At 44.0% G+C, this 72089-nt stretch overlaps 1 protein-coding gene, 1 non-coding gene and 1 pseudogene across 3 annotated transcripts; 2 read left to right on the top strand and 1 right to left on the bottom strand.

The window, feature by feature from the left end:
• The first annotated feature begins 6975 nt into the window (after positions 1-6975).
• Positions 6976-8256, top strand: LOC116094330 (annotated as a pseudogene).
• A 10327-nt stretch (positions 8257-18583) lies between these two features.
• Positions 18584-38215, bottom strand: Mfsd1 (major facilitator superfamily domain containing 1). 2 transcript variants are annotated; one of them, XM_031374056.1, is made up of 16 exons: positions 37976-38215; positions 36250-36302; positions 35154-35266; positions 33506-33548; positions 32828-32895; positions 31028-31136; positions 28568-28670; positions 28216-28314; positions 27764-27875; positions 27040-27096; positions 26327-26483; positions 24788-24885; positions 22933-23045; positions 22344-22391; positions 21593-21650; positions 18584-20232 (listed from the first exon to the last, which is right to left on the bottom strand). In XM_031374056.1, the coding sequence occupies exons 1-15, from the start codon at positions 38133-38135 to the stop codon at positions 21598-21600; spliced, it is 1386 nt and encodes a 461-aa protein (XP_031229916.1). In that variant the 5' UTR covers positions 38136-38215; the 3' UTR covers positions 18584-20232; positions 21593-21597. The 2 variants fall into 2 exon arrangements, with proteins under 2 accessions (XP_031229916.1, XP_031229917.1); XM_031374057.1 differs by lacking the exons at positions 36250-36302; positions 37976-38215 and adding an exon at positions 36037-36149.
• An 8344-nt stretch (positions 38216-46559) lies between these two features.
• On the top strand, positions 46560-46696 carry LOC116094588. The gene has a single exon (XR_004120222.1). It is a non-coding gene; the product is annotated as a small nucleolar RNA SNORA17 (small nucleolar RNA).
• The last annotated feature ends 25393 nt before the right edge of the window (positions 46697-72089 follow it).

Genomic DNA, 72089 nt, shown 5'->3' with positions numbered 1-72089 from the left:
TCCTCTCCCTGATAGAGTGAGCCTTCCCACTGGATAGCTCTCACAGTGCAAGCAAGCTACAGGAGAGTCTCTCTGCCTTGACATGCGGCTGGGTGGAGGAAGGGACCCTGGCTCTTTGAGGCTTGAGCTTGAGCCCCACAGCTGCTCTACTCTCTTGACCTACCGCAAACCAATTCCTATTTCTTTATACACAGCACATAGAGACTCGGTAGTGATATATTTAAAGATCTTTGATGCTAAAGGAAAAGAAAGAGAAATATTTCTTGGACATCCTCTCTTAGGGTTCTAAGCCCAGAGATAGTGATGGAGCTTCCTTGACCATAGAATAATGTTGCAGTGTATTGTTGTTGTTGTTGTTGTTGTTATCTTGTTTTGTTTTACATCTTACACTGAAGCTAAAATTTCTGACTTCAGAGTTAAGTTTAAAGTTATCACACACTTCTACAGTGGATCAACAAGGGCATCATGTCTGCTTTTCTGGAGCAATATCAGCTCCAGAACCTTTGCTATGGCAACACAATGTTGCCCATCCATCCTCATGTTTACCCTGACTTGAAACTGCCAGCCATACCACATCCTTGTCAACAGAAAATAAAAACCCTCAAACTGCAACAGGAATTCACTATGGAAGTGATGTATTCACTGTGTCAGATTCAGAACAATTAAGATGTTAAGCCAGAGCCCAGGTACAGAGCAGTCATGAGCCCATACTGTAGAATACAAATATAATACAAAATCATTTCAAAGCTAGCATACATATTTAACTATGACTCCAGATAAACTATTAAAGTGGGTAGTGAATCACTATGTAGATCTACTTAACAATTTCCTAAAGCAATATATTCAGTTGGTGCCCCTGTGGGACATACATCCCAAGACACACTTCCCTTGGAAACCTGATTCTGTGGTTAGTATTGACCCCTACATTTGCTATGCTTCTTCCTATACAAGCATATGCAGGATAAACTTCACCTTTTTTATTGGATATTTTATTTATTTATATTTCAAATGTTATTCCCTTTCCTGGTTTCACCTCCACAAGCCCCCTATCTCATCCCCCCTCGCCCTGCTACTATGAGGGTGCTGCCCTATCCACCCACTCCCACCTTACCACCCTGGCATTCCCCTACACTGGGGCATCGAGCCTTCACAGGACCAAGGTCCTCCCTTCCTACTGATGCCAGACAAGGCCATCCTCTGCTACATATGCAGCTGGAGCCATGGGTTACTCCGTGTGTACTCTTTGGTTGGTGGTTTAGTTCCTGGGACCTCTGGGGGGGGTCTGTTTGGTTGATACTGTTGTTCTTCCAATGGGGTTGCAAATCTCTTCAGCTCCTTCAGTCCTTTCCCCAAGTCTTCCGCTGGGGTCCCCATGCTCAGTTCAGTAGTTGACTGTGAGCATCCACATCTGTATTTTTCAGGCTCTAGAAGAGCCTCTCAGGAGACAGCTATAACAGGCTCCTACCAGCAAGGACTTCTTGGCATCTGCAATAGTGGGTTTGGTGTCTGTATATGGGATGGATCCTCAGGTGGGGCAGTCTCTAGATGGCCTTTCCTTCAGTCTCTACTCCATACTTTGTCCCTGCATTTACTTTAGACAGGGACAATTCTAGGTTAAAAATTTGGAGATGAGTTGGTGGCCCCATCCCCAAACCAGGGGCCTTGCCTAACTTCTGGATATGGTCTCTATAGGTTCTCCCTCCCCTTTGTGGGGTATTTCATAACAGCCTTATTTATTAGCCAGAAGCTGGAAAGAACCCAGATGTCCCTCAACAGAGGAATGGATATAGAAAGTGTGGTACATTTACACAATTGAAGTACTACTTAGCTATTAAAAACAATGACTTCATTAAATTCACAGGCAAATGGCTGGAACTAGAAAATATCATCCTGAGTTAACACAGTCACAAAAGAACACATATGGTATGCACTCACTGATAAATGAATATTAGCCCAAAATCTCGGAATACCCATGATACAATTTGTGGAAGTTTCAGTCCTTCTTAGAAAGGGGAATAAAATACTCACAGGAGGTACAGGGTAGGAGGGACATGGGAGGAGTAGAGGAAGGGGAGGGGAAAGGGGGCAGGATCAGGTATGGGAGGAGATGGGGATGATATACAGAGGGTCAGGAAATTTGAACAGAGGTATGTAGCAATAGGAGATGGGGAACTGGGGATAGCCACCAGCAAGTCCCAGATGCTAGTAAAGCAAGAGGCTCCCAGGACCCAACAGGGATGAGATTGGCTGAACTTTACTTATAATGAGGCACACAAAGGGACTAATAGCAGTCAGTAAAAACAGAACAAAACAACAATAAGACTACAATGAAATCCTGTGCTTTGAGAACATTATTGAGTAACATGAGGGTTTCTTTGACACAAGATCTGCAGTACTTCATCTGCTATCCTAAATGACTACCAAGTGACTACCAGGCAGGTAGCTCATGAAGAGTATGTGCACCTGACAGAGCTGATCCGTGGGGCAGAGCAGTACAGCAAGAAAATTCACCAAGCCACTCTGATGGCACACAATTTAAAACTTAGGAATTGTGCAGTGCTAGAATTTTCAAGTTCATACTTTTGGACTGTGGATAGCATCATACAACCGTAATCTCAGAAAGTAAGAACCAGGATAAAGAGGAACTACTGTGTTCTGTTTAGTAGCTTCTCTGAATTGAGGCAGTATTCTGTGGCACATAATGAAGACAGAACAGACAGTGAGTTGGAGACTGAGTTGGAGACTTGCTATTTCTTTACCAAGCTTTGTTTTTTGGGGGGGGTGGGGTGGGGTGGGGGGCAACTGTGGTGGAGTTAGGAAAGTAAAAGAACATTCCCCTGAAATCTGGTTTTATAAAAAGAAATCCAAGCTTGCCCTCCATGAGTTGCCCTACAACATACAATTCTACTGATCCTTAGACTCTCTGCTGTAAAATGAAGAGAATAATGCTTAACCCTCAGAATGTTCTGTGCAATAGTCACCCACCACAAAGGGCCGCTCTCAGCTAACTGTACCTCTACTTGTTTGTATGAAAGCAACATAGTAATGATGGATCCAGACTGATAAGTGAAGGGTTTGTTGGTAGGATTATGGGGGGCTGGGGAAGAGGCTCCTCAGTGATGATGTCTTTTCTACAGCCATGATGCTGTGGCCAGCGCACATCCCTGGTTCAGATTTTCATCCTCATGAGGATGAGGAGGGGGAGGTGAAAACTATCTGTGGTCTCTACTGCCATCCAGTGCTGAGTTGTCAAAATAACATCAAATTATTTTCTAGTGCATTTGAAACAAAATTGAATGCAGGTAAAACATTTGCTGCATTAATTTACTATAGAATTAATTATACCCACACCCCTACCATTTAAAAAAACCTAAAAATTGTTATGGGAATGATTATTTTTGTAAATAAATATTATCTTGATATAATATGTGTGTGTATGTGTGTGTCAACAGATAGATGCATATGTACTTTGATAGATATACAGATAAGCATATGCTAATGATTTTTGGAAAACTAAACTCGGTAGAAATAACCACTTACTGTCTGGGGATATTTATGACTCTCCAGTGAATAGCTTCCTATGTGAAGGAGGTCTCTGGAGACTAGATGTAGCTCAATGATGATTAACAGGCATAGAGTCCAGATTTCAAATCCTATCACCTCAAGAACATATCTAACTGACAAATGTGTATCTTTACACCAAAGAGTGAGTGAGACTACTCTGGTGCTGTTGTTGTTGTTGTTGTTATTGTTGTTGTTGTTATTACTAATTATCTGAAACAAAATCTTGCCATGTAGTTTAGGATAGCCTGTTACTTGTTCTGTATGTAGCCTATGCTGGCCTCAAATTCACAGTCCCCCGCCTCAGCTTTCGGAATACTATAAACAGCCTAAGAGTTCTTGGGTGGGGCCAAAGTCAGTGATCTATGCAGAGGGCTGCCCCCTAGCGGGGGTTCTCCAACTCTTGTCAGCAAAACAGGTGAAAACAGAGGTAGTGCTTGATTCACAAAGTTAGTCACTTTGTGTGAAAGGCCAGGTGAGGCAGCACTGAGTCTCAGCTTCTCTCTGAGAGCTTCCCACTGGGCTAGGAATGCAGCTTCTCTAGAAATATCTATGCATTTGCCAGCGCCTAGGCATGAAAGATTACAGGGAAGAAAATGAATGGAAATATGTTTACTTCCCTCTCCGAGGCAAAAAGCTTTCTTCTTGTTGTCCAGTAGATTTTAAAGCCAGTCAGAGGAGTGGTGAACTGTTGGCATCCTGAGGCACAGAGAACCTCCATCTCCCACAATATCCAGACCCAATCTTCACTGTGCCTCCAAGGCCTGGGCCTCACCATGCTAGTCCTCAGCATGGTGAAAGACCCAAATCCTCCTCAGGCTTGTGCCTCACATACAAAGCCTCAGTACCTCCCATCTCAGTAGTGTCTCTCCTGTCAGCTACCTGTTCCATGTCCACCCTTGTTGGCTTTTCTGGGGGCAGAGATGACTCTCCTCTACATCCTGCAACAGTACCTCCTGGTCTGACTGGTTTGTTCGTGCTCCAGGGCCAAGTCTATGGCATTATCAGTATCTTCCTCAAATACATCTGTTAGAAGGGATTTCCAGATAGTCAAGATGAATCACATGCAGAGATCACCTGAGAATTATTACAGTTGGCTCATGCTGTCTGAAATTTCCTACAGTGTAAGATCTAGAAGTTGGGGAACAGGGATTCCGATAGCAGGGCTCAGTCTGAGAGCAAACATCTGAGAACTAGGGCTCATAAAGAATTGTCCTAGAGTCTAAAGGCCAGAGAGTCTAGAGCTCTGATGTCCAAGACCAGAAGATGGGACCTCCAGCTCAGTGAGGAGGGTGGGCTCACCTTTCCTTAACCTTTTCTCCCTGTCTGGGCCCTCCACCAATTAGATGATGCCCATATTGGGTAAGGGAGGATCTTCCTTAATCTGATTCAACTGGCAGAATCCTTTGGAAGCACTCTCACAGACAAAATTAAAATAATCATGTTCTATCAGCTCTCTGGGTTTTCCTACTCAGTCAGATGCACACCCGAGATGAACCGTCACTGGACTTATTCCGTCACCACCCTGCTTAGGAATGTCCTTCCTCTCAGACTCTGTGACAACTCTGCCATCTTCAGTCATGTGGACCCTCTGCGCTTGCCATCTCTTCCAAATGTCCCTTACCTTGTCCTTGTGCAGCTCACCCTCTGCCCAACAGGCCCCTGTGTCTCCTTCTCCTGGAAGCACAGCTGCTGCCTATGTTAAGAAACCTTCACTTGGTCCCCTCAGTGGCTGTATCCTGGCATTATCCATGGCTTTTGTGACCATTTCTCACAAAATACAATTAGCTGTACCCATTTCTAACTTCCCCACTAAGGTACAAGATCCTGGAGAGCAAGGGCTGTCTGTGTGCACACATGTGCATGTGTATGTGTGTGTATGTGTGTGTGTATGTACATATGTATGTGTGCAAATGTATGTGTATGTGCAAGCATGTGTGTGTATATGTGTATGTGTGTGTGCACAGGTGCATGTGTGTCTGTGTATGACTGTTTATGTGTGTGTATGTGAGTGTGTGCATGAGGGTGTAAGTGCATGCATGTGTTGTGTGTATCTGTGTTTTTGTATGTGTGTGGGTATGCATGTGTGTATATGTGTGTGTGTGCAGGTCCATGTGTGTGTATCTGTATGTGAATGTTTACATGTGTGTGAGTGTGTATGTGCATGTGTGTACGTGTGTGTGTATGAATGCATTGTGTATGTGTCTGTGTGTATGTGTATGTATATGTGTATGTGTGTTCAGGTGCAAATGCACACTGTGTACATGTGTCTGGAGGCCAGACATTTACTTGAGTATCATACTTTAGGTGACATTATTCCTTATTTTTATAGAGATGAGATCTTCAACTGGGAAGGAACTCACCAAGTAGACTAGACTGGCTTGCCAGCCCCAGGATCCTCCTGTCTCCACCTCTCCCACACTAGGTCTTTGAGGGCATGTCACCTTGCCTGGCTTGTGGTTAGATGTGAGATCTAAGAGTCAAAGTTGGGTCCTCATGCTTGCACAGCAAGCACTTTTTCACTTAGCTCTCTCCTTGGCAGATGCTATTGTTTTCATTGTGAATAAAGCTCTGTAGACAGTAGTCACCAGTCAATTGAGCCCAAATCATCCACCCTAAGCTTACCTCTCTTGCTATCTTTTATTTTTCAGTGTTGCTTGGTTTTGTTTGTTTTGAAACAAGGTCTTGCTATATTGCTCAGCTGGTTCTCAGAATCTTGGGTTTAACTAGTCTTCTTGCCTTGGCCTCCCTTGTAGTATGAACACAAGTGTATGTACACCATCCCATTGGCTTTAGCCCACTCCTTATTTTAACTGTCTTTCTAAATATTAAGTGCCTAGTGTTAAGTCCTGGAATTATACATCTCTCAAGCCCCTGGGTTCCATGCTATTTGGCTGACCACACACTCATTGACTTACCTAAAGTGACAGAAACTTCAGGTTCCCCCACACGGCCTCTGTGGCTACATGAGCCCGTCCTTTGGACCTGCTGTATCAGCATGGATAGCAATAAGGAAGAAACTGCACCTGGCTTCCTAGCTCAAAACTGTTTTCTTAAGTGCTCAGGAGGTTGAGGTGGCTAATAAGCAAATTGTCCTCAGTATTCAAATAAGCAGTTAATAAATCCTGAAAGAGATACAAATCAAAATCCTTCCACGGAGCATCTAGGCAAAACCTGTGTTTTCCCTAATCCTGAAAGCCCATGGGTCACTTTCTCTTTCACAATGGTATATGAGGCTAGCACCAGATTGTGGGCAGTATCAGATCCCCTCTGGGTACACCATCCTCTCAGCTGGAGTGACTCCCCTAAGAGAGTTCCTGAGTCTATGCAAAGGGTTCTACCGGGGTGGGGGTGTGTCATGGAACTGGCAGTTTTCTTTGCCCATTTAAATGACAGCACTGTCTTCCAGCCACCATGATACGAGAATCTACCAACAGTAGAGAGCAGACGAGTCAAGGTAGGACCACTGAGCCCCAAAAGTCTAAGCATGGAGTTTAAAGATTGGATTTAACTTTTTTTCCACCTGGATCTTCTTGTGCTCAGATAAGGACTTCAAGATCAGGAGAAAAGCTGAATGCCAGGTTGGGGGAGGCTAGCACCCAGCTGAGGTCCTGATGCTGTGCATTCTATTTCCTTTCAGGAGAAGCAGAAGTCATCTTCGAGGAAGCCTCCTTGGAGATGGAGAAGCTAGACATGAATATCTCAAAGGATCATGGCGCCTGCCACTTCTCGGAGAGCTACAAGCAAGTCTACCTCTCACTAACCTACAGTCTCATCTTCATGCTAGGGATGCCCCTCAATGGGGTTGTCTTATGGCTCTCCTGGTGCCAAACCAAGCCCTGGAGCTGTGCCACCATCTACCTGATGAACCTGATGGTGGCAGACCTGCTTTATATGCTGAGCCTGCCCTTGCTCATCATCACGTATGCAGTGGGTGACACCTGGCTCTTTGGGGAGATGCTGTGCAGGCTGGTGCGTTTCCTGTTCTACACCAACCTCTACAGCAGCATCCTGCTGCTGACCTGCATCTCTCTACACCGGTTTCTAGGAGTGTGCCACCCCCTGAGCTCACTGTCCTACCGGACTCACCGGCATGCTTGGCAAGCAGCTGCTGCCACCTGGATCCTGGTAGTCCTCCAATTGCTACCGACTCTGGTCTTCTCCCACACAGACTACGTCAATGGCCAGATGATCTGCTATGACACAGCCAGCCCAGAGAATTTTGATCATTTCTTCGCCTACAGCATGGTACTGATGTTATCTGGGTTTGTCTTCCCCTCCTTAATCATTCTCGGGTGCTACTCTCGGATGGTCAGAAGCCTGACAAACCCAGTGGAGGACCTCCCAGCAACAGGCCACACAGCTCGTGCCAAGTCTATTCGGACCATCCTGCTGGTGTGTAGCCTCTTCACACTCTGTTTTGTGCCCTTCCACATTGCCCGATCCTTCTACTTGGTCATCCGCTTCCTGAAGTCACAGGACTGCCAGCTTTTGTCGGCAGCCAGCATGGCCTACAAGATCTGTAGGCCTCTGGTAAGCATGAGCAGCTGCCTCAACCCGGTCCTGTACTTCTTATCCCAGGGCAACAACAGAACCCAACTCCTCCAGAAGCTGAGACAAAACAAGGTGGGTGAGCACTCCACTGGTGTGGAAGGAGCACCCAGAGCTAGGCAGATCCAGGCACTGCCAGGATGAAGTCTCGAGAGAAAGAGTTGGACATAGACCTGGGGCTTGTTAGTGGGAGAGGAGCTGGAGCCTTCCTACAGGGGTGCTAGTAAAAAGGATTTTATAGAAATGGCAACATATTTGGAAATAAGACTACAGGGGGAGCCCACCACACCAAGAGTGAGCTGACACTGATAGCTTGTCATTCTGGTCTCCGGTCAAAAGTCAGCACCTTGGAAGCCTCCGCTGCAACCCCCAACCCCCACACACTAATGTTGACCTCTCCCCATAACCCAGTCACTCTTTTTTCTTCTGTGATCATTGTCTGTGGATGATTTATTTCTGATATACCTCATCCTATTGGTACATAGGTTCCAACAGGAGAGGGACCTTGTCTTACTGCTGACCCCCATCACTGGTCTCTACAGCAGTGCCCTGCAGAGTGCTACACAGTGGGTAGAGGCTGATGGAATGGGGGGGGGGGTGAAGAGAAGAATGAATGAAGCCCCTGCTGTGTGCCAACAATACATCCACACCCTCACAGCAGTGAGGTGCTGTTTTCACCTGTTCACAGTCAGGAAACTCAGGCACAGCACACTAGGCTATGAGCCAGTTCATCCCTCTGGAGAACACCCACCCGGATCATAGCTGAAGGGACACTTCAGGCAAGGCAGGGGGCCTTGAAGCATGTGACCCTACATGTCAAGCCCAAGAGTGCCCAAGTGCTCAGCAAAATAGCCTGTTCCCGAAGGACATCTGGCTCATTTCCACAGTTGGTTATTGACAGATCATAGAGTCTACCTTTGGGCTCTCTTATTACATCTTAACAATGCCACACTTAGGGAAAGTTCTACCAGATAAAATGGTAGATATGGAGTCAAGTATCTTCCTGAATGACCCTTTCTCTTCTTTTTATTTAAGCACAATGTCTCCATTCATGACAACAACAACACACACACAGTTTCCAATCTATAATTTTGTTTTTATGTATTTGACCTAACATATTGGTTTTCTCTGATAATTTCATACATGTATAAAATATGTTATTCTCACTGCCAATGTCTCCTATAAATTAAATTTTTTTTAATTAAGGGCCAAAGCATTCCAAAAAATAACCTTGACACCACACACACACACACACACACACACACACACACACACACACACACACTAAGCCCTTTTCTTTTAAGCAATACAATCCCCCCAAGGACCTTTCTGATCTAAACAATCATCTACTACTTCATTATAATCTCCCCAGGAAGAGATGAACAAGTCCTTCTCATAAGAACCAAGCCTCCCCCCCTACTGTACCATTTTAATTATGGGAAATGAGTATAAACCATGCATGTGTCTAAATTATAAAGATACATTCTGAAAGTACAGTTTATTGCTTCCAAGGCCACGCAATAATTAGCTCAGAACCAAGTGCTGCTTAGAAGAATTCTTTAGGATAATTGGTCTAATGAACAGGCAAAGATGCTTTCTAATTAGCAGGTCAGCTGTTTCCATGTAAATGTTTCTACAAGAGCAGAGGGGGCTTCAAGCCGTTTATTCATTTGCACATCCCCCCCCTCTCTCTCCCACCCCATTAGTAGTTTCTTTTCATAGCACACAGGGAAGATTCAGCCAACTTACCAGTTCTGATTTTCACTACCTACATTTTAATACATGGCCACGTCGATGCAGAGTTAGAATACCAGGTCCCCAGGGGATGTTTGGAACCATCCTATGTCATACCAGCCTACCATCCACTGCCCACAATCCTTTCTTTCAATCCTTAAGGTGGGAAGAAACTTCCTCTAGAATCCTCAGCATACAGCGCCTTCATCTCAAGAGTGTGTCATACTTTCCTACCATTATTCCCCAGCCCCATTAACCCGCGTGCTTGCAATGGTCTCTCAGAGTCACATAAAGCTGATTTTGATTCTGCTGAGTTTGTTTACCTACTTAATAGACAAGTGTAAGCAGCTGTATTAATCTTACTTGTGAAAAGCTAGGTGGAAAATGTCTAATTTAGTTGATACCACACCCCTGGTTTTCTAGGAATCGGATCTTCAGATACTAGAATTAGATCAGTGTGTTCCCATTGTGAAGGAAACTGAATCCTATAACCTAGGAGGGTATTCTACACATCATTTGTGATTAGTGAAAACTCCTTACACAAGGAAACCAAAAGGATCAAACATCCTTTTTGAGACCACCTCAAATCCCAACAGGAAAAGCTGGGACCCTCAAATCCATTAGATCTTGCTCCTCAGCATCTTCCATAGTCTTTCTGGTTGTTTGGACAGGTTAAAAATTAAAATTGAAAGTCAGCAAGTACTATGTTCCAAAAACCATAATGAGAGCTATAATGGATAAAAATGACTGTGGCCACCAAGACGGCTAATCATGACCATAATCCTTCAGGAGGTCATAGGAGAAATAAAATGTAGAAACATACAAGTAACGTGTGTACACTAATTAACAATGGAAGCAGCTACAAAGAAGCCCTGTCAGCTGTTCATTATCCAATAGAGACCCAGGTTGCCAGGGAGCAGGTGGGAACACTCAGGCTGAGAGGAGCCCAAAGGGGGCTATGCATAGCTGAAAGCACAATGTGATTTTGATCCAAATATTTTTCCAAGCAGCAAAGAAAACAGGATGTGGCATCATTATAAGTAAATACATAGGTGATCATCGGTTGGCTTCTAAAAGGAAGGAGTTAGAGACTTGGCTGGAAGAGCAGGCTGAAGCGCAGCCATGGAGCCTTCTAAAGCCAGCAGAAGCTTCCCTTCTCAAGGGATGGAGAACAGCCAACTGCACCTGAGTAGAGCAAGCCGATGAAAATTAGCCTAGCAGCCCCAGAACTTAAATGAATCGGAGAAAATAAATAAAAAATGTCACAGACAGAGTGCTACCAGGTTTCTTTCATTAGTTTTCCTTCCCTTCAAAGCCATCCTACATAGCACCTCCACCTTCATTAAAAACCAGTAATTCCAAAGGGCTTTGGATATGCCTCGGTGAGTCAAGCACTGCTGCAGAAGTTGTGACCACCTGAATTCAGATTTCTGAAAGTGGAAGCATTAGCACAAGGCTCTAATCCCAGCACACCCACATGAGATGGCGGGCAAGGAATCCCCTAAGATCAAAGGCCAGAGAACCTTCATACATAGCAACAAACAGCCCATGAAAAATAAGATAGAAAATACAGCTGAGATGATCTTGAGCCTCTCCCTCCTAAGTGCAAGTGCTAGGATTACAAGGTACAGTGTACCCCGTTTGTGTGGTGATGGGGGTTGTCACACATACTAAGCAAATAGCCTACCAAGTAAACCACCTCTTCAGTTCCCGGTTTATCATTCCTTTGATACTTGAAGCTGAGTCATTTTGCTGTTGACCTTCCCACTGGTTTACTTAGTTTCACTCTTTCTAGTATATTTAAAGTTTTGTCTCTGCAACTCCTTCCATGGGTATTTTGTTCCCCCTTCTAAGAAGGAATGAAGTATCCACACTTTGGTCTTCCTTCTTCTTGAGTTTCTTGTGGATTGTGGATTGTATTTTGAGTATTCCGAGCTTCTGGACTAATATCCACTTATTAGAGAGAATGCATACCATGTGTGCTCTTTTGTGATTAGGTTACCTCACTCAGGATGATATCCTCCAGATCCATCCATTTCCCTAAGAATTTCATAAATTCATTGTTTTTAATAGCTGAGTAATAATACTCCATTGTGTAAATATACCACATTTTTGTATCCATTCCTCTGTTGAAGGACATCTGGGTTCTTTCCAGCTTCTGGCTATTATAAATAAGGCTGCTATAAACATAGTGGAGCATGTGTCCTTATTACATGTTGGAGCATCTTCTGGGTATATGCCCAGGAGTAGTATAGCTGGATCCTCTGGTAGTACTATGTCCAATTTTCTGAAAAACCGCCAAACTGATTTCCAAAGTAGTTGTACCAGCTTGCAATCCCACCAGCAATGAAGGAGTGTTCCTCTTTCTTCACAACCTCTCCAGCATCTGCTGTAACCTGAGTTTTTGATCTTAGCCATTCTGACTGGTGTGAGGTGGAATCTCAGGGTTGTTTTGATTTGCATTTCCCTGATGACTAAGGATGTTGAACATTTCTTTAGGTGCTTCTCAGCCATTTGGTATTCCTCAGTTGAGAATTCTTTGTTTAGCTCTGTACCCCATTTTTAATAGGGTTACTTGATTCTCTGGAGTCTAACTTGTTAAGTTCTTTGTATATATTGGATATTAGCCCTCTATCAGATAAAGGATTGGTAAAGATCTTTTCCCAATTTGTTGGTTGCCGTTTTGTCCTATTGACAGTGTCCTTTGCCTTACAGAAGCTTTGTAATTTTAAGAGGTCCCATTTGTCAATTCTTAATCTTAGAGCATAAGCTATTGGTGTTCTGTTCAGGAAATTTTCCCCTGTGCCCATGTGCTCGAGGCTCTTCCCCACTTTCTTTTCTATTAGTGTCAGTGGTTTTATGTAGAGGTCCTTGATCCACTTGGACTTGAGCTTTGTACAAAGAGATGGGAATGGATCCATTTGCATTCTTCTACATGCTAACTGCCAGTTGAGCCAGCACCATTTGTTGAAAATGCTGTCTTTTTTCCACTGGATGGTTTTAGCTCCTTTGTCAAAGATCAAGTGACCATAGGTGTGTGAGTTCATTTCTGGGTCTTCAATTCTATTCCATTGATCCACCTACCTGTCACTATACCAATACCATGCAGTTTTGTTTTGTTTTGTTTTGTTTTTTATCACAATTGCTCTGTAGTAAAGCTTAAGGTCAGGGATGGTGATTCCACCAGAGGTTCTTTTATTGTTGAGAATAGTTTTTGCTATCCTAGGTTTTTTTGTTATTCCAGATGAATTTGCAAATTGCTCTTTCCAAGTCTGTGAAGAATTGAGTTGGAATTTTGATGAGGATTGCATTGAATCTGTAGATTACTTTTGGCAATATGGCCATTTTTACTATATTAATCCTGCCAATCCATAAACACGGAAGTTCTTTCCATCTTCTGAGTTCTTTGATTTCTTTCTTCAGAGACTTGAAGTTTTTGTCATACAGATCTTTTACTTGCTTAGTTAGAGTCATACCGAGGTATTTTATATTATTTATGACTATTGCGAAGGGTATTATTTCCCTAATTTCTTTCTCAGCCTGTTTATCCTTTGTGTAGAGGAAGGCCTCTGATTTGCTTAAGTTAATTTTATATCCAGCTTCTTTGCTGAAATTCTATATCAGGTTTAGGAGCTCTCTGGTGGAATTTTTGGGGTCACTTAAGTATACTATCATATCATCAGCAAATAGTGATAATTTGACTTCTTCCTTTCCAATTCATATCCCTTTGATCTCCTTTTGTTGTCTAATTGCTCTGGCTAGGACTTCAAGTACAATATTGAACAGGTAGGGAGAGAGTGGGCAGTCTTGTCTAGTCCCTGATTTTAGTGGGATTGCTTCAAGTTTCTCTTCATTTAGTTTGATGTTGGCTACTGGTTTGCTGTATATTGCTTTTACTATGTTTAAGAATGGGCCTTGAATTCCTGATCTTTCTAAGACTTTTATCATGAAGGGGTGTTGGATTTTGTCAAATGCTTTCTCCGCATCTAATGAAATGATCTTTTTTTTTCCTTTGAGTTTGTTTATATAGTGAATTATGTTGATGGATTCCGTATATTGAACCATCCCTGCATCCCTAGGACGAAGCCTACTTGATCATGATGGATGATCATTTTGATGTGTTCTTGGATTCGGTTTGCAAGAATTTTATTGTGTATTTTTGCATCAATGTTCGATCCTTCTTAGAAGGGGGAACAAAATACCCATCGAAGTTGGAGTTGCAGAGATAAACTATGGAGCAGAGACTAAAGGAAGAACAATCCAGAGACTGTTCCACCTGGGAATCTTTCCCATATTCAATCATCAAATCTAGGCATTATTGTGGATGCCAGCAAGTGCTGGCTGACAGGAGCCTGATATAGCTGTCTCCTGAGAGGCTCTGACAGTGCCTGGCTAATACAAAACTAGAGACTCACAGTCATCCATTGGACTGAGCACAGGGTCCCTAATGAAGGAGTTAGAGAAAGGACCCAAAGAGCTGAAGGGTTTACAGCTCCTTAGGACGAACAACAACATGCACTAACTAGTATCCTCAGAATCCTCGGGGACTAAACCACCAACCAAAGAGTACACATGGTGGGACTCATGAGTCCAGCTGCATATGTAGCAGAGGATGGTCTAGTCCGTCATCAATGGGAGGCGAGGCCATTGGTCCTGTGAAGGCTCTATGCCCCAGTGTAGGGGAATGCCGGGGCCAGGAAATGGGAGAGGGTGGGTTGGTGAGCAGGGGTGGGGGGAGGGAACAGGGTTTCCTTTTTTCTTTCCAGAGGGGAAACCAGGAAAGGAGCTATCATTTGAAATGTAAATAAAGAAAATATCTAAGAAAAAAGTTGTGTAATGCAATTAATGCCACCTTAGTTCTGCCTGTTGTCTGAGTCTCAGATCCCTGCAATGGCCTTCTGATACTCAACATTTTCATCTTCCTCCTCTTAGTTTTCAGCATCCCCCTTGCTTCCTCTCTACTCTGGTTGTAATGTTGCTATGTTGCTGTGTTCTGTGGCTTGAAAACAGAGTCCTGAAGGAAGTAAAGAGACACAAGATAAGAAGGGGTCCTGCATCAGCTCCAAGTTGTAGTCAGCTGTCAAGAGTGCTACCAGGGGGCTGGAGGAACTGAAGTCCATGGTCTGTGTGAACTGAAAACTTAGACATTTGGAGAAGGTTCTCTCTGGATATAGAGTGAGAGATAGTGGGCTCCAGAACATGAAAGGGAGGAAGTCCCACTTTTATTGCTGTGGTTGAAGAGGTGAGAGCAAAAGAGTATGTGAGGCTGGCTCGTAGGTCAGCCTGGGGACCATGGGCACAGAGGTAGAGCATCTGTGGAGGTGACTAGAAATGGGGAAAGGTGAGGTGTGGAAAAGTGCTGCTGCTGCTGCTGCTGCTGCTGCTGCTGCTGCTGCTGCTGCTGCTGCTGCTTCTTCTTCTTCTTCTTCTTCTTCTTCTTCTTCTTCTTCTTCTTCTTCTTCTTCCTCTTCCTCTTCTCTTCTTCTTCCTCTTCTTCCTCTTCTTCTTCTGCTGCTGCTTCTCCACTACGTCCTCCTCCTCCTCCTCCTCCTCCTCCTGCTCCTCCTCCTTCTCCTCCTCTTCTTCCTCCTCCTCCTCCTCCTCCTCCTCCTCCTCCTCTTCTGTGTATTTTGGTTTTGTTTTTTCTCTTTGAGGCAAGGTTCCATGTTTTCCTGGCTGGCCTTGAACTCAGTGTAGCCAAGGGTGATTTTAAACTCCCAATCCTCTTGTACCCAATTGCTGGAATTACAGGCCTGTTCTACAATGCTCAGTGCAATGCTGAGAATAAAACTCATGGCTTTGTGCTTCTTGGGCAAGCATTATACCAACAGAGCTATATCTCGCTGCCCCATCATCCCCATATTGAATGCTCACACACAATTGCATGGGTATGTGTATGTGCAATCATGCACATATATGTATATGTGAAGATCAGAGGACAACCTCAGCTATCGGTCCTCCCTAGTTTTTTTTTTCCTCCTTTCTTTTTTTGGGAGGAGGGGGAGAGGTCAAAAGGATCGGGAATATGGGAGAACTGGGAATGAGTGTGATTGAGGTACATGATGTGAAATTATCAATAAAATATTATGATTTATTGATAATACCAAATTATCAATAAAAATATTATGTTGGGGAAATTAAAAGGAATAAAGGATGTCTTTTGGCTCAGGCTCCAGAAGGTTCAATTCCTCGTGATGGGGAGGGCATACTGGAGCACAGCAGTTCACATCACAGCCCAACAAGAAGCAGAGAGTGGAAGCAAAAGTCATCAGGGATAACAGAGCCTCCAACAGCCGTACCCTCCTCCTGCCCCAACCGAGTTTCCAGAACTCCCAAGGTATCAGCAGCCCCAGCAGTAGCCCATGGGAGACATTTCAGACTCAAACCATAACACCCACCAATTTCAACTTTACAGAATCCAGAATACAAACTACCTGCATGAATCTTCACTTTTCCTCTGTATTCTATCTTCCAAAGACAGTAAAGAGTGGAAATTCTTGGGGGGAAAAAAATCACTTGCAATTAAGCATAACCTAGGCTTATAAACTTGTGTATTCTCATTATCTTTTACTTTTCTATAAACAAGCTAAATCTCTTGAGGATTTCAATTTCCCAGCTTTGGGGCTTGTTATGGACTTGTTGTTAATGTATCAAACTACTTCAAAGGTAATGGCTTCATGAAGAAATCCGTGTGAGGAAGCAGAACTTATATTCTCGAAGCAAGCTGTAGCTGGGCGTTTTTATAGTGCTTAAATCACAAACACAAAGCAAAATGTGCCATTTCAAGAAAATTGAAGAATTGCAGAGTCTGAGAATGCTCTATTCTGCAAGTAGAACAGCACATTAGGAAAGAGACCTCAGTAAAGCATTAGCCCATCAAGCCATGCAGCCTTACTGAAGGCTCTTTATGACTTCCCTTTTATGGCCTTGGGTTTTTTGTTTTTTTTTCTCAAGGGTAGGCTATACTTTCTTATGCAATTCTACCTGACTTCATAATCTAAATCATTCTCCCTGGCTGCTGCTCCCCCACGCCCACCCCACTTCACCCCTGCCACCACCCCAGTCCCCAACTGCTTCCACAACACACTTATGGCCTGCTAGTCACAAAGAACAAACCCCACCAGCCCATGTTTGACATTACCACGCTGTTTCTCCCTACCTACCCCCGAAGCTAGCTCTCTTGGCTTCTACGGATTGCTCTGCTTCCTGCTTTCCAACATCCTGCAGGAGGGAGAGGGTGTATGTGCCCTTACACCTGTGACCTCCTCACCCCTCTACTCACAGGCTTGTATCAGCTCTGCATCGTGACCTTTTACTTCATCAGTTATTAGCTCTGCATCGTGACCTCTTACTCGATCTGTTCGCTGCCACCCTGAAGCTGCCAAACCTAAACCTTGTCCCACTAGGAACCCTTCCCATCCATGTTCACTCTAAAACTATTTTAAGTGTCTTGGGTACTTACTACAAGCTCCACAAGGCCAGCACTGAACTCATTTGCCTCCCAAAATGCCACCCTGTCGTATGGTCTCATTGGTCAATGGGCAGCACCTTCCATCCAAGTAAGAAATCTAGAAGGTAACCTTCATTTGAGTCTTTGTTTCTCGCTGGAGCTCCCAGACATCACCAGAATCCACCTCTCCATTCCATCCTGCCATGGCTGAAGTTCACGTACTATCATCTCTCTAGCATGCTACTAACCATTCTCCTGCCTCCAAATTCATATCCTCTAACTACAAGTCATTCCCTTCCTATTGCTTCCAGCTGTTCTAAAATGCAAACTAAGTCTTGACAATTCCCAACCTAAAATTCTTCCCAAAGCCCAAGACCCCAATGCTGAACGTGGAGATGAGGTCTTAGCTGCCTTGCACCAACCCTTTCAAAGTAAGCTCTCCTGTGCAGCTTCTACTGTTTCCAGTTCCTAGGAGGCTCGCTCAGCCTTAGGGGCTGCACAGTAAGTTCCAAGCTAGTCAAGGCCACATAGCAAAACCTTGATGAAAACGAGGAGGAAGAGGAGGAGGAAGAAGAGAAGGAAGAGGAAGAGGGTGAGCAGGAAGAAGAAAAGGAGGAGGAGGAGGTGGAAGAGGTGGAGGAGGAGGAGGAGGAGGAGGTGGTGGAGGAGAACTCATTGGTTAGCCAAGTTGCACTTCAGTGTAATTGATACATTGGTCTGTAGTGGGTTTCCCCTCCCAGGTGAATAGTCATATGTTTTGCACCTCCCATGTGTTTGCATGAAAACTCACTTGTGTTTTGTTTTGGCACAGTATTAAGAGGCTAAAGCTGGCACACTCCAGCATGCCTCCCTCTCCGTCTCTCTTAACCAGCTTGTAGGTCAGCTGAAGCAGTTCTTAGTGTCTCTTGAACTCAACACTCTTGCCAGCACTATAATAGGAAGAACTCTACCCATACTCATGAGCTGTCTCTAACTTCCACAGAACACACTTCCCAAAGCTTGTGTCTTGGGGCTGTTCCTCTGGTCAGAAGCCTGTGCCTAACAAATGCATGGCCCTACACTGGTTTATCCACCCCCTCTACTGCAGCACTACAAAAACAAGTCAAACTACAGATGTGAATGACTCTCTGTCAGGCCATTATAAACCCCAGAAAGAAGATATTGTTTAAAATATATATGATTGCCCAATGGTTTCCTAAGGGTAAATATTAAATACAAGGTTTCTAAGCCAGAAGGCATGCAGCCCACCAAGCCTTTTTGGATCATTGCATTTATTTATCCTCCAAATAGGTTGCTCCAATTACTTTTTATTTTATACATTATGCAAAAAGAAAAAAGAAAAAATTTTGTACAGACATTGTGCTAGGCACTGGGATACATTCACTAACAAACCAGGTAATGTCCCTGCTCTCCTGGAGCTAACAATCTGAGAATCAAATACACACCAAACCCACAGTGCCACAGATTCCTGACAAGTAAAGTGAGCTAAAAAGGCACAGTATGAGGCTCTCAGAGTTCACGGGTATCATAAATTGTATATGGTCTGAGTGGCCTAGAGAAGTTTCTATGTTAGGATGATTCTGAGCTGAAAACTAAGGTGTTTGTTTAAGTCAGATGAAACCAGGTTAGAGTGTGCACTAGAGAATATATTCTAGAGAAGGAAATCTCAATGGACAACCCTGTGAGATGGGCAGGCACGCAACCCATTCATAAACATGCCAAGGTTCCACATACCAAGTGTGGACAGTGTAAAGGATGGGGCCAGTGCGGAGGAGCCACTTCATGAACTTGACATGTGCTACAAGAGCCACGTGTAGTCAAAGCCTTGAAATTCTCAAGTGAAGAATGCATAACAAACTATAAACCAAAAGAAAAGGAATGCGGAATGCACTTTCAAACTGTTTCTGCACTGCTTAAGATTCATCATCTCATGTGTGTGTGTGTGTGTGTGTGTGTGTGTGTGTGTGTGTGTGTGCATGCGTGTGTATGTGTGTGCAAACATGCAAGGGCTTGAGGAGACCAGAGGGTGCTGGATCCCTTGGAGCTGGAGTCAGGTGACTATGAGGGGCCCCATGTGGATGCTGAGGACTGAACTGAGGTCCCCTTGAAGAGCAGTAAATGTTCTTAACTACCAAGTCATCGCTCCAGCCCTTGATGCCACAGCTTGAAGCATGCAATGCTATATACCACATGTATACCTATAAAACTATTCAAGGAGACTGGACCTAGGATACTTTCTTTATTGCAGATTTGATTTCTGGAGATTATCTTCCACAGAAAACTTGAAATCAGTGTTGCAATGTTTTAAAAATATAAGGAAGACATCAAGCATACCTTCTGCATCGGGTTTATGGACCCATATACATAGGCAGCCACCATAAGTTGAAGGACACTTTTATTGTCTTTAAGGAGAAGAAAAAAAAAACTTCCAAAAGTTTGCTGCTCAGCAGCCATCACTAATGACATAATCTTCCAGTGGAAAACATGGAGCAACTGCATATTGTTCTCTAGGACACGGTGAGTGCAGTTAAACGTCATTCTTTATTACGTAGGTAACAGCCTTCTACCCCAGGCCCCCGTGTTTTGTGGGCTTTTCCCTTTTTCCTGCTATAATACAAAGGAAAGGCTACATCCGAAGGATGCGCTTGTTAAAAATCATCCCAGCAGAAGACGCAGATGCTTACAGAGGTCCTTGCCTGAATGCTCCAGATTCCCTAAACTGTTCACTGTTGACTGGAAATCTTCCACAACACATGGTTACGAAAGGCTAAAATAGTCTGCATGAACCACTTTAAGTAGGTATATTTCAAATATAAATATATTTTCCACTCTATTATTTTTCTACCTGACGTTTTTAAAAAGAAACTCTTCCTGAAGGTTTGCAGTCAACGGCGAATGCTATCCCTTCTCACGGTACAAGCATTTCAGAGCTTTATCTGCAAAACACAACACAAGAAATCACCAAAGGGCAGCAAAAAAAGACAGGAAGCTCCGTGCAGTTTCCAGAGTGAAAGCGTAACAGGGTGAACTCCAGAGTAAAACAGTATCGTTTGTATTGGAGTGCAGACACCCAGAGAAGAGACCCTGGATTCCCTGAAGGTGCTGCTCCAGTCATAGCTGAGAGACCCAACATGGGCACTGGGAACTGACCTCTGCTCCTTTTTAAGGGCAGTATACACTTTTTAACCACTGAGCCAGCTCTTTAGCCTTTCATTTCCAATTTTATAACATGAAAAATGTAGAGTACCACCCTACCTTAAAAAACACAGGCTGTTATACCAGACGTCATCCTATTCAAGACCCAAAACTTAATAATCAGATGATAGTTATATTTACTAATGAATCTTTAAATCATAAGAAGCTTAATGGCTAAAATTTTTAGAAATAACAGGCAACAGAAATACCATCATGTTTTAGAGCATACTTATGAAAACATAACTTAAACCCCATACTACAGTCTTGAGAAAAGCATCAGTATACAACTATCAAGATGTGAACTGGACACAGCCTAGTGTCACCAGGGACAGAATGTGTGAACTGGACACAGCCTAGTGTCACCAGGGACAGAATGTGTGAACTGGACACAGCCTAGTGTCACCAGGGACAGAATGTGTGAACTAGACACAGCCTAGGGTCATCAGGGACAGAATCTAATGCAGACCAGACTCGCCTACAGGCTCATCTGCTGGGCACTGTCTTGATTGTTAATTGACACGTGCACTGTGGAGCAGGACCATCCCTGCACAGGAGGTCATGGGCTATACAGACAAGGCAGGTAAGCATAAGCCAGTGAGAGGCGCCAGCAGGCAGCATTCCTCCACAGGTCCTGCTTCAAGTTCCTGCCAACTTCTCTCAATGACAAACAGGATTGTAACCTGGAATAAATGGTTTTCTCCCCATGCTTTTTGGTCAGAGCATTTTAACCCAGCCCAGAATGAAAGTAGGCCATGGAGAAAGCTGAAGTGTTATCTTAACTGCTGTTAAAAAGGCCAGCTGACAAAAGGAAGGAAGGGCAGCCAGCATGGGTGCAGGGCAGGGCCGCGCCCACACACAAGCCCTGCGGCTTGCACCGCCCAGAAGGCAGCAAGTCCAGGTCCTTTTCTTTCCCTCACTTTACACCTTGATGGTCATCTTAGACCTCCTGAAATAAGAATTTTGTACTGCTTTTTCCAAACCTAATTACTGGTTCTTAAAAATCAAGAAAGCAACTAGTATCTATGAAGTCCAAACCTAACTTGAAATATATGCTCCTAGTTAAGAGTTTAAAAATCCAATCATCCCCCCTTAAATACTCACTCTGGCTAAGAAAGCTTCATCCGATCCCTTTGTTTTGCAGAATAATTTAGATTCCCTCCTAAAACATAAATGAACATAGTCATTTTAAATAACATGAATAATTAAAATTCAATCATACACAAATATTTGCTTAAAGGTATGCAAGATAAAAAAATGTCCTATAATCAAGCTTTAATTTTAGCTTCATATTTTTAAGTGTGAAGGCATGTGTTGTTAACGAAAACACTGTTAAATGTTAATAATTTAACTGAAAATAAAGAAAAATTAAAACAAATCTAAATTTATATAGGTAACATTGTGTTACATTCTCCATTACATTCTGCCATGCCCTTTAAGGACAGGCAATTAGAAAGACTGATAAAAGCAACATCAAATTCTTATTAAGAAAAAAAATACTCTAATGCATATTAGCATGTACTAGTTTTTAAAATCTGTTATTTCTAATTCTAAATCAAACATGTCCAACCTTAAGTGGAAATTTTTACTTTTCCTTTTTTTTAGAAATGAGACTATGAGGGGCTTAGGGGGTTTTGCTAGTATACACCTGAGATTTTATATTAAGAAACACTGATCTTCCTAGAGATGAACTGCATAACAGCAATTCTAATGAATGTGATGGTCCAAACTGTGTGATTATAAACCTAGGTTCCTGTCTCTAAGACTAGGAAATCACTAACACAAACTGAAGAAAACACTGGCCGTCAAGACAATATCCCCTGGAGACGAAGAAGAAATCCAGAGAGCTGCTTACCTTGGGCACGGTTCACCAAGTACAGACACACCACAGCTAACAGTGACACTGAAACACAAGGAACACACGTAAATGACGCTGATGCATCAAATTCAAGCACAGACCAAACCCCTCTTAATCAGCATCTAAAAAACACTGTTCAGCCCTGAAGTGCCGCAGCATACCGCCAAGGGATCCACTGCTGTTTAGCCCAGGAATGGCAGAGCTGGAGAACAACTGAAGCCCTGCAGGAGAGGGAGCCAACACATCCCCAGCCAGCACCCGCCCTGACCCTCCTCCTTCCTCTCTTCTTGTCCCCAGAACTCCTGGCAGCTCCTGGCCAGTTTGTCATTTCAAAGAAGTAGTTCTGCAGGCATTTCTATCTGAGAAAATCATGTGCCTTTACAAATGAACAAAATGAGAACTTTGCCCTTAGCTTCCTAGAAGCCCAGAGCTACTTCAGAGACCAAGGCGGGGCGTGGCTTCCCACCCTTACTTGCTGAGGCACACTGTCTAGTTTACTTTAAGTGGTATGACAAAGCCCAGCTGTGAAAACATCAACACTTTACTCTGTTATAAGAAACCAAACACTGCCACATGGCACACTCACAAGAAACACAGGCAATGAAGAACACCTCCAGAAGCAAGTATCCCTTTGTATCCAGTATCATGCCAGCAAGGATGGAGATGACGGCCAGTCCAAGGTTCTGAATAGACTGCATGCTACAATTTCCAGGCACAGTAACACATCATTGTCAAAAGTCTTCATACACAGACTAACTTCACTATTAATACTAGCATCCAAAAGCACACACTACTGGTGCTTTCAAAGACTTTCAGTCAGAGAGCAAACTGATAGATTTTGGTTTGGGACAAGGAGACTACGTTGCCCTGGCTGGCCTGGAGCTCACTTTGTAGACCAAGCGTGCCTCAGACTCAACAAGATCCACCGGACTCTGGCTCCAGAGTGCTAGGATTAAAGGTGTGCATCACCACACCCAGCAGATTTTGGGTTTTATCCTGGACTGTTTCTGCTGCTAGACCATCTGCTCCAAGGCAAGTGAAGTACAAAATGTCTTCCTGAAGGAAAAGAGAGCTGTCTGTCTGCACAGCAGCCACAGGAGCGGATGCCCCCTTCACGTGGAGGCCTAGGACAGGAATCAACCTCCTACTGAGAGGTCCTCAAGGAACAGGAATGGTCATGTCTGTAACTGCATCTTATGGGTTATAGTTTACTCCACCTGTCTTGCTAAGAAGCATCTAACAGAAAAGCACTCTTCTTGGTCGTCAACTGGACTGCATATGGGACGACTAAAACCCCAAAATGGAGGGTACACCATGAGGGATATCCACTTAATCTAAAGTGGGAAGACACACTTCTAATCAGGATCTTTGCGGTGGGAAGACACGCCTCCAATCTGAACCACACCTTCTGCTGGAAGCCCATGTAAGGACACCGATGAAGGAAGTTTTTGCTCTCTGCTCTCTCCTGGCTAGCAAGTCCATTCCTTCCCTGGCATCAGACCCTACTTCTCTGGCATTCTGGCACATACTGAACACCCGCTGAGACATCCAGCCTTGTCCACTGAACAACTACTGGATTCTTAGACTTTCTGTTCAAAGACAGCCATAGTTGGATGTGGCGGTTTGGAAGAAAATGGCCTCCCTAGGCTCACAGAGAGTGGCAATTAACAGGAGGTGTGGCCTTGTTGGAGGAAGTGTGTCTGTCTGTATCTCACTCTCTTCCTGCTGTCTAAAGATCATGATGTAGAACTCTCAGCTCCTTCTCCAGCACCATGTCTGCCTGGATGCTGCCATGTTTCCCTCCATGACAAGAATAAACTAAACCTCTAAAATGTAAGCCAGCCCTAATTAAATGTTTTTCGTTATAAGAGCTGCCATGGTCACGTTGTCTCTTCATAGCAATAAAACCCTAACTAAGCCACTGGATTCGCTGGACCACAGCCTGTAAGTCATTCTAGTTAAGTTTTGTTTTTTCTGTATATATAGAGAGAGATGCATTCTATAAATTCTGCTGCTTTAAAGAACCCTGACTAATGGAGGAGGGAAGGAAGAAAGGCCTTAGTGCAAGAATATGTATGTGTGAGCAAACACATGCCTGCACATCTGTCTGCCTGTTTCCTGGCTGCTCTGATGAATCTGCCTCACCACAGGCCCAGAATCAACAGAGCAAGTACTGAAATCTCTAAAGCCAAAAACTAAAATGAACCCTCCTCCATTGGACTGTCTTCCTCAGATCACAACTAGGGAAAGTGACTGGAAACACCACACAGGACACCTGCTTAAATGGCTTAACTGATGTTCCTAAATCATGTACAGGTTCAGAGCTGTCCTGGAACTCTGAGCATAAATAACTACCTTAGGACACACAGGATGTTACAATAATTGATAACACAGCAAAAGGTATATATGTGTACGATCTGTGGTAGAGATGCAGTACTTACAATCCATATGCAGTTCCCAGCTGGTGTTCAGGAACTATGAATGCCACCATTGGCCACAATGCACAGGCCAGCAATGAGTAGGAGAACCCCAGGAGACACTAAACAGGAAGGCAGAGCGGTACAGTCCGAATCAGGTGACAGGTGATTCTCACTGAGGATGGTCAGTGAAAGTGACACACTAGCTAAAACAGAGTACACACCTAGTTTCTGTAATTAGGCTAACAATTTAAATACAAAGGATAGTTGTGGGCCTCTCTCAGTACCCTCCACTGTTCTAACCACTTTACCTTGGGATATAAATGTACATAAACTACCTGAGCCCACTGTCCAGTCAAGGGCACAGTTAACTGGAAAAAAGTTTTTACCCGTTTCCGGGCAATCTGATTTTCCTTAATTACAAAGGAAGTAATCAAGGCAGTAGAGGGACCTGATTCTGCTGCTGCCTCGGGATGATCAGTTCTGAACTGAGAGCAGGGACAGAAACGCCATCATCAGCCCTTGTCAGACTCTGTGAGACTGCCTTTTCCTCAATACAAAAGGCACTAGCCAAGCATGGTGGTGGCATGCCTGTGGATGGAGGAGAGGTATGAGCCAAGGCCAGCTGAGGCTGCACAGAGAAATCTGGAGGTCACTTTAGCTATGTATAAGCAAGAATATGTCTCAAATTTTTAAAGTAAAGAATGATTTGAGGGGCTGGTGAGATGGCTCAGCAGGTAAGAGCACCGACTGCTCTTCTGAAGGTCATGAGTTCAAATCCCAGCAACCACCCGTAATGAGATCTGATGCTCTCTTCTGGCAAGTCTGAAGACAGCTACAGTGTACTTATTTATAATAATAAATAAATATTTTTTTAAAAAAAGAAAAGAATGGTTTGAATTTAAATTAAGTATTACATGTACCCATCAGACTGGTAAATATAAAATAATGCTGACACTGATACCAGCAAGGGAAATGGGCAGATCTGTGGGTTGCTGGCAAATTACAGGAGAGGAGTATGTTGTCATATCTGTCAAGATGACCACTGTTCAGAGCCTCTACAGCAGCACTGTTACTTCTAGAACCTGCATGTCCCTATAGGGAGGCTTCCGTGAACTGCCCACCAGGTCCATAACTACTTACGCTCAAGATACTCCTTTAAGAACAAGAGACACAGCACTCGGCCTGAGCTCCCTGGAGACAACAAAACCTCCATGGATATTCTGCCACCTTTTAAACCTACTAAGAGTCAAACGAACACATAGTGGGCTGGAAGACTGGCTACTTTTAATGAGATGATTTATTTTAGTGAAGTTCAGAAAAATAACTGGAAGTGATTAGCTTTCTAACCATGAGACTATTCTGTTTCAAATTCTACTTCAGCATTGAAGATTCCCTACTAAATAAGCAATTGAAAGGCAAACTTTTTAAATTAATAACTGACCATTCTTTTTTAAATAAATATTTACTTTGTCAAAATTAAAGTCAAGTCATGCCCCCCTCAGCTGCCAACAGGGTTTGCTGGGTGCAGCAAACATGGACTTGGGGTTCTCTCAACATTACCATAGCAATCCATGGGTTCCAAAAGGTGAAGGCCAGCATCATGTGGGACACGAGGGTGGCGGCTACTGCAAACAGGACCCAGATGATGTTCTTGCCAGTTTTATCCACCAAGAGTCCAAATACTGGGGACATGGGAGCTGATATGATATACACAATACTGCCAGGGGAATATAAGAAGTTAATAGAACACAACACCATTAGAAACTAAGTATAAAAGTACTCCCGGGGGCTGGCGAGATGGCTCAGAGGGGAAGAGCACTGACTGCTCTTCCGAAGGTCCTGAATTCAAATCCCAGCAACCACATGGTGGCTCACAACCACCCATAATGAGATCTGATGCCCTCTTCTGACGCATCTGAAGACAGCTACAGTGTACTTATTTATAATAATAAATAAATCTTTAAAAAAAAAAAAGTACTCCCTAAAACTACCCTCAAAGCAAAGCCCCACTCCTCTAATTTAGGACCCTTCCAAAATAAGCACCACAGAACAAGAATATAAAAATCAATCCAAGAATTCTTTGGGTTTTCTCTTTACGCAAAGCCAGGCTCCTAGGATTTGGGTCTGCGGTGTTGGGGATGGGGGGCGTGTGGTATCAGGGGTGTGGCAGGAGAGGGACTGCAGTCACACAATCTTTGTGGCCTCTCACATGTGGCTTCTGCATATGCATGCATCACACATTGCAACAAGCACCTACAGATTACACCAAATACCTGTTAATGGCACTTGCTGACTGGGAAGAAAATCTGAATTTCTCCATGAAGAAAACTCTAAAATTAAAAAGAAAAGTGTGCCCATTAGAAAGAACTACTTTGTTTAGATTTTCTTCCACTGTTATCTCCTATCCATCCTAAAGCATCTTGCTATAGCTTAAGTACTCATGGAATAACTTCACTGGCTGATCCGTGATTGGCCAACACATTTTCAGAACAGCTAATCTAAAGCACGAGTGCAGAGGTCCTATTTCATGGAGCAGGGTTCTTGCTGGAACGCGACTGCATAGTCTTGAAGGTTACAAAGACAGAAAACCACCTTCCGCCATATGCACTCTCACACTGTAGCAGCCAATGACTGCGGAGAGAAGCAGGCATGTGGAGGAAGGGCCTGCCTCGAACCCTGACTCTAAGTCTGGCAGAATCTGCCTGAGGTAGACAGTGTACAGCCTCCACTACAGCAGGCAGCCTCCTCCACTACAGCAGGCAGCCTCCTGATGCAATAACAGAAGGAGAAGTTTAAAAGTCTTTCTTCAAAAGGATAAAGAAAGGAGTGAAACAATGTTGAACCTGGAGCTAAAACCGTCCACTGTATCCCAGATTGTCAGGTAATCAGTCTAAGTAAACAGTGTCCAAGGTAGGAAAATGAACTACAAAGACCACCCACAAATTGACGTGATTCAGTTCTCACTACAGTTATAACTGGAATGCTAGGAACACTCACTTGCCCAGCCCAATGAACGGGAACACGGCCACGTAGTAGCAGACACAGATGACGAAGACCAGGATCAGGGGTAAGGAGAAGTCCTTTATATCCGACAACTTAATGACTTCACCTTCAGAAAAGGAAGATGCATTATCTCATAAACCTAAGCACCTCAGTTATCAATTAGTCATCATTTTTATTCATATAGTAAAAACATTTTTCCAGAAAATTCCACAAACAACGTCTGTGAGATATGGTTACCAAGTACTGGGAGGAGAAATGCAGAAGCTGGTTCTACAGAACTAGAATCACTTTACTAATATACATTGTGTTAAAATACTAAAATGGGGGATATAAACAAAAATGGAGACAAGCAGAGGTGGATGTGGAAATAGCATCACACACTGCGCAGCGCCTTCACATCACTTTAAAGGTCCCCTCAGTCCCACTCTACTTTCATGATGATGTACCTGTTTTTCCTTGTTCTTTATGAAGTATTTTCTCTGCTCTCCGATCCAAATAAGCAAGGACCAAAGCACAGATTAGTGAAAAAATGCATGTTATACCCCCTAAAAAAGAAAGGAGAGAGTAATGTTAGAAAGAAAGGTCCAGGGGCTTGGGGAAAGCAGTACACTGCATAAAGAGCAGTCGTGTGGCCACTGAGAGGAAAGGCTAAAGATGGGGCTAAGAAGCCTGTGGAGGAAAACCATAACCTCTAAGGACGAGAGTCTGGCCCTGAGTCCAGAGTTCTTGCCTGTTTGGCACATCTCCTACCCCAGGCCCTCAGAAGGGACAAGACATGAGACACAAAGAGTCACTCACCAATCATAAGTGTCACACCCAGGGTCATGTGGCCAGCTGAGCCCAGTGATGCTTCAATCTTCCCATACAGCCAGCCCATGAGGTTCATGTTCACTGTGCTTCCCTGAGGAAGGAAACACAACAGGTCTCTCAATTACTAACACTGGGGGAGGCTTACTTATAGTGGCTTAGTGTAACCAGAATCCAGATTACGCGGCAGATAATCTGGTTAGACTGAGGGCGGCAAGACAGACCTCTAATCCAGATCTTTAAGGTGGAAGACCCACCTCTAATCTGAGCCAGACCTTGTGCTGGAAGCCTGTGTAAGTTGCCTTGGTCATGGTCATGGTCACGGGGTTGTTACAGCAGTAGAAAAGAGATTAAGACAGTGGGCTAGAGATGAGAGAACTTGCGATCCTGGGTAAGCCTGCCTCTGCAGTCCTGAAAAGCAGCTCTTGCTAGCTAGTTTCTTCAAACTGGACACAGAGTCAGATACAAGGAGGCAGTCACACTCCAGCAATAAGCCAAAACAGGAAAGATGGGTCTGAGATCGGGCTACTGGCAGTACAGTAAGCCATGCTCAGAATATGGATATGAATTTTTTAGTACAGCCAATAGCATGTGCTGACAAGTATGTCGGAGGACAGAAGGAGATGGAGCACAGGAAGACACCAACGTTCTGTACAGGACCACATGAAGAGAGTAGCCCTTGCTGAGGAAAAACTTCACAAAAGCTGATCTGAGGAATGGCGGAGAGAATATGAAGAACTGGATACAGTTGTAAGTTCAGCTTACAACTGGACAGCCTGTATGAGTCAGGAATTGGGGAGAAAGGCCTAGATGGAGACAGCCAAGGGAAACACTGAATACACGTGAGAAATTCAAGGGAAAGCCCAGATAAGTTTCACGAACCTGGAAACAAGGCAATGCTATTCAATCCTGCAAAACTAAGTAAGATCTCCGAGGCTCTGAGTGCTGAAAGAGAAGAGACGCCAAAGGTCAAGGCCCAGAGCACTCTCACATTTACAGCCATGAGGAGAGAGAGGAGGATCTGACAGAGAAGTAGGAGAGATGGGCCTGAGTCTCAGGAACTAACAGGAGGGTGGAGGGAGGCACTGCTCTGCAGAGAAAAAAACTGAGCTTCCCTGCAGTCACAAACTCCTCAGGAGAGCTGCTGCTGTACTGTCACCTGGCTTAGTGTTTGCTGAAACAGTGAGCTTAAAAGGAGCAAATTACAAAGGAAAATCAAAACAATAGTCAATCCCCACCCCCAGCCAAAGCGGGGTGGGGATACTGAAGATTTCCTATCTCACAAGATGCATTAATCAACTCATTAGATCTCCTGGGTACTCTCCCTAAGGCAAAATATTAAAACACAGCAATTTCTAGTTCTAAACACCAGACAGAGATAAGTCCAATGAGATGTGAGTATCATGGTAGGGAAGCCAAACCTCCTGTCAGATGGCTTAGATCTGCAAATAAACATGTCTGATCAGAAATTGAAGAGCCATCGCATGTCAACTGCAAATAATTAATACTGAAGGCAAAACAGTGGGGGCAGTCAGGAAGGCCCTTTGTGGGAAAAGGCTTCCTCTTTGTGAGGTGGAGCGTCAGAAGTTTGTGGTATCTCTTGCCTTTAAACCCATCACTCTAAAGGCAGAGGCAAGCAGACCTCTGTGAGTTCAAGGCCAGCTTGATCTACACAGCAAATTCCAGTTCAGCCAGGACTCCATAGTAAGGATGTCTTTAAAAAAAAAAAAAGGTAACTGAGAAAGAAAGAATGGGTTGCCCCACCAGAGTAAGCTTCCTACCAATGGGAATGGGCAAGCAGAATATACATACATGGACGGATGGATGGATGGATGGATGGATGGACGGACGGACGGACAGATGGACAGACAGACGGACGGACGGGTGTGGATAGATGGATGGATGGATGGGTGGGTGGGTGGGTGGGTGGGTGGAGAGACTTTTGAGGTAATGTACCAAAATGGGTGAGAAATTAGTGAAGCTTTATTCAAATGCTTTGAACTAATGAATGTTTTTGAATGCTTCCCTGAAGACAAACTAAATGAAGGTCCAAGTCCTAAAGAAACATATAAAAACGGGAACCAGAAGTGGTTCCATGTTCAAAGTGCTTTGTGAAATCAGGAAGACAAGAATGCAGATCACAGCTCCCATGTAATAAGCCAACTGTCCCCTGAATGCCTAGTAACACAGATCTGCAGAGACAGGAGGAGACTGCTGCCTTCAAACCAACAAGTGGAGAGTGACTAAGGAGGTCACCCAATGTCCTCTTCTGACTTCTGCATGCAGAGGCACCAACACAGACACACAGTATTTTTTAAGCATAGCAATCACTGCCTGCTTCTTCATATCCAACTGTGCCCCACCATTCTTCCTTCTATGGCTGAAGAGATCATAACAAGTCTCAGTCTTGTGCTTCCCACTGGGCCCCACCACGTCCGTCACCATACTTACAATTCTGGCCATGCTGAGTTGAAGTCCAAACACCAGGTTTAATTCTTTGCCTTTAAACCAACTCACAGCATATGTATTCTGGGCAACTGCTAAGGACTCTCCACCAATCCTAAGTATGGGAGAAGAAAAGTCACAGCTTTGAAAGAATCCCAGTTAGCCAGTTTCTTCCTCCCAGAGAGAAGTGGGATTTCTGTCTCCTCTTGAATGGAGGAGGGCTTAAGTGCTTCAGCCAGTAAGATCGCCTGAAAATAAGCATGCTCTTCAGGGAACTCAATCCCAGTATCCAACATGCAGAACAACAAGCTTCCAGATGATTCCAGCCTCCAGCCTTACATGAATCTCTGCAGCAGAGATCTCAGACATCAGGGCAGACAGCCCACTCCCACACTCTAAAATGCAATTACTATTTTCTATTGTGATATGTAGGAGTGACTTGGCATGCTGAATTAGTAATGCCAGGCAATGACAGGAGCTATGCCATGTGTCCTATGCAAAGCACCGATATCGAGGAGAGTCCTTCATTCACACTTTGTACAGATGGAAACTCATTCTCAGGCCAATGTGCAAGGCTCCTACATAGTCAACGTTCTTCTACTACTGGGTTTTTTTAGTTTTCCTTCACTTAGATCCACAGACTTATCACTACCCCTTGAGATCCATTTCAACCCTTGGCCCTTCCACGGCTCGATCCTAACAAAGGCACCTTCATGTCAGTCCCCACACTTCCTTCTACACTGCCCACTTCACCCATGTGGCCATTTAATCTCTCATGCTCTTACATACACTCTGTCTCCTTTGGGGATGTGCTAGATCCATCTACATGCCCTGGTGCTTCTGGGGAAAGACTTCTTTCTGCGTACTGTATCCCTCAGGGTAGGATGGCCAAGGCTGGACTCAGAACAGGTGTGTGGAACAGACACTGGAGTGTACGTGGGGAAATCACCATGGAGATTCTGCGCTAATTCAAGCCACCTCAACAGGGAGCACAAAGACATCCATGCCACTCACTAAGGAAGAGGAAGATACCCAGAGTGACCAACCTAGAAACTGATGGTCCATACTTTTGTGAATGCAATTTATGTAAGTTTTCAATACAATCCAGTTTAAAAAGCTCAGGAAAAGCATTTCTGAAGAACCTTAAAACATTCAAATTCTACAAGCTAACCACAGTCACTCAAAAACCTAAGTCAGAGTTAAATCAACTCAGAAACACACTAACATAAATAGGTTACATTTCAAAGATCTGAAATAATTCCTCACTCTAGGTCCAAGAACAGAGTCCCGTGAGGAGCATTCTGAGAGCTTGTGAGAAAAGAAGACAAAAGTCTTGCGACCTCCATTTCTTCAAAAGCACAAACGTGTTCTTGGGGTGTGTTTCTGTGCTTCTCCCAGGTGTGGTGGATAGGAGTGAGTTTACTTAATTACAGCCGGCTATGGTTGTTTATACGCCTCTGGAAAAACGTGTCTTGGCCACATGTGGCTTATCCTAGGATCGTATACTTTACCCATGTGACGCCTCCTTAGACTCACAGTATAAACTGTCTAATGCTCTGAATAAAGTTGGTTACTCCACGAGCCTTTAGTCCGCCTCACTTATGGGCTCCACTCGCCCAGGTCCCATAGCACCTGGACCAGTAACACCTCACAAGAGACAATAAAGTGTTTCTTTTAAATCCTTTAAAGCACTAGAAGGGCCGGTCAGTGGACTGGTTGGAATATGGAAGGCCCTAGCTTTAACCATCAGCATCGAAGATTCCTAACAAATATGCTAAGATAACATGAAATTAAGGTGTAACTTACCCAAACACAAACCTCCCAAGCTCCATCAGCCAAAAAGCATTAAATATACCACCCAGAGCAAAAATAACCTGTAATATGAATAGTAATAAAAAATAAATTTGGGATATTTAAAAGGAGTAAGTAATATGACAAATTCTCAATTCCACAACAATTTCATTAGCCCGCACTAGTAAATTCGAGAAATTAAAATATTAAATGTTCATGCACTTAGCAGGACTTCTAGTCACTGGGAGGCAAGCCTCTAGCATATCTGGAGGGAGCTTTTGGGTTAGGTTAACTCACATGCAAATACCCACCCCAATGTGCGTGACACCATTCTATGAGCTGAGCAGCAGAGAAATCGAGCTGAGTGTGCACCCACCACTTCCTGTTTTCCTGACTGTGGGCACCATGTGACCAGCTGCTTCATGCTCCTGTCATCATGCCTCCCCCTCAAGCAGAGGGCTGAACAAACCCTTCTCCCTCCAATGTGGCTTCTGCCAATCACAGCAATGAGGAGGTGACTAAGACAATGTAATTTAAGGCTTAAAATGAATGATACCATGTGGCCATTCATGGGCCTGGTTAATTAACGAATTAATCCATTCATTCATTCAGCATATTTTTGCTAAGGGAATTAATTAAATAAGACTGCAAAGTCATTATCAAATAATGAATAAATATTTTGGCTTTCCTCACCTGTCCAATGCAAACAAAGCAGCTAAAAATAACTGTGCCCCATCTGTGTGAGAGAGAAAATGTTATTTCTTCACATTATTGCTGGTAATCACAGAGTCCTGTACTAATAACGAGTTTGGGTTTTCTCTGCCCACTCTGCATCCAAGCAAGGTGAACGTTCAACTGCAACCTTCCAGGGCCAGGTCTGGCAGGATTCCAGAGGTTCAGCAATGAATGGCACAGATTCATTTACACGATTATCACCTCTTAAAGCATAAATAACCTTCACCAAGTTCTTTATTAAATTTCTACGCAGTTTAGAGCCAGAGGCTAGTAAGAAGGCTCAGTAGTACAGATCACTCTTGAATAGGACCCGGGTTCAGACAGCTCACAACTGCCTAGAACTCTAGCTCCCGGGGGATCCGACTCCTGTACTGGCCTCTGTGAGCACCTCCACACATGGCATGTGTGCATGTGCACAAAAATATATCTTTACTTTACTAATTTAGAATTGATTCCAGGAAATTCTACAGTAAATAATTCTAAGCTGGCTATAATTCTTGGTAACTGAAAACTACTCTTAGAAGACCTGTCTATGTCAAGTTAATGGAGTTACAGGCCCAACAACCATCTATTAATACTTCACCAGAGCCACAAAATAGCAGAGTTAGAAGACTCTTCAAAAGTCATCAGGGCCAACTGCATTTCTGAAACTACCATTCACTCAAAATCCTGAAGAATCATGGCCTACATGTTCTCTAAGACTGGAAAACTCCACGTCCCGAGAAGATTTATCTCACCCCTATGAAAAGGAGTTCCTCCAACATTCCATATAAGTAGAATTAGTTTCCCTAAAAATTCAGCTAATTCTATCCCTTGAGACCAGTAAAATCTAAACATTTCCTTAATACTCAACTGTTTAAGATTCTTAAAAGCAAGCCCCCAAACCTAAGCACACAAGGGTGTCACAACCCTTATCCATGGGGAAGGTTAAAAACACTCAGCTCCTCCACTGCTGCCTTCTGAAGACAGCCCCAGCTGATGCTCCCTAAGTCTCCACTTGAAACACAGCCAATGAGAAAGATGAAAAGTGACAAAGCTCACAGGGCTATTCCTCCTCGGCATCTAATAACCATGGCCACAAAAAGTTCAATGGCCAACGACGGGCAGAAGTAGAGGGGGGTGAGGGGGAGGTCTTAAATCTTACCAGAGCTGAGGAATGCACCTCCACCTAGGGGCAAAGACTTGCAAAGACTCTCCATCTCTCATTGAATCCCTGTAGAAGCTTGTAAGGTAGGAACTATTGCCCCTACTGGGCAGGCAGGAAGTGGAAGCTTAGGAAGCGCTAAGTGTTAGCACAACAGGGACTTGACCAAGTGGCAGCAAGCATGCTCACACATGATTCATCTAACCCAATTTAAGAGCATAATTTATGACCTCACCCCATCAGCAGCATCTACTAGGCCTGACCCTAATTAATAAACCAACCAGGCTTCAAGAATCAAGCCTAGAGGCAAAATCAATCTTTAAAAACAAAAACCAAAATCTTCATGTCCACCATATGTCAATTCACAAGTCTATTCAGTTCTTTAAGAAAAACTTCAACCCATTCCTACATTCTAATAACCAGGTTAAATTTACCCACAATTCAACTTTCTTGCAAGCTTACCGTATTCCAAATACTCGGTCTATCAAAAAGCCACCCAAGAAACACAAAACTACATTGGGCCAAGAATACCAGGCATAGAGCAGCATGAATTTCGTGGTGTTCACTTGCATGTCCTGGATAGGGAGAAAAGAAAACTTTTTTCCATACAAGTTCTGCAATTAACAATCAAAACAAAACGTGGTAGCGGCTGGGCTTCTGTTCAGGGTATGTTTCTTAACCATTTGTGAACTGTTACTTCCTTGAGACTCGGAAAGCTACAACCCTGGCCCTTAGAATAAGGGCCACACCTGGGAACACCTTGAGTCCACATTCTGTCTCTCAGGCCTCGTGGACTCCAGGTATGGGGGCCAACTCAGTCCTTTTCTGTCTCCTACGTTCCTCCTCTTTCCTTCCCGTCTGCATTATGGACTCCTCCCAAACAGAAAAGAATCGTTTCCTAGTGGCTTTTAAAAAATGCACACAACGAGCCGGGAGGTAGTGGCACATGCCTTTAATCCCAGCACTTGGGAGGCAGAGGCAGGTGGATTTCTGAGTTCAGGCCAGCCTGTTCTACAGAGTGAGTTCCAGGACAGCCAGGGCTACACAGAGAAACCCTGTCTTCAAAACAAAACAAAACAAAACAAAACAAAACAAAACAGATGGCCTAAGTGTCCAAGAAACAACAAATATCAAATATAATTTTACAACACAAAACCAGACTAAGAATGCAGACAGGGCCAATACTCAGCAGCCAGCATCCACACTTAGAAAAGTAAATAACAGCAAAGTTTATCTAAGAAGGCCAAAGCTGTCCCACCCCTCACTCATAGTTCAGAGGAGTGTAAAGTTCCAACCAACACTAGCATTTCTGGTAACACCATAGGCAGAGTCTATAATTATCTACCTGAAGAAGAAAACCATCTCAGGTCATGTATATGTTATCCATGAGTTCTTTAGGGAAATAAATTTGATCTCTGCAGCTTGTGGATTTGATAACAGACACTGGAAGAGAAAGTGGACATCTCGGGTGGGGCGCTCTGAGAGCTCATTCTATCTCACCATCTATAGAAGTCAGCACTCCAAAGCAGAGCAGCACCTACGTAGAAAATCAACTCACCCGTTTAACCTGCGTCTGGAGGGCAGCAGGGTTGTCATAGCAGAAATAGCTGCCTAGAAAGGAAGAGCACATGTTTCATCCGAATGACAATATCTATGTAAAAGTTTCAAGTTACAACTCACAACGAGTAACTCCCCACAACGAGTAACTCCCCCTGAGCTGTTTAAGGTTTACTATGGCTGACACTATGAAAGCGGATTTTTGGCTTGTTTGTTTTACACTACTTCCTGATCTACCACCCCAAAGAACATCCACAATTTAGTGTTGTGCATGCACAGCAAATACCAGAAACCTGACTAAGAGGTCAACACCAACTGGTTTTAATCATTTTGTTTCCGTCATTCTTCCCATGCTTATTACTATACTGACATCTTCATGAAATCGCTGCATTTTCCTTAAAAAAAAAAAAAAATCTACAAGCATCCTCTACAGGTGCATGTTAGCTGGGTCCTCACTCTTCTCGAAAGCAAAGTAAACTTCAGCTATTCAAACCAAACCAGTATTTGAAATAAAATCTGATCCTGCAAACAAACAAACAAAAATACCCAGGAGCAAATAACTGAGTGAATACAGTGCTAGAAACAAGAACAACACAACTGGGAGCCTAATGGATCAAATGAATGTCTCCTGGGAGGGGGAAAGCTGACAGGCCTGAGGAGGCCCCAAAGTAACACTGCCCAAAGTTTCCCCACTGACTCTGTAAACACACAAAGCTGCGGGTCCAAAGGTGGAGAAGGCAGGTAGAGGCAGAGCTCTGGTCTCTCAAACCCAAACTTTCAGCCCAATCTACCTACAAAAACAAACTTGTCAGCTTGAGGAGGGACAATTTCTTCAAGTGTTTTATCTATGCTTACTGGTTACTGATTCTAAACCTAGAAACTTCTGCTTCAGGACTTAACTGCTTATAAGAAACTCAATACTATGGCTTGTTTCTTTGTTTGTTGAGACAAGGTCTCACCTTGTAGCCCAGGCTGGCAGCTCAGAGATTCACATGTCTCTGTCTTCCAGTACTGAGATTAAAGAAGGGCACCGCCACTATCAGCTCAATACCACGTTTTAAAGCAAATGGGTACCATCTTCCCCAAAACAAAGAAACCGAAGCCCAAAGTATCTTTTATACACCAGGAGCATGTATTTCTGAATCTGATCCCCTGAAAACACACTTTCAAGCCAAGCCAGTAGTTAGAAATCCGAACAGTTTCAAGGTAAACTTAAAACCTGTAACACAGGAGGGAAGGATGTCTTTAAAAGTATCTAATGAAAGTGTTTTCCGAGGGATCAGATTTCATTAAGTGAAATCAACTTAACAAGAGCGGTCCTGCAGGACTGCCTCGCAGAGGAAAGGTAAGAAAAGAATCCTACTAAGGTGTACTTAGGGGTGACCACTATCCAATGAGGATCCGAGCTCTAAAGGAATGCAAAGGAAAGCACTGGGGGTGGGAGGGGTCGCCTGGGGAGGAAGGAAGAGGGACTTAGTCACGCTCTGAAATTGCCCCAGCGACGTTCTGAAACTCTCCGGAGCACAGCGCTCTGGGGAAAGATCTGAGATTCCTTCTCAACTGCGTCCCCAGGAAGGAGCTCCAGCACTCGGGACTGGGCAGGAACAAACGCCACCTCGCTCGCGACACTTGGAAAAAGCGAGCTCCCGAGCCCCGGCAGCAGCGCGAATCCGGGGAAGCGAACCCCTGAATCCCTCTATCATCTGCCCCAGCACAACCCGGCTCACCGAAACCAAGGAAGCACATCAGCGACAGCACCACGAGCCGGTGCGCCAGGTGGCTGGGGTCGCAGAGCGCAGGCAGAGCGCGAGGGGCGCCCTGGACTGCGCTGTCCGCCTCGGGGCGGCCCCCAAGCAGCGCCCGTTCTTCCCCATCCTCGTCCTCCATCTGCTTGCAGCCCGGAAAGGATCAGGAAGCAAAGTCGGGGCGGCAGCAGCAGCAGCAGCAGCGCTCACGTGACCCCGCGCGCTCACGTGACTCTCTCGAGTCACGCCTCGCCGTGCTCACGTGAACAGCTGCTCACGTGGTGGCGGGGCTCGCAAGTTACCTTTCCTTTCTGCTGATGGGATGGCGTTAGGGGCGGGAATGGGAATGGGCGACTGGGTGTGTAGAGTAGGGTCCTCATTAGCATCTGATTTCAGATCAGGAGGAAGTGCTGGTGCAGAAGTCCTGGTGGGAGACTTGACCATAGCACCTAGGGTCCATCTCACAGCGGAGTCCTCCCCTCCCACACTTCTCCATTTACAAGTCGATCAGCAATACTGGTAAAAGCCTGCTTGCCACTATCTCTAGACTGCTAGTCTTTGTTGTTATTGTTGTTGTTTGATTTTGTTTTTGTTTTTTCAAGACAGGGTTTCTCTGTATAGCCCTGGCTGTCAGGAACTCACTCTGTAGACCAGGCTGGCCTCCAACTCAGAAATCCGCCTGCCTCTGCCTCCCAAGTGCTGGGATTAAAGGCATGCGCCACCAACGCCCCGCTATGCCACTAACTCTAATCCACCTGTTTTTTTAAGTCCTTGAAAATCTAAGTAAAAATAGCTATCATAGTATAGACAGTTTGTACTTCTGTGTTGAAGGAGGTTGAACTTCTTTTGAATGATAGTCACTTGTGTTTTAATGAAATGACCATGGTAACACCCTCTTGTCCTGACCTCATTTTGTGTTTGCTTAGACAGTTCTCAGCCATCTATCCTCCCAACCGCTATGTCTACCCTAGCTACACATCTGAGATTTACACGACCCTAACCGGGGTCTGATGTATTCACAAAGCTAATTAATGTATATACAAATTTAAAATAAATAACTGAAGATGTAAGTCAAAAATAATTGGCATGTTAAGTCTGAGATGATAATAATAATTATTAATACATAATATATAATGTATAATAATAATAAAATTTTGATGTTATTCTGACCCTTATCTAACTTTGATGTAAATTATGATCTTTGTGGAGTTTGCCTTTTAAAATGTTACACACCTGAGCTTTGGCACCTAGAGACTCTGGGGCATGAGCCGGCTCTTAGCCCATCAATTAAAAGACTCCATCTTAATTGCCTCCATTAATGTGGTGGTCTGTGTTTTTCTCATGTGGATTTGTTTCAGTGTTCTACAAATTCTCTTTCTGTTCTGTACTCCATGTTTTCAGAAGGGTTCCTAGGGTTTGTGCCTTTACTTATTGCTCACCAGTATGTATAAGACTTGACATTTCCTCCGACCATGCTTATTTTTCCATAGAGTTTTTCATCCCAAATCAATTTCTTTATAATGTGAGGTCTTTGCTCTCAAATAAGATTTCTACACCCTTAAATTGAGTATGGTATCATCACGTGTCTGTAATCCCAACCATTTAACTTTTAATGCTATTAAGACTTAGGCAGGAGACATGTAGATCAGAGAAAGACCTGAGTGACACCGTGAGTATTTATTGTTGGCAAGGGCATATCCATGACAAGGTCCAAGGCCTTCCCTTCTAGGCCAGGCTCAGAACTGCCAAAGCCTTCGTCCTCTGGTCCATATATAAGTCTAGAAGCGATTAATGGATCCCTGTGTGCAAAAACCAGCAAGTGCAGCTTTCTCCTCCCAGATGTGTATAGCTCATCTACAGATACCTCCAGTGCTGTGCTTAATAAACTCTGACCCCAGCTTTTCTACATAAATGTGCTCTCTCTAGGAAGGGCCATACAGAAGAGGCACAGTGTCTTCAGGCACATACGCTGTTGAGCCTGTGGAAGGCATTTAGAAAAAATAAAATCCAGAGACAGGCAAGTCCATTTTAGAGGCAAAGGAGTTCTGTACACTCTGTAGGGGAAGGTGAGCTGGTAAGATTCCTGTCATAAGCCAGTGAATTTATTGGGTGAATCCATAATTAGCTTCATGATGGGAAGGAAAGAATCAAAGCCATTAAAAGGAAATAGTTGTTAATCTTGTTAAAGCTTGTTCTAAAAAGACAGAAACTTTACCATGTGGATGGCAGAAGACGAACCTGGCATGGCTGTCTTCCAAGAGGCTCTACCAGCAGCTGCCTGAGACAGATGTAGATAATCACAGCCAACCATTGGACTGAGCTCAGGAACCCCTATAGAAGAGTTAGGGAAAGGACTGAAGGAGCTGAAGGGGATGGCAACCCCATACAAAGACTAATAATATCAACTAAATCAGACCCTTCAGAGCTCCCAGAGACTATACCACCAACCAAAGAGCAGGCATGAGCTGGTCTGTGGTCCCCGCATATATGTAGCAGAGGACTGCCTTATCCTGTAAGAGACTTGAAACCCAAGAGAAGGGAGGTATGGGGAGTGGGGGAGTGGATGCGAGTGACAGGGGTGGGTGGGAGAGCACTCGCTCAGAGGCAAAGTGGAGGAGTAAAGAACTCTTGGAGGGGGGACTGGGAAGAGGGGCAACATTTGGAATGTAAATAAAACAGTTTTAAAAAAAGACAGAAACTTGCTTCCAGTTCAAGAGTTGTCTTTTTAGTTATTATGAAAATTCAGTGACATATTATATGCAAGAGGCTCTGGATTTAGTACTCAGCCCATCCCAAAACTGTCTAAGTGAGAAAATCAGAGCATAACATGGCAATACTGTACTCACTGAGTTGAGCATCCACAGGACTCAAGGGAGCTTTCTTTGCTTCAGAGGTAAGAGCAGCAGTTCAAAAGGAGGGAGAAAGGAGGGGAAGGAAAGGGGGGGCAGGATCAGGTGTGGGAGGAGACGAGAGATGTACAGAGGGTCAGGAAATTAAACAGATATGTATCAGTGAAAGATGGGGAATAGGGTAGCTACCAGAAAGTCCCAGATGCCAGGAAAGCAAGAGGCTCCCAGGATCCAACAGGGATGACATTAGCTGAAATACCCAACAAAGGGGAAAGAGAACCTGTGGAAACTATTTCCAGATGTTAAGTATGGCCCCCAATTGAGAGATTGGGGCCACCTGCCCATCTCAAAATTAATAACCCAGAATTGCTCCTATCTAAAGGAAATGCAGGGACAAAGAGTGGAGTAGAGACTGAAGGAAAGGCCAGCCAGAGGCTGCCCCACCTGGGGATCCATCCCATATGCAGACACCAAGCCCAGACACTATTGCAGATGCCAAGAAGCGCTTGCTGACAGGAGCCTGATATAGCTGTCTCCTAAGAGGTTCTGCCAGAGCCTGACCAATGCAGATGCAGATGCTCGCAGCCAACCATTGGACTGAGCACAGGGGTCTACAATGGAGGAGTCGGAGAAAGAGCTGACGGAGCTGAATGGGTTTGCAACTCCATAGGAAGAATAATAATATCCAACAACCAGACCACCCCAGAGCTCCCAAGGACTAAACCATCAACCAAAGAGTACACCCGGAGAGACCCATGGCTCCAGCTGCATATGTAGCAGAGGATGGCCTTATCTAGTATCAATGGGAGGGGAGGCCCTTAGTCCTGTGAAGGCTTAATGCCCCAGCATAGGGGAATGCTAGGGCAGTGAGTGGGTGGGTGAGGGAACACCCTCATAGAAGCAGAAGGGAGGAGGATGGGACAGGGGGTCTGAGGAGGGGAAACCAGGAAGGGGGCTAACATTTAAAATGTAAATAAATAAAATAACTAATAAAAAGTAACTTTTTTAATAAAAAATATATTAAAAAAAAAAAAAAAGACCTGCCCTGCACAGGCACCCAGGTGGCTTGGTATGATGGTTTGTATATGCTTGGGCCAGGGAATGGCACTGTTTAGGAGGTGTGACCTTGCTAGAGTGGATGTGGGATTTTAATACCCTAGTCCTAGCTGCTTGGAAGCCAGTCTCATCTTAGAGGCCTGCAGATGAAGATGTAGATCTCTCAGCTCCTCCTGCACCATTCCTGCCTGGATGCTTCCATGCTCCTGCCTTGATGATACTGGACTGAACCTCTGAACCTGTAAGCCAGCCCCAATTAAATGTTGTCTTTATAAGAGTTGCCTTGGTCATAGTGTCTGTGCCCAGCAGTAAAACCCCAACTAAGACACTCGGTTACCCGGTATCCACAACGGTACACAGTGGCTTCCATCAAAGTTGGATCTTGCAGTGTATATGACTTTCCTATTATTTCTAAAGGGCATTCATTGTGACTTCCTGTATCCTAAGTGCATGAGGCATCTCTCCCCAGCTTTATACATTAACCAGACTGTGTCCCAGCTTCTCAGTCACCTTTTGTCCTTTTGGTGATATCATGGCTTGGTTTGTTTTGCTCATCCTGTGGGATCATGTCTATCACTCCTTTTTTTCGTTTGTTTTGTTGTTGTTTCAAGACAAGAGTTTCTCTGTTGAACAGCTCTGGCTGTCCTGAAACTAACTCTGTAGACCAGGCTAACCTCAAACTCACAGAGGTCTGTCTACCTCAGCCTTTTACTATTACTGACTCTGAGGTTTGGGACCTCGTTAGAAAATCTTCCATGTCCAAATGGTAGAGGATGTCACCTGTTTCTCCCCTACAGTACATGTGATTTTATTATCCAAACCCAGTGGGTAGTCTATTTTTAATGTATTCACTTGTATAATGAGAGGCAGCTGGATACCAGTTAACCCAACACCATCTAGTGAAAGTTCATCCTCGCCTGGGTGAGTGGAGACAACAATTTATTTTGCAGTGAACTCCCAAGTGTATTCAGTTCCCTTCTGAGGGTTTCACCTCAACTCTACTGGCTTCTCTGTCTCTTTACTGTTCTTATTTCAGAAGCTTTTTAGCTGTGACTCACAGACTAATCCCAGTCCCTCTTCACAGCTTTTGCTTTTCAGAGTTTTCCTGGGTGTTCTTGCTTATTTTCCCATTAGAAATTAGTGTCTGTAGCTAACCATGCTGGGAGCAGGATCCAACATGAATATCCAGGAAGGTTTCAGAATGATGTCTACCTTGTGTTTCACTTTTAAAAGTCTTCCCACTACCTCATATTGGGCCTATGCTGTTCCTCACAGCTGCGAGCTGCTCTTTGACCAGACCAAATGAAAGAAGGCCTTAGCAATACCAGTGCACGCTATTAATGTGAGTGTGGGTGGCATCCATGTTCTGGGAACTTCACACAGAGATCTGCCACCACCATCGGTGACTAGAGTGGTACTTCCATTTTTGCAGCACAGACCATTGTCTGAGAGGAAGTGGGCCTATATTGCATCATCTTTTGCACAGAGATTCAAGAAGTGACTAGAAAGGCTTTCCTCAGAGCTGGCTTCTCTGGCAAGATGGCTCACACTGCCACTACAAATGGCAGCCATGAGCACATCTGTTGTTCTGACTGCTTGCAGCCAGTGTGCTTTTTAATGTGGCTGGTGGTGTCCAGTTAAAGACTAAAGTCCCTATATGTCATGCAAGGAAAATAGCGCATGATCTCAATAAAGCCAGGATTCTGGACCAGCAACTGTGGTCAGACTCCAAATCCAGACTCTCTATCATCTGAGCTTCAGTCAGGATTCTCCACTAGGGAGACCACCAGCCACTCTGCACACTCTGACTACTGCTGCTGCTTGACTGAACCTGAAGACATGAATTCTTACAGTCTGGCCAAGAAGAAGGCACTGTAACAGACCTGGCAGGAATGAAGGTATCTATGGAGACACTTGTGTCCATCTCCTTCACTATACAACTGTTGAGAGAGTCTACCACAAGGAGTTGGCATTTCCCTTGAATCTCATGCTGGGAAAAGGAAAGTAGGGTTGGGGAGTATGGTGGGTATCTAGAGTGACTCGGGAAAGAGTGTTGTGGGTTGTCTTGGTGCTGTTTGTAGTCTGATGTGAATTCTGCTTCCTCAAGAAGGGCTGCCCCTACGAGGAGTGGATCCCTTACTCAGGTGATTTCATGTGAACCTTCTCCCCACTTTAACTGGTTAAATAAAGGCTAGAGCTTGTTGTTGGGCAGTGGCAGGGAAAGGTGGGACTGGAGGTCTTAGAGAGTGGAGGAAGGGAAGGGGACAGCCAGAAGAAGAAGAGGTAGAAGGAAGATGGCCTGGAAAAGCTGCAAGTAGCAAGGAATCTCATAGCTGGGGAATAGATTAGTGTAGTGGTAGATCTGCTCAATCTAGGCATACAGCTAATAAATATAACTGGGTTGTATGTTTTTTACACAAGCTTATTGGAGTTAGAGATTTACTGCAACAAAGGAGAGTTTACACTGTTCTTTCAACACATCAGACCACCTTGCAGTAAAGACAAAAATGAAGACACTGGAGGGTCCATGATGGGTAGAAGCCCCCTGACCAGGACAGCTTAGTTATGCCCAGCAGCCTTCCATTTAAACCTAAAGGTAGACAAGGGAGGCGTTGGCTGAACTTCTCTGTTCCTCTTCCCAATGTGACCACTCCAAATAAATCTCTCTCTGCTTTTCACCATAACTTGTCTCTTTAACTGGCTCACCAAAGAAGGTGGGTGAGTCTAGCTTGTCAGGTCTGCCAGGGCCCTAGATCTGACCCTAGCAGCGTTGGTAAAGCACAAAGGATAAAGACTAAACATTCATTTCTGATGCTGTACCCTTCAAAGTATCTGGTGAATACAGAGTTAGCAGACAAAACAGCATCCATCCTTCTAGAACATCCTTTCATCTCCATGTTAAAAACATATAAGAGACTTGAAAAAGCAAGATAAGGTGTATTCTCCAAAAATTCCCCATCCCAAAGTAATGGCCCCCAGTAAGAGTGCAGTAGATGAAAGTTAAGGTGGGGAATTCAAAATAATTACCTTAAATATGTTCAAAGAAAAACAGGGGACTTGAACTCCTAATGAATTCCAAGAGAAGACAAAAATAATGAAGTTTATATAGGATATGAAAATGGAATTCTATAAAGAGAAAGAAATACTGAAGAAATATCTGAAATTATATAAATGAAGTTTTCAGTAAGTTAAATAAAACACTTAGTGGGAGGCCTTATCAGTAGACTGGATGATGGAGAGAATGGAATATCAGGGCTGGAAGACAAGACATGACAATTAGAACACACAGTCAGTCCAGGACAGTGATAAAGCAATAAAATTCTACACACACTCAGTAGCAGGCATTTCCACATGTCTGAGGAAAGAGATGGCATCCAGATAAAAGAGGCATTTAGAACACCCAATATGTAAGGCTAGAAAATAAAGTCCCTACATTTTTTTGTAAAGATGCCCTCAAGAGGGTGCTGGAAAGATGTCTCAGTGGACAAAGTGCTTGTAAGCATGAAGACCAGAGTTCTGGCATCCACATCAAGCTCTGATTGTGGCCTGCATCCATAGTTCCCATGCTAGGGAGGTGAAGGCCGGTAGGTCAGTAGAGGTCACTCAACCTCCAGGTCTCACAGAACTTGTGAGCCATGGCAATAAAAAAGCAATGTGCTGGCACAAACTTAGCATGGAGTAAAACAGAGAACCCAGGATGCAGTCACCAAAGTGTGTCTCTTCCTCCTCCTCCTCCTCCTCCTCCTCCTCCTGCTGCTGCTGCTGCTGCTGCTGCTGCTGCTGCTCTTCTGCTTCTACTTTTTCTTCTACAGGTGTCAAAAGCGTACATTGCAGAACTGGAGACAGTTCACACAAAGCCCCGGGTTCAATCCCCAGCACTGCAAAGGGAGGAGCTCTTTCACAAATGATGCTGGGAAAAGTGAATATCTACCTACATGCAGAAGAATGGAATTAGATTTATATCTTTCCCACCCCCCCCCCAAAAAAACTCAAAGTGTATTTAAAGTCCCTAAGAATAAGAAACATTGTGACTGAAGAAATTGGGGAACATTTCAAAGTTTCCACACTGGCAAGTACCTCCTCTAAAGGGCTGCAATGGTCCATGAGGTTGCCCCCAAGAGCTGACAAATGGGACAACATCCAATGAAAACGTGCTGGGAACAATCACAAGAGGCTGCCTACAGATTAGGGGAAAAGAATCCTTGTCAAACCTGGATTGAGCAGGACAAAAATATATAAAGAACTGCAAGAATTTAATAGCCTCATAAACTTTCTAGTTACAAAAAGGGCTGTTGAATAAACAGATTGCAAAAGAAGAAACAAAAATGACCAATAAATATTTTAAAAGGGTTTGAACCCCTTTAGCCATTATGAAAAGACAAATTAAGGGCTGGTGAGATAGCTCAGCAGGTAAAAGCACTGACTGCTCTTCCAAAGGCCCTGAGTTCAAATCCCAGCAACCACATGGTGGCTCACAACCATCCATAATGAGATCTGACGCCCTCTTCTGGAAAAGACAAATTAAAACTACTTTGATTTCTCTCTCTTTCTCTCTCTCCCTCTCACTCTCTCGTGTTCTCTCTCTCTCTCTCTCTCTCTCTCTCTCTCTCTCTCTCTCTCTCTCTCTCTCTCTCGTTAATTAATAGCAAGAAAACAAACATCCTTCCCCTAAGAGGCACAGCAGGTGTGGCTGCTGTGTCACATGTCTGCCAGTAGGTGGCAGAGAAGAGAGCGACTATGTCTATGCCCAGCATCCTGACCTGTGAACATCTGAGTGATTAATAAGTAGCCTGACATCCCCTGAGAAAAAACAAGCCTGGGGCCACCGCCAGTCCAGCACCAGGGAGCCTGGACAGGGAGATAGCCTGACAGGACCACCAATATCCAGTGCCTTGGTACTGCACAGGCCATGACTGCCTCCCAGGGTGAGGAGTGAGTTGGAGACTAGAAGAACCCCGCCTGGGACCGTTGGCCCTGGATGAGAAGCAAGCCTGAGACAATCACCTGACTGGTGCCATGGGACCCAGATAGGTAGCTAGTCTGAGATGACCACCAGCCTGGCACCATGCAGACCTGGGGGTGGTGGCACAGACCATGTCTGTATTGACTCCTACCAGGTATCATAATGCACAAGCAAGGTATAGCACTTACAAAACCATTTCTGAGACAACCTCAGACACTCAGAGACCCTGGTGCCAGTAAGAGGAGCAAGTAAGTGGTGGAAGAATGGAAGAGAAAGAGAAACAGAAGGATGTATGCACAGTGAAGAGAGGCAGAACTCAAGACTCAAGTGGAATGAGGAACAGCCTGATGTGAGTGGCTGGTGATGCCACCTGGGACCATGATGGGGTCCTGGCCTGTGCTGCCACACAGGGTGGCATTGTGGCCCTACAGTAGCAAGGGTTTGTTACCACCAAAGGTCTGGGAGATGTCCCTGGTCTGAGCTGCCACCTGGGGAGAGCTGTTGATATCTGGCTGTACAGAATTGGCCCCACCCCTCACTTGGGCATTGTGGAAGAGTTGGCCCTGAGGGCATAAGAGCAGGACAGTTGACCCTGCCCCTAGCCAGCTGCAGTACTCAGAAGAGCCCTGACCCCACCCCCTGTTTTGAGTGTGGAAGAGCTGGCCCTCCTCTCTGTATGGTGGTGCGGACATGGAGAGCCACTCTCCTCCCCTTTCCCCTCGCCACCTGTGGCAGGTGGGAGAGTGCAGCAGTCCTGCTGGTGAGGAGTAGAACAGTCTCTGATTGTAGGAGAGACAGAAAGGAAGACGAGACAAAGGTTAGAAGTGGGAGGGCTGCAGGCTTACACCACGCCAGCCCCAAATGTATTTCTCATAGCCTTTACATACTTTACAGTATCGTGGGAAACAAAATCACATGCCAGCAAAGACAGTGGCTGATGTACATTGGATATCTATGTCCATCCAGAGGCCTTCCTGTTCTCCCTCTAAGATTTACAGGATATTCAGCCCCTCGTCATGAGCTTCAAGGTCTCCCCTTATCATTCCATTCATCAGCAGGCCAGGAAATCTGCCAGCAGACCCTGGCTTGCCTTGACTCTGCCTGAAAGAAGCAAGCAAAATGGCTCCCGACAAGAGACCAGGCTGGTCATGAGAGCAGAACTGGTCCTTCCCTCACTCAGGAGCTGGGGATCCTGTATCTTATCTGAACAACATAGTAGAATTGACCCTAGTGTCGGGAGCATGGACAAGCTGGTCTGAGGGCATGAGCATGGCCCAGCCTGTCCTGCCTCTTGTCTGTTTTGGAGTTGTGATGTAGAAGAGAGTCCTTCCCCTACCTTTTGCCCTCACCACCTATGGCAGGCAGGAAAGCTACCCCAGGATCTCGAGAGTGGAAGAACTAACCATGTCCCTTCCTGGTTTCAGAACTCGGGAGAGCTGGTCCTTCACCTTGCCTGGACAGCAGGGTAAAACTGGTTCTTGTTGTGGAGGTTACTCATGAGCCAACCTCAAAGGTTTGAGAGTGTGAAAGCCAGCATGCCGACCAGCTCAGATCTTTCTCAGACCCAGATCTAGGACTTTGAATCTACCCACCCCAACACCTACCCCACGGATGAACTGCTGGAGTGCATCAATATGGAAAGATTTTATGGAGATCAATATGGAAATTTTTAAAATAAAACTAGAACTATCCCATGGTCCAACTATAGCACTCTTAGACATGAGTCCAAAAGAATCTAACTCAACACACCCCAGAGATGCTTATACATCCCTGTTTACTGTTGCTCTAGTCACAATAGCTGCAACATGGAAAATGCCTAGATGTCTATCAAAGAATGAATGAATGAATAAAATGTACATACATCAGGTGGAAACGTATTCAGTCTTAGAGATAAATGGAATTGTGACATTTGCAGGGAAACACATGCAGGGAAAACAGCACAGACATAGTTAAGGGAGTGTCTACTTGGGATCCTGCCCTTGGGAAATACATTGAGTCCCAGGCCCCTTTGCTCTTCTCCCTTCTCCTCTCCTCCCCTTCCCCACATCCTTCCCTCTCCCATGGCTCTTGGCCACCACAAGATGAGCTGCTCTCCTGTACCACACTCCCCCCACCACCACAGTGTTTCAGCCTCGTTACAAATTGCAATGTGACAGAGCAAATCACCCATGAAAGATGTCCCAAAGCAAACTGTTCCTCTGTCCAATTGAATCTCTCACAGCAACAGAAACTTGTGTAACATACATGGAATTAATATGTATGGCGGAATTTATATTTATAATGCAGAGACCTCCAGACTGGCAGCACGTTCCTATTATCTAGTCTGAAAAGCTGAGGAGGGGAGGGTGGTGGGGAGGTGGACCAGTTGTTAAGATCACTTGCCATTCTTGAACAGAACCTAGAGTCAGTTCCAAACATGCGCATCATGGCTCACAACTATCTGTAACTCCAGTTCCAGGGACTCAGTGCCTGCTTCCTCTCTCAGCACCAGCCGTGCACATGGTACAATACTTACATGTAGGCAAAACATTCATACATAAAATTTCACCAAAAAAAAAAAAAGAAAGAAAGAAAGAACTTTTTAAGAGGAAGAGAGAGAAATTAGCTACCCTTGAAGATACGCAATTGGTATGTATGTCCTGAAGTACAGAAAGGCTAGCATGTTGGGAATAAAAACAGGTACGGTATTAGTTACTCTCCTTATAGTATGACCAAATGTCTGACAACACCATGCTAAGGGAGGAGACATCTATTTTGGCTCACAGTTTTAAGGGATGCATTCCGTTATGGTAAGGAAGGTGTGGTGTCTGCAATGGTTAGCCAGGCACTGGCAGCTCCTCATGATAAGCACAAGGAACCCCAAATAGTCACCACCTTCAAAGTTTTCCCCAGCCATTAACTTCTGCTACTAGGCCACACCCCCCAAACATTCTATGAAATGTCACAGAACCAAAACAATGCCAACAACTAAGGAGGAAGCCTTCAAACACATAAGCCTGCAGGGGGTCGGGGGGAGGCTCACATTCTTGTACTTACCATGCTGAGGATAAAATAGCACTCTAAATGTCTAACATCATGACTAAAATGATGTCCTGCAGAACTCGGTTTTAATAACTCTACTTTTGAAATGTCTTTTATGACTGCTCTGTGTCCACAGTCCCCTTCCCATCAGCTAGGATTTGTTTTCTCTCCTGTTTTGCATGTATCTATCTGTCTGTGTATTCATCTATATGGCTATCTGCTGGTATCCCTACCCAGATACATGGAAGTCTGTGTTCAAGTCACTTGCAAAAATAAACATATTGTATTTTTCTTCCCTAATAAGGGTTGAGAGAATCAGAAAAACAGGTAATCATGAATGGTTCTAATTTGAATTTTTACAATTACTTATGCATTTACTTATAAATGAGTGTGTGGTAGGGTAACAGCTTCCAGAAGTTGGTTCTCTTCTTCTGGCGTGTGTGTTCTGGCGATGAAACCCAGGTCGTCATGCTAGACAGGAAGTCCCTCTACCCATTAAGCCATTTTGCAGAACCCTAACTGAAAAGTTTCTAAAGAAGCCTTTTAGCTTAGTAAAGGAAATATATCATTATAAATTAAGCAATAAAAACGGTGCACTTATAATTGTGAGTCACAAACTGAAGAGAAAGACAAACCTGACTCAGGAACAGCTACGGGGAGTATCAATAATCACGTTCCACGTGGGTTTTGGTTTTACTGTCTGCTCCCAACATAACCCTTTCCCAAGCTGCTTGGAGTGTTAGTTTCCTTTGCCAACGGTAAGCTGTTCGCCTCTGCCGGTAGATGGCGCAGGAAAGACATCCAGAGGGAGGGGCTCCACCTTCCTCAAAGGCGAAAGGCTGGATTATAGCTTCAAGCACAGGCTTTCAAAACTATGTGCTCACGCACGCACGCGTACACAGACCTCTGGGGATGAGAAGGTTATTTTTAGTGCCACTGGAATGTCAGCGTGAGGAGAGAGGCACACTCCTCCACGGAGCAGACTTTAGGACTAGGACATTCCCCAAGTGGTGCCTACACTCAGCTTGTCATAACAGAGAGGGACTGTTCAGAAACGACGCCCGACTTTACATCCAACACACCCCCATCAGCAGACGAGCACAAGGAACTCGCTAGCCCCTGGTCCACTGCCGCCACCCACTCCATCAGGAATTGTCTATAAGAACTGCAACAGGGCAGAGTTCAACTCCTCCTCCTAAACCTACGCGCATTGGTTATCATCATCTGATCTGCATTTCAGCATATGTCCACATTAAGTGACCTGATTTGGTGAGCATGTCGGAAAGGCTGGTGACCTGCGGGGCCTGAAAGGCCTTCGGTTGGGTTCTCACCTCCACCATTCCTCACTCCCAAGCTTCAAACCTAAACATTGATTCCTGCTTCAGGAATTTAAAAAGGAGACGGGTGGGGAGCTTCAGTTTAAAGCCAGGCGGGGCTGTATATCAAGCCCTGTCCAAATGCAGCCATATCAGTTGTCTACCTAACTAATATTGAGAAATGTTCTATAAGATTTCACGTAGATGTCCCTCACTCTTACTGGTTTATGTAATCTTCCTTATTCTTGCATCCCATCATATACCATCAAACACATTTGTCCTGAATTGTGGTGCATTTAGCACATCTCCAGTGTTCTGTTACTACAAACTATGTTTTGTGATAATCTTGGGTACAATAACTGTTCTGTTATCTGAAGGAATTGTGACTTTAGGCTAAGAAGGGATTCATGTGTTAAAGTAAAAATGAACCTTGCTAAGTAATGCCAAATTTTCTCATTGGAAGTGTTGCAGCATTTTATGTTACAAAAATCACCATTTTATCATGATACTGGAACAAAAACAGAGAGGTAACCAATAAGCTAGAAAACCCATAAATTAGCCCACTCAGCGGCAGTCTTTGGAGTCTAAATAAACAGGCCCAGAATATGTTGGAGAAAGAGAGTCCCCTCTAACAGACAGTGGTGGGTAAGCTGGACAGCCAAATGCATGCTGTTGAAATTAGATTCCTATCTCTTTCCCTGTATGGAAATCACTCAATAGATCAGAAACCTCAAGGCCTAAAACCTTGAAACCATTAGAGGAATGTATATGGGAAGCATTCCACTACAGTGACTTTAAAAATAGGATTTCAATTCACTCTGAAGAAATTTCAAGGGCTGGTGAGATGGCTCAGTGGGGAAGAGCACTGACTGCTCTTTGGAAGGTCATGAGTTCAAATCCCAGCAACCACATGGTGGCTCACAACCACCCGTAATGAGATCTGATGCCCTCTTCTGGTGCGTCTGAAGATAGCTACAGTGTACTTACATATAATAAATAAATAAATCTTTAAAAAAAAAAAAAACATTTTAAAAAAAAAAAAAGAAGAGAAATTTCAAGTCCTGTCTGTATGGGCTGGTCCCCTGAGCAGACCTTGGGCGCAAACTCCACAACCAGTCCCACAAACACCCAGTGGAAGCTCCACTCCCAGACACTCTAACACACCCAGGGTCATAGGATAAGAGGTGAGGAGGACACAACATCTGTCCCAACACCAGGAGAAACTGGGACCAGCGGGACACAAGCACACAGGAACTCTGCCTGCCCAGTGGCGTGGGTTCCTTCTGGTGTATCTGAGCTGGTGACCTAAGCAGACCTTGGGTACAAAGTCTGCAGCCAATCCCACAATAGCCAGAGTAAGCTCTACTCCCAGATGCTCTAATGGGCCCAGGATCGCAGGATCACAGAGAGAGCTTGACTCTGAGGAGTTCTGACACAACCACGATCACAGGAAGGACAGGCTCCAGTCAGATATAGCCAGGGCAAGTAGCACTAGAGATAACCAGATGGCGGGAGGCAAGCATAAAAACATAAGAAACAGAATCCAAGGTTACTTGGCATCATCAGAACCCAGTTCTCCAACCGTAGCAAGTCCTGGACGCACCATCACACCAGAAAAGCAAGATTCAGATATAAAATCACTTCTCATGATGATGATGGAGGACTTTAAGAAGGACATAAATAACTCCCTAAAAACAAAACAAAACAAAACAAAAAAACAGAACACAGGTAAACAGCTAGAACCCCTTCAAGAGGAAACACAAAAATCCCTTAAAGAATTACAGGAAAACACAAAGAAACAGGCAAAAGAAATAAACAAAACCATATCCAGGATCTAAAAATGGAACTAGAAATAATAAAGAAATCACAAAGGGAAACAACCCTGGAGTCAGAAAGCCTAGGAAAGGGATCAGGGGTCATAGATACAAGCATCACCAACAGAATACAAGAGATAGAAGAGAGAATTTCAGGGGCAGAAGACACCATAGAAAACATTGACACAACAGTCAAAGAAAATGCAAAAAGCAAAAAGCTCCTAACCCAAAACATCCAGGAAATCCAGGATGCACGGAGAAGACCAAACCTAAGGATAATAGGTATAGAATAGAGTGAAGACTCCCAATGTAATGGGCCAGTAAATATCTTCAACAAAATTATAGAAGAAAACTTCCCTAACCTAAAAAAAGAGATGCCCATGAACATACAAGAAGCCTACAGAACTCCAAATAGACTGGACCAGAAAAGAATTTCCTCCCATCTCATAATAAAAATACCAAATGCACTAAACAAAAAAAAAGAATTTTAAAAACAGTAAGGGAAATAAGTAATATATAAAGGCAGGCCTATCAGAATTACACCAGACTTCTCACCATAGACTATGAGAGCTAGAAGATCCTGGGCAGATGGATCCTATAGACCTATCTATAGGTCTATCATATAGAGCCTAAGAGAACACAAATGCCAGCCCAGGCTACTATACCCAGCAAAACTCTCAATTACCATAGATGGAGAAAACAAGATATTCCATGACAAAACCAAATTTACACAATATCTTTCTATTATTTTAAAATATCATAGTTAAAATGTTTGGAGTTATTTAAAATTTATATTGAGAAAAATGTATATATTTTCAGTATTGCTGTAGACATCTACATAAATTTGTTCAATAGATTGTTGTTTTATATCAACAACTTTTATAATACTCATTTTTACTGTTACAATATTTTATAAATTTTAAAGAATATGACAAAATAAAAAATAAAAGGTATGGCAGGTATTGAAGGGGGGTCTCGGGGAGGAGTCGGGGTACAAAAGGGAAAGAAGAATGTGATGTAATCCTATTTACTTAAAATATGTTTTTAAATGTTAACAAATTCAGATAAATTGAAATTATGTATATTTTCTCATCATAATGTAATAAAACTTAAATCAAAAAAAAAAAGAAGTAATTTCAAAAATTAGCAAATGAGGTCACAAGAAATCAAACAGCTTCTGTGGAGCAATCGCCGTGATGCAGAGCCCAACAATCGGGAAAAGCTTTGCCAGGTGTTCCCCTCACACAGGGTTGGCATCCAGAATGGATATTTTTAAAACTGAAAAAATAAAGTTCACATACACAAAAGGTCAAACCAATAAGTGAGCAAAGTAATAGGACAGGCAATTCTCAGAACAAGTCCAAATGCCCACAAGTAATCCCCAAAATAAAAGTTCAACACTTTGGCCATCAGGAAAATGAAAAATAAAATTACATCAAGATTCCATGGGGCCAGGGAGATGGCTGAGTGGCTAACGTGCCACACAAACATGGGGAGCATAGTTTGCCTTCATAAAACCCACGTGATTGCATCTGTAATTCCAGCTTTACCGAGGCAAGAGGTGAGGCAGAGACAGAATCGCAGAAACTCTAGGCAGCTGGCCTGGCTCACACAGTAGTGGACAAGAGACCCTGGCTCAAGTTGAGGACTAACACCCAAGGTTGTGCACACACACACACACACACACACACACACACACACACACACACTCAAGGAGGGGGGATTTAAGTCTCCATTGGGTTCCAGTCAGAGTGATTATCATCAACAACAACTGGGCTGGAGAAATGGCTCAGAAGTTAAGAGAGTATGCTGCTCTTTCAGTGGACCAAAGTTCAGTTTTCAAGACTGATAGCTCACAACCCCTTGGAACACCAGCTGCAGGAACTCTGATGCTCTGTTCTCGCCTCTTAGGATGCTGAACTCATGTGCAGACATCCCCCGAACATACACACACTTACACCTAATTAAAAATAAAAATAAAGTATTTTTAATGAGGAAACAATGATAACAAATGCTAGTGAGGGTGTGGAAAAGGAGCCTTCTACACCGTTGGTGGGAACATAGATTGCTCAAGCAGCTACTACACATACTAACAAATTATGAAGTTAAAACCCAACACTTATGACAAGTTCAAAGGAAACCTCTGTTTTCCCACAATCTAAAGCAAGAGGATGTGATGCTTTTGAATGTTTGCTAGTCTAAATGCACACATGGCATATGTTTCCAGAAGTAAAGAGAATGTCTGTAGTGACTGACATAGATTATGTGCACACATGTAAATGTTTGGGTGTATAGATACACATATGTGCCCATGAACATAAAGGCCAGAGGCCACTCTGGGTGTCACATTCTTCACAATTTTCAGGCATCTTTTTTTTAAAATTAGAATCCTTTTTGTTTGTTTGTTTGTTTGTTTGTTTTATTGGTTGGTTTTCTTTTATTTTGTTTAAGACAGGCTTGCTGTGTGTAGCCTTCCTTGGCTGTCCTGGAACTCACTCTGTAGATTAGGCTAGCCTCAGACTCACAGAGATCCACTGCCTCTGCCTCTCCTCTGCCTCTCTGCCTCTCTGCTCCTGCCCTTCCCTACCCCCCTCCCCGCTCCTGCCCCTCTCCCTCTTTCTCTCCTAGGATCAAAGACAATCTCCACCTCCACTTGACTTAAATAGAGTATTTTACTGGCTGGAAATTTGCCAAGTAGGCAAGGCTGGCAAGCCAGGGAGCCCCAGGGAGCCATCAGCCTGCCTTCCCTGGGACAGTAATAGCTATAAGTTTTTCAAAGTGGAAATCATTCAGTTTGGGATGGACATGCTCAGATCATTGGAGCATTCCTGGGATGCTCACTGGAGTCCTGACACTGTCACCCTGTCACTAAGGTCCTGTGGCCAGTGGATGTCACTCTAGGACTACTTTCTCAGCTCCAGTCCTCTGGGTTGGCTTGTTTAGGATAACCATAGTCTTTGAAAACCCATGCATTCAACAAGGTGGCAAACGGGAAAGTATGTAATCATATTTTAGTCTACAAGTCTTTAAATAAAATGCACATGCTCAGTAGACAAATAAGGCAGGACTTCCCGAGGGTTGAGTTTATTTTGAGAAGCCCAGGGCTCCCATGCTTCAGGAGGAAGCCTGGTTGAGCATAACCTCACAAAGAGTGTGGTGGCCTTGCCTCGATAACTCAAATTATCTAAATCAAGAGCAAATTCCGTGGTGGTGTGGCTAAAACCATAATCATGTGATTTCAGCTTTTCTGTCCTATGATGAGAGATCTATATAGGCACAAAGAGAGATCTCTTTGCAGGCTTCGCTTCCAGACCACTCTCCGCTATTTTAGAGAAAGAACAGTTGTCAGTGATAACAACAAACATCTTGGGGCTTGCAGTCCTTCCCCTTACAGAACCTTACAAAAACAAACAAACTAACAAAACTGGTCTTTGACCAGATTTCTAAAGCATCAATTGATTAAAGGAGAAAGGTAAACATGAGACCGGAAGGTTGGATCAGGGAGAGGGGGCACTTGCCACCAAACCTGCGTTCCATCCCCAGAGGAAAACCAACTCACACAAATTGCATGCCCTCTCCCCACCCCCAGCTCCAGAACACAGCCAGAGCTGTCCTGGAACTCACTTTATAGATTAAGCTGGCCTCAACCCCACAGAGATCTGCCTGCCTTTGCCTCCTGGGTGCTATTAAAGGAACAAACCACCACAGCCAGCCTAAGTCGGCTACTGTGTACAGGGAGAGAATTTGAACTTAATATTGTGGTACTGTATGTTCAGTTTACCCAGAACAATTTGTTGAAAAGGCTATTTTTCTCCCATTGGTGTTGTCGAGGTACCTTTGTCAAAAATCAGTAAACTATGAATAGCACAGTTTATTTCTTGTCTGTTAGTCACATCTCATTAATAGGCATTTCTACTATTTTAACAATCTTACAGTGTTTTGTAATCAATTTTTGAGTAAATTATTCTGATCCCGCCAAAGTGTTTTATTTTTGATGGTTGTTCTTATTTACCCAAAAGTATCCAGCTATTACAGGTCCCTTGCACTGCCATGTGAATTTTATGATCAAATTGTCAATTTCTGTTTTCTGGAATTTTGGATAATGACCGACTTGTCTGCCATTTGGGGAGTAACCGCACCTTAACAACATTCAGTCTTCTGATCTATGTGCATAGAATACATTTTCATTTATTTGCATTTTATTAAATTTTTTTGAAAATGTTTTTTGCTATTGTTAGTGTTAATTGTATTTCCAAATATTCTAGTCTTCCATTCAATTTATGAGCCAACTTATTTTTTAAATTTAATTTTCCAATTGTTCCTTACTAGTATATAAAAATACACTTTTTTTACAAAAAGTTGATATTATATCCTTCAATGTTACAGAACTCAGTTGTGTGCCCTAATATTTTTTTTAGTGAATTTCTTAGAATTTTCTATATACAAGATTATATAATATGAAAATAATTACTACTTTCTCCTATTTTCTACTTTGATTTTGAGATGTATTTGTCTTATGTTATATATATTTGGCCCACTGTATATATGTGCACCATGTGTGTGGACAGAGCCCTTAGGGGCAGCAGATCCCTGTAAGGAGTCAGAAGGGCGGGAGTCACTACGTGAGTGCTGGGAACTGACGACCCCTTTCCTGTGCAAGCGCAGAGGTGCTCTTTGCAACTGAGCTGTCTCTCTAGTTCTGATTTCTCTTTTAACCTGAATACCTTTACTCTTTTTTCATGCCTAATTTCTCTGGCTGGAACCCGCAGTACAGTACTGCATAAAGGGGCAGCATTATCTCATGTAACTATATGATGGTAGCCATGGGGGTTTTGTGATCCTTTATTGTACTGAAAGCTTTTTTTTTTCTTCTCCTAATTGACAGAAATTTAGTAATATTTTTATTTTGAAAGAATGTTTTGTTGTTGACAGACATCATCATTTGATTTTCCCATTATTCTATTATTACAGTATAGTGTGCTAGTTAAATTCATAGACTAAGTTAATCCCACACTGCTGGGACAACCCCTACTTGTACACAGAGTATAATTATTTCTCTGCATTTCTGAGTTTGGCTCGACAGTGATCTGTCAGCTTCCCCCTCTGTTCATGAGAGATACCAATCCACTATTTTCTTTTTTGCCAAGTCTTTGTGTGACTTTGCTATTAGGCTAATGCTGGTGTTGGAGAATAAACATATTCTGCATTTGAGAATGGAAGTCTTTGTGAGACGTTTGATTACACATCCCTAAAACATGTATTTATTTAGTTTCAAAACGTATTCTGGTACCTATATAACTAATCCCTATAGTAACGATGAGGCACACAGAGAATTTTGAAAGTGAAATCTTAAGCTAAACAAACAATATTTTATACATCTTGTTGGGGCTGGAGAGATGGTTCAGCAGTTAAGAGCATCGACTGCTCTTCCAGAGGACCCAGGTTCAATTCCAGGCATTCACATGGCAACTTACAACTGTCTATAACTCCAAGATCTGACTCCTCACGAAGACATACATGCAAGTAAATACCAAAGCACATAAAATAAATTCTTAAAAAAATTAAATGTCTTGTCATTATCAATGTCTCATAGCCACAACACAGACCTAGTCAGTAAGTACAGTGAGGGGTTTGGTGTTGGGATTGTGTTTACACACACACACACACAAACACACACACACTTGTCTAGCTGCTCTTTTTGTTCACTTATCCCTGTCATATAATTCAGCTGATGATATCCTCCTGAATCTAACTAAGGCAGAGAGAACAAAGTGGCAGGGTGAATGCCTGTGTGAGAAAGCTTTACACCACAGGCCAAGGGTGCTACCCTGAATGCTGGTCCTTGGATGGCATCTGTGGATGCAGATTTCTGGAGAGGTACCACTGCTAACTGGTGAGCCTGATATCATGTGGCTACACTCTCTGTGAAGTATGAGTTTATACTGAACACCCACCCATTTCCCTTCTGTGAGTCTGGGATCAGGCATATGCAAGACAAGGGGTGCTATGTGACAGCCTCCAGTGAAGACCATGGTCAGGGGTCTCCAATGAGTTTGGGTGGAAGCATTTTTCAAATTGCTGTTGTGAGAGTTGGGGTGTCCTGTGTCATTCACCAAAAAGAACTTGTGGGGACTCTGCTGGCTCCCCTCCAGAAGTCAGCCTGTGCTCCCATCTCTGTAACCCACCACAGTCCTAAGAATAATTTATGCTGGGTCCCATGGGGCCCCCTGGAGACACTCTGGGATGGCCTTAGGGACCTGTGACACCACCTGCCAGCCCTCCCCAGAAACATATGCCAAACTTCAGACCTTCCTCCCCTGAGGGTTTTTGAAAGAAATTAATTCTCTTTGTCAAGTTTCATTTTAGTGAATAGAAAAACATTAATCTCACAGGCAATATATCAAGAACTGTAGCAAGAAAATCATTCCTATACAACAAAAGACCACTTAAACGCATTCACCACACAGGTTCATTTTCTCCCATCAATTTTGGACTTACTGTGTAGGCACAGATGACGTCAGTTAAATGATTATAATGTGAAATGCATAGATTTTTTTTCAAATGCAAAATGAGAACAATCTTTTTCCAAACTTTGGTTCAATATTTGACTGAAGTATCTCTGAAATCAGTGTTAGGAAAGTAGGTGTCCTTCAAGCATCCCGTCTGCTAGCTCTCAGCTGGACCAGCTAGATACTTTTGAAAACACTATAATGTTGCTTAAAAATAAACCCTCCTTATTCAACAGAGTGAACTCATGGTTGTAAGTAGCATTCTCTTGTTATGAAACCACCTTGACTTCAGGTGCTTTGGGTTGTGTTGAAGTAATTTTAAGTTAGTTCAATTATTCAGCCTCGGCTGTGACCACGGTACTGAAACAGGTTATGAGGCAAGCCACACAAAACTAAACAGACCTCCAGGGAATTACACAGAGTTTAAAATAATAAGGAGCCAAGCTCAAAGGCTGCAACCTATATGATTCCATTTATATATCACTCTGGAAAGAACAAAATTTAGGCATGGAAAACAGATTAGTGGCTTGCCAGGCTTGAAGATTTGGGGGTCAAGGGTGGAGGTAAAAGGAATAAACAGAGTATTATTATTAATCGAGGCTTTACAGAGATGAAATCATATATATCACTTTTTACATATTTATCATTATACATTTGATTTTTTTTCATTTCCAACCACATACGGTTCTCACCTTGGCTGTGACCTTGCTGAGTGGGACGCATAATATCTTTAATACATGAGTTAAAGCTAAGATGGTGTTCAAATGAACTACAGGTAACTGTTTATGTCAATAATAAATACAGTAGATTACTTTTTAAACCCATACTTTGGACTTTTTATTACAGATGCAATTGCTGACTTCCCATACATCAATGTGCTTAAAGTGCCATATGATGTCAAATGTTTAGCCTAACAGCATAAAATTGAGCAGAAACTGTAAAAGGTATTTTATGGGTGCCATAAAAGCCTAGGGCTGGAGGTCCTGTCTTTTGCATTACTCTGATCCATCAAGTCCACTGGAAATCCTCGATAGCCAATGCCCTTGAGAATCAAAATTGGCCTTCAAAATTGTAATGACTTACCTGTGCCCTCCAAGACAGAACCTAGCAGAAGTGCCCAGGACAAAGGCCAGGCTCCTGCAGGAGCCCACAAGGTCAAATCATTAAGCCTTACACAGTCTTCCTCTGCTCTTATGTCTCCCCAAACCAAACTAGTTTTCCTTCACTGAGTACACCGACTGTCTCGGGTTCTGCTCTCGGGTTCTGCGGTGTGCAAGGCAAGGCAGGGGAGGTTAGGTGAGGAAGCCCTGTGAGGGCTCCACAAGAGGTAAGAGGGGCAGAAGGGCGGTGTCTGTGTGAACGGCAGTTCTTCTAAGATGGAGAGCAGAAAGGAGCCAGGGGCAGCGGGCAGCAAGGAAGGGCTACTACCTTTGTTTGGAAACCTGCATGCACATCATCCAAGTGCAGCATTCAGAAGCAAACAGTTCTATGAGTCCAAGCTCAAGATGAGAAGACAAAACGGACTTCCTCCACAGGCCACAATATTCCGAAATACTAATTTCTTGCTGGCTGAAGCATCTCTCTATGAAGAATTAAACAACACATTCATTTCCAAAGCTCCGCTGCAGTTAAGACATGTAACCTAATTCTGGGTAATGGCTCCATAGAAAACCTAAAAAGACATTTTTAAAAAAAAATTTTTAATTCTTTTCTTAATCAAAGGAACTTCTCTGAAAAGGAACTACTCTTTTTTGCTGGCTTTAAATACAATTGGATATCATGGTTGACGTCTGGTGTTTAGCAGCCATCTTGCAATCATGAGAACTGAAGATATTGGATACATTGAATACATTGAAAATGGCAGAGCTGAAAGGTAATAAAACCTGGATCATGAACATTGTTGCTGAATACTTCTCCATGCTTAGAGAAACTCTGAGTCTGGACTCCTGAAATGTAGCATTACTTATACCACTTTAAGTTGGAGTTCCTCTTATTTGTAGTTGAAAATATGGGAGCTAGTATGTCAATCAAGAAGTAAGTGGAGTTGAGCAAGTCCCTCACTGGCCAAATGCTTGCCTGAGATGTGCAAGGACCTGGAATGTGAGTCCCCAGCACTGAAGAAAAAAAAGATGTGGGGAACATGTAATTATTTTTCACACTTGATCTTAGCTAAAAGGCCAAGAAGCGATGATGTAATCATTTTTTAAAGATTCATTTCTAGTTTTAAGTATGTGTGCATGTGTATGTGTGTGCATGTGCATGTGCGTGTGTGTGCGTGTGCTTGTATATGTGTGCGCGCGCGTGCACGCACAGAGGGGTGCCGGTGGAGGTTAGACAAAAGTGTTGGAACCCTGGAACTTGAGCCGTCTGACAAGGGTGCTGGAAACCAATCTCCTCTGCAAGAACAGTATCCATTCTTAACCACCAAGCCATCTTTCCAGCCTGAGTAATTATATTTTAAGGAAAAAGTTACTTATATTGTGCTTATGTTCACCAATTCTTGAAATAACCTGGTGAAATTAAACTTATCAGGGAATTTTCCTTTCAAAGAATTGACTGGGAATTGAAAGAAGGTGCAATGGTCTTTGAAACACAAACCCCCTGGGACACAGGATGTAGCTCTCGGGAGTGTAGAGAGCAAAAGAGATCATTCTGAGAAACCAAAGGGTCAGAGAATCGAGGTTAGAATACCTGGAAGTGGTGTGCCAGCGGCAACGGGCAGGCTGGGAGCAGCCGAGTGGGCATTTGAAGCCTCGTACTGTAAAATCGGTCAAAAGCCCATGGCTTGAGAGGTCATAGGCCTAGAGTAGAGGCTGCAGCTGTTACTTTTCTAAACTGTCATGCTGTCCAGTGGCCTTCTAAACAAACATCCCTGTCTATATACCGGGGCTAGTCTCAACCGTGGTCAGAGAGGCCTCTTCTCACTGTGGCGGTGGTCAGTGTGAGATGCCGAACGGGCCAGCGTGCCAAGAGTAAGTGGCTGGGTGCTCAGCTCTCAGTGGGACCTCTCAAATCTCCCTCAACCCCTGGGTGTCCCACCGCCACTAGCAGGACTCTAGGAACGTTCATGAAGCAGAAAGACCATAAAGGCTGGACAAGGAGGAGGGCTGTTTGTGGGATGCAAACTCCCGGGCCTGCCTGGCTGTCACACTCCTAACTCACCCCAGCTGTGCTGACCTGTACACGATCAAGCCAGCCAAAATTCCAACTTGTGTGGGGTAGATGATCTCCAAGGTCCATCCCTCGTTAAAGAGCTATTAGCAGTTGACAGTTGTGGGGGAAGAGCAAACCTTTTCATTTTTATTTTTGTGGACACACAAAAATAAAAATGATCGTAGATCTCTCATGCTTCAGAGGATGGCCCTACTCCTGTATGCACGTAGGCAACACTAAGGGTGTTTAAAAGAAAAGAAAAAGAAAAAGAGGGCATGAAGTTGTGAGGCAGGCACGGAGGGAAGAATTTGGGGGGAGGGGAGGAAATGGTGATGGCTATGGTATTTCCTTGTATAAATGCATGAAATTCTCAAGAAAAAAGAAGTCCTTTTTTTTTTCTCTTAGAATAAACACTTTGCTACTTACCACTCAGGCATCCTCACCAGACAGAACAGTGAAGACCCCAGGATTGAGTGAAAAGGTTCATAAATATGGATAGGATTTTTATAAATACTGCTTTCCTTCCAGCAAGACCATCACTCAGTTCCATGGTGTCACTGGCAATTTGTGCCTTAACAGCTGCTGACTCTGGAGGCTCCTTTAGCATGCCAGTCATGTAAGCTGCGAGCCTGGGCCGCTCCCTGACGCTAGCTACCCTCTGCACTTTCGCCTGCAGCAGGATCCCCTTCTCCGGGGACAGGAAATGACTCCTTACACTCACCCAGCTTTCACCTTCCATGACAAGTTCTGGCCTTCCCCTGGCACCGCAGTCTGTACAGCCTAATTGGTAGCCCAAGAAGAAATCACCCCTGGGTGAGATTTCTTCATTTGCAATTCATTTGCAATTTCACTTCCTCATTACAGCCAAGGAAGGCTGTGTGAGGCTGAGGGACGCTGGCATGTAGCGGGATGTTAGCTTACAGTCAGTCACATGCTAGTTGTGAAATGTATATCTGCTTATTCTTCTTCTCTTAAAACTATATAAAGGGCGCAAAGTTCGTTGGGTAAAGAAGGGTGTCGATCTAAAACAAATGCAAAAAAAAACCGCAAATATTTAAAACAAATTTTTCTATTGAGTTAAAAAGTCAACAAACAGCACTTTGTGTGTGTGTGTGTGTGTGTGTGTGTATGGGGTGAGGTATGCACATATGCATCATGTGTGTCCACATGCATGTGAAGACTAGAAGACAACACTGGGTGTTGTTCCTCATATGCTGTCCTCTTTTAGTTCATTTTATTTACTGAAAATGAAGTTATTTTCATGCAATATGCTCTGATTACAGTTCCCCTCCCACATCTCCCAGATCATGCCCCATGTCCCCCACCAGTTGCTTCAAACTCAGCACCTTGTTTCTTTTCTCTCTTAAGAAAACGAAGAGTCAAATAAAAACAACAGGCCAGAATAAAACAAAATTAACAAATAAGAAACAAATAAAGAACATGAAAAATGAACCCACAGAGAGACACCATAAAAATACAAAGTCAGAAACCGTAATATACAAGCAAAGACCAGTAAGGTTTTTTAAAAAATTACTAATCAAAGCAATATGAGACAAATAAAAATCTATAAAATACCATCGAGTTCCTCTGGTTGGCTGTTTACTGCTAGGCATGGGGCCTACTTCTGAGTGTGATTTGTATGCCCAGTGAGACTCCATTGGAGAAACTGATTTTCCTTGGAGCAGTTGTTAATTGGAGATAGCATCTTGGTTGGGGATGTGAATCTACTTCTTCCTCTTAGGGCTGGGACCTGCCTTAGACCTGTGCAGGCCCTGTGCATGCTGCCTAGGTCTCTGTGTGTCGGACCTGTGGTGTCTAGATGGCCTTGTTTCCTTGGTATCCTCCAACCCCTCTGGCTCTTGCTCTTTCCACCTCTTCTTCCCTGAGCCCCGAGGGGAGGAGTTCAATGGAGACACGCCATTTAGCCCTGGGTGTCCCAAGGCTTCTTCTCCTTTACACGTGGTCCAGTTGTATTTGTTGCCATCCACTCCAGAAGGAAGCTTCTCTGATGACGGCTGAATGAGACGGACTAATGAGTGCAGCTGAATATTGTTACGAGTCACTTTATTGCTGTGTTCCCTTGGCAGAACAAGAGTATTTGCTTTTCTCCTAGGTCCTTGGCCTATCTAATCTCAGAATCTTGGCCACTAGAGCAGTGTCAGCTAGTGGTTGGTTTCTTCTTCAACATCTGTGCCTCACTCCAGTTTATCCTTCAGGCAGGTCACCATTGCAGAGTGTGTAGCAGGGTTAGTGTTTCCCGTTCTCTTCTAGCAGTGTGTGGAGTGCTTTCCAGTACCACGAACGCTAGTCACTAGGGGCTGAAGGATCTAGTTAGGCACCAGTGTCTCTGTATTCACCGATATTTAGATATTGCCTTTAGCAATAGAGCCTTACCATCAGGTTGTGGAAACGAACCAGAAGCCTCGGCAATCCCTTGAGTTGTTTCTGGGATTTCCATTGGTGCCAGCATAGGATTTGGTGGCGAGAGACGCCTAGTTGGGGCTTTGTCTCCCGCGTTATTTGGCAACTCCATTTGTTTGGAGTAGAGATCCCGAAAACCACTCAGCATGACCAAAGTTTACATTGAAAGTCTATATTGAGCCAATCAGTGACTGCCTGGAGAGAAGCACTTCTCCCAGAGCATCCCCAAGAGCATATGACAGGGAGATTTTTTTTTTTAAGGCAAAGAACACAAAAAAATTACACTCTGGTTGCCATTTGCAGGGGGAAGCAAGTAAGCAGTTTAACAAGAGCCAAGAACATGCAGTTAGCTGGGCCATTTCAACCCCGAGTTTCTAGAACAGGTTGGGTGCTTTTCCATGGGTAGAGTGAGAAAGGTTGGAAGGGGTCAGTTTCAATTTAAACCAAAGATGGCTCCAGCTGAGGCAAGATGGAGAAACCTTTGCCCTGCTACAGATTTAGATTTCTTTCATATTTACTTAAAGAAGCTTCTACTGTAGTAGATTTCCATATACTCCCTCAGAAATGGCTTCTAGTGTTGACTGTCCCTCCTAAACTTCCTCCCTAACACCTCCTTCTCCCCCATCTCCATTTAACACTCCCATTCCAGTCTTCATTGGTCCCCATTTCTCTCCAGCTATACATTCTATTTCCTTTTCCTTGCATGGTCCTTCCCTCCCACCTTGTTCCTTATTCTAACCTCTCTAGTATTCAGATAGTACCATGCCTTCAAAAACTAAAAGCTAACATCCACATATAAGAGGATGCATACTACAGTTGTCTTTTGGGGTCCAGGCTGCCTCAGTCAGGATTATTTTCTTCCTAGCTCCATCTATTTACCCATAAATTTCATAGTTCAACTTTTAACAGCTGAATAATATTCCATTGTGTAAATGTACCACATGTGTGTTCCTGATCAATAATCAATCATATGTTGATGGATATCTAGGCTGCTTGCAAGTTCTGGCTGTTAGGAATAGAATAGCAATAAGCATGGCTGAGCAAGTGTCTCTGTAGTAGGATGCTCAGTCCTTTGTATATATTCCCAAAAGTGATATAGCTTGATCTTAAGATAAATCCATTCTCAACTTCCCAAGGAACCACCACACTGATTTCCATCTTGGTTGTACAAGTTTGCAGTCCCATCAGCAATGGATGAGTGTTCCCTTAACCTACATCCTCAACAGCCTGAACGGCCTTTTTTGAACAATTCTGTCTACAAGCAAGCTAGGCCACTGTCCTGTCCGCAGCTCTGGATCACAAGTACAATCCGATGCGTTTGGCTTTTGAACTACCCTTTTAATGTGATGATCCAGGTACCTTCCAAAGCAGGTCTAAGATTAAAATGAGCCGATCTCATGGTCAGGGGCTTCACTAGTGTGTGGAGCAACCTGAGAGGGACAATGAGCCGAGACACATCATATCTTTCTACTCTATCAGAAATGAAAGAGATTTAGCCACTGGATGACTTCTGCAGATCGTATGGGTTAGCTTTGAAAGCTCTGGCTCCCAAACGGGTCCCACATCAGCCTGTATTACAGCATTAGTCCAGGATGCCCCACCTTTATGGCCAAAGACTTTGTCTTCTATTAAGTTATTTCTCCAAACGTCTCAGGGAACAATGGGTCACTCACATGATCCACCCTTTCCCAGAGACCAAAACTGCCCCTCTGAGTCCTGCAAGATATTCTTCCTCCCCTTCCTTCTTCTGTCTCTCTGAGTTACTTTCAAGGCCTCTCCTGGGCAACATTTCTCAGATCAGGCACAGGCTCCACTTATGTTCCCAGAGAAGAGCTTTCCCAGTACAGTCACGGAGCAGCTTGGGGCAAGAATAGACAGTAGTGCCAGAGATTCCTGCCATACCCTCCCTTATCCTCGCTAGTTTCCTGCCAAAAGACTACACTTCCCAGCGTCCTTTGCAGCCAGGAGAGCAGGACTATGGAAGGTAGGCACCTTTTCCTTAAAGAGGTGTAAAGGAGGAAAAAGGAGAGGCATGTCTGCCCTTAGGCACACACCTAGCAAAAGGCATAATGTCAGCCATGTAGTTGGTTAAGCCCTGCATCCAACACCATGCCAGACTGGAAGGGAAGAGATATCTGGTATAAAGGGCATTTATTGGGGGAAGGAAGAGGAGTGAGAACTTGGAGATGTCATACAGGCAGAGGAGTGGACATGTAAACAGGCAGATAGATGGAAGCAGAGCCATGAGGGCAGAGAAAGGGGGCGCAGCACAAAGGACAGAAAGGGGAAGGGGGGGGAGACCGGCTGAGAACCTGAGAACAATGTGGGAACGAGGAGTGGGAGGAGAGCTGGAGCTGCGGGCAATCCATTTATTTGCAGCCCATACCTAGTGCCCTTGGCAGCAGCAGATGAGGACATAAGCTGTTGCTAGATCCCCGGGAGGAGCCTAGTGCAATCGCTTGTAAACTCACACCCTGTGCTAAATGTGTCCCCAAATCTTCCTCTGTAAATTCACCAGATAGGGTAGACTCTCCATGTAGGTTCTGGGGTAATTTGGAGAGGAAAGAACAAAGCCCAGGAACCCGAAACTGAAAACTGGTAGCCACCGTTCTTGAGAGGTTCTAGGCCACCCTGACTTAGGGGCTTCTGATTGGCAGCCCTGATCTCTGTCCTCTTATAGCATCTATACCCCCACCTCCCCTCTCCTCCCCCCTCCCCCGTCTTTCCTATCCGATTTCAGTTCCCTCCGAATGTTCCAAATGAATCTTTTTCCACTGTGCAGTTACTGGGCATTCAGGGTAGTACTGTTTACCACTTGGCCCCATCTTTCCCATTTAAAAACAGAAAACAAAGGTAAACAAAACAAAATCCACTCTTGTTTGTTTATGTTCGTGTGTGGTGTGTATATTACTTGCATGTGTGAGATACTAAGACCCCCATTTTGGTGTCTTGGACTCTCATGTGCCCCATAGGTCTGTTGGAAATGTTTTCAAATGCTCACAGGCTAGCCCCAGAGGGCCCTGAGAGGTATAGGAAGACACTGTGTATTAGTTAAAGTCCAGTACGGAACACAGGTGGGCACTTGCTCTGGATTTGATCCCCAGAATCTCCTAAGTGGGGTGTGGTGACATATGCCTATAATCTAACACTTGGAAAAAAGAAGTAAAAATATCTGAAAGCCAAAGTCATCTTTAGATACATAGTGACTTTGAGGCATGCCTGGGATACATGGTACTCTGTCTCTCAATGGATGGATGAATGGATGGATAGGTAGATAGATAGATAGATAGGTAGGTAGGTAGGTAGGTAGGTAGGTAGATAGATAGGTCAGAAGAAAAAAAAAACCTATGGAACACAAGTATACTTTATATTGGAGGAACTAGAAGATACATCTCATCAAAATGGGTGGGAACAGAGCAGAGAATACTAACACAGGACATAGAAAGAGGATTCAAGTAAGAAGAGACAGGCCCATGGGCCTCTAATGGAATGTGTTAAACAGTGAAACACCAGTGTGTCTCCTGACATGTTTGAACTATGAAGAGGGCTTCAACAATTCTGGTGAAGAATGAAAGCAGAGTTAGGATTATGCGTAAATTAAATCACAGCATTAATTTTTAACTCCAGTGAAAAAAAAAAACTGTTGATGACAAAGGTAATATCAGTTTTCACTTCATGACTTAGCTAGGAAAATATTTACGGTAACCCCAAGTGTGTCAATCTGGAAGGTTTATTTAATAAACAAACAAAAACAAACAAAGGACAAACACTGGAAGAAGGGAGAGAACCAAAGTGTTAAATCTCACCTTTCAGAGGAGGAAGCAAAGAGTCCACCCTAAATCTGAGGAGTCAAGGTGTGTGCGTGTGTGTGTGCGCGCGTGTGTGCGCGCACATGGAGTGGCCAGGAGCCAGACCTGCCAAAACTGGGTTTCATTTCTCTGAGAATGATGGCTGGGAAATGGTCATCTTTCAGCACACAGGGAGTTTTGTTTTGTTTTGTTTTGTTTTGTTTTGTTTTGTTTTGTTTTTTATTCAACAAACCCCACACATGTGATCCTCTCCTAGTTCAGTCAAGGTCCTCCCTTGAGGATCGCCATGTACAAGCTCTGGGGATTTCACAACCAGCACAGTAAACTCCAGATGAACCCTGACGATCCTTTTGTCCTAGTCCCACAGTCAGGACAGACAGCAAAGGGGCACTGCTGTGGGATGAGTACAAAGGTCTCTTCCACAGGCTTTTGTTACCAATCTGATCTGATGAATGTGTGCACCTTCTCTGCTGACAGAGAACTCCCTACAGGTTGAAATGAGTAAAGACAGGAATGGCTGAACAACCACACCTTATTACCCTTCCCACACTACGAGGGCTTAGCTGGTGTGAAGCACCACACTCTCTGGCTCTAGCCATTCTTTCTGATTCTCTCTGAAATGCTCTACCCTACTGAAGGGCTCTAGTAGGCCAGAGCATGACAAACATGGTTCTGACAGGCCTTGCCCTGCCCCCATTCCTTCCGCCCTGCTAAACTGTTAGATTACATTACTAAAGCTAGCCACCAGGTTCTGTTCCCTTGTTCGGCTACTTCCTCCTTCTGAGGCTGACCACCAAGGTCCAGTTCTCAAAGTATTGAAGTCCAGCAATCAAAAGCCCACTTTTGGATCACCTAATTAACATGCCCAATCAAAACAAACCAACTTGTCCTTATATAGGGTTTTCCTTTCTCTCTTTATAAGCCACTACTGTCTTCTCTCTATCCAGAGGCAGTCCCTTCGCCTGTTTCTTTTTTTCTCCCTTGTCTTGTATCTCCTGTCTTTGTCTGTCTTTGTCTGTTGTTCTCTGTCCTTTGTCCCTCAGGGACAAATAAATCTCCTTGGTGTTGAGAACTTGTTCTTGGTGTGTCTTGTGCCAATTCAGTTTTTTTTTTTTTGCCTATTATACAACATGTTATACCTGAAGTAGGCATGCCTAATGCTCTCTCCTGCTTTCAAAGGTATGACAACCCAATGGTACTGTGTAAAAGTGAACAAAGTCCAATATAAACTTATGACCAGGCAGTCATGGAACAACTGTGGGCTTTGGCCTTACCCCCTCAGTGGGGACTGGAAAAGGTGTGGATTTCCCACCACTGGCTTCAGAAATCTGGCATCATTCTCATGGATTATGTTCATGCTGAGGGCAGGAACATGGTGTTCCACCAAGGGACACTTGTTGACAGGTCAACAAAGCACAGATTTAGTTGGCATCCCAGAAGTTTTCTCATGTTGACTTTTGTGCTTTAACTGAGGCAGAGGAATGGCTGTTCTTTCCTTCCCAGCATAAGGACACCAGGAGGGCCCTTGCATGGTGTCTGTCCTGTCCTGGCCACTCCTTAGTGGCTGTGATATGGAGTATCTTTTTCCCCCACTAAGATAATGCCTATACTCATCCTTCATTTGTATAGCTGCTCCATTTGGTGATTTCTAGCTTTGGAATATTGTATATCCATCCCCCCTAGTTCCCCAAGGTACCCCAACCACCAACCTACCACCCCCACCCCCTTCCTTGTATCCAAGAATCTCCAAGGCTCAGTGCTGGGCTCAGCAGTTCATGTCTGTCCAGCTCTTCGGGAGAACTTGGCCTCAGTGGGCACTTGTTCAGACTCTCACATGTGGAGCCTTCACCTCACCCATTTCTTTGCTCTAGTACTTTGCTTTCATTCACATTCATGAGATACCAGGAGCTACAATCAATGTTCTGACTGTTCTATAAATATTTCTCTTTAGCAAGTGTGACCCCAGCATCTGAACTCTGTAAAATAACTGCAAGAACAGCACAATCTTTCCAAGGCTCTTAAACTCTAGAATGTGTTTCCTTGGGAGTGTGTGTGTGTGTGTGTGTGTGTGTGTGTGCTTGTGTGCTTATATGTGTATGTGTTGGCACTTGCACATGTATGTGCTGGAATGCATTTTGTCTTTACTACATGCATCCTAAACAGAGATCATGGCATGCCTCAGACTCATCAGTAGACTCACCAGAGGCAATTTAAAATAAAGAAAAATTTTAAATTTTGCATCTGGTCATCAATAGCTTATCTATCTCAATCAGAGAGAGTTAGGAAGCTTTATGTTGAGTTCTGTTCTCAATGGGTGTGTCCATCCTGTCAGCATATCTGCACTCCACATACGTTGCTTACACCTGCCCTAAGAGCTGATATGTAGTGCCTCTGAGTCTTGGGTCTGGGGGTGAGGGGTTGTGAAGCCTTCTCTTTCCTATTTCCTCTAGGAGGTACCCAACAAAAGGATGAGGCTTCAGCTACCATTGTTCACAATTTCCCCATGCCTTGTAGTATGATTTGATGTATAGGAACATTTTTGTGTGGTTTCAACTCACAGCAAAATGGTCTCCATAAGCCTTGCTCCAACCAGCCTCCACATTGAGGCAGCTGACACAGTTGCACAGAGTCCCTGCATTCAAAGACTGTAGACAACAAAGAGAGGCCAATGATGCAGACTGCCACAAAGTAACCAGTGAGAGCTGGAACGGAGAGAAGGAGTGTGTTGGTTTGAATGTGCGTGGCCTAGGGAGTGGCATTGTTAGGAGGCGAGGCTTTGTTGGAGGACAGTCTGCTCCTGGCTTCCTTTGGACGACGATACAGAACTCTCAGCTCCTCCTGCTCCATGCCTGCCTGGATGCTGCCATGCTCTCACCTTAATGATAATGGACTGGACCTCTGAACCTGTAAGCCAGTCACAATTAAATGTCCTTATAAGAATTGCCTTGGTCATGATGTCTGTTCACAGTCGTAAAACCCTAACTAAGACAAGGAGTCATTAAGCCACAGTGAGCAGGCAGAAAGCAGCAGGTATCAAGGACCCTGGGGGACATAATTGGAGTAAAACTGGAAGAGAGAGTGCAAAGAGAGGAAGCAGGCCCCGATAATGTAAGACACAAGAAGTCAGGGCAGATCACCACGGCCGGTAGTATCAAGAGGCTTTGCATTGTGAGAGGCAATAAAGC

This window comes from Mastomys coucha, unplaced genomic scaffold (assembly GCF_008632895.1).
Source record: "Mastomys coucha isolate ucsf_1 unplaced genomic scaffold, UCSF_Mcou_1 pScaffold16, whole genome shotgun sequence".
In the NCBI taxonomy this organism is placed as follows: domain Eukaryota; kingdom Metazoa; phylum Chordata; class Mammalia; order Rodentia; family Muridae; genus Mastomys; species Mastomys coucha.
This window is presented reverse-complemented; position numbering and strand designations above follow the sequence as displayed.

Excerpts from the sequence above, each read along its gene's own strand:
- Mfsd1 (XM_031374056.1), bottom strand. The coding sequence starts at position 38,135 with ATGGAGGACGAGGATGGGGAAGAACGGGCGCTGCTTGGGGGCCGCCCC. Across the intron at positions 27,097-27,763 it reads CCGTTCATTGGGCTGGGCAA|AGTTTTCTTCATGGAGAAAT; the intron begins GTGAGTGTTCCT and ends TTTTAATTTTAG. Across the intron at positions 26,484-27,039 it reads TCAGCAAGTGCCATTAACAG|TATTGTGTATATCATATCAG; the intron begins GTATTTGGTGTA and ends TTCCCCTGGCAG.